We start from the raw sequence: 72,089 nt of genomic DNA on the forward strand, positions 1-72,089 counted from the left end.
GCTGAATTCAGGAAGTTGATGGAAACTAAATTTGAGATGAGCTCAATGGGTCCAATTAACTTTTTCCTTGGCTTAAATATTAAACAGGGACCCGAAGGCATTTTTATCAATCAGGAGGCATATACAAAGACATTGCTTGCCAAGTTTGTCATGATGGGAGACTCCAAAGTGAAAGTTCCTATGGCTTTTGGGACTAATCTTACACCATCTTTGGAAAAGCCAACTACTGACATGACGCTTTATCGTCAGATGATTGGGTCACTGATGTATCTCACTGTCAGCAGGCCTGACATCATGTTCTCAGTCTGCTATTGTGCCCGATTCCAAGCTAACCCACACGAACCTCACATGCTAGCCATGAAAAACATCTTTCGCTATCTGAAGCAAACTTCCTCTCTCGGTCTATGCAACCAACTCAGGTTTCTTTGTCCAAGCATTCTCAAATGCTGACTTAGGTGGTTGTGGATTGGATCGTAAAAGCACTACTGGAGGATGCCAATTTCTTGATGGTAAATTGGTTAGCTGGCAATCAAAGAAACAAACCTATGTTTCTCTCCCCACGGCTGAAGCTGAATACATAGCCACCGCCTCATGCACATCTCAGGTTGTTTGGATACAGAGTCAGCTTAGGGACTATGGGCTGAACATGAAGAACATCCCACTATATTGCGACTCTGAAGGTGCAATTAGGATTTGTCATAACCCAGTGCAACACTTGAAGACAAAGCACATAGCACTGCGGTATCACTTCATCAAAGATCATGTGGAAGATGGTAATGTAGAAATTCATTTGGTTAGAACCACTGATCAACTAGCAGATACATTCACTAAGCTTTACCTGAAGCAAGTTTCAACAATATCTTACAAGGTCTAGGAATGATGGAAGCAGAATCAGTACCAAAATCGCCTTCGCTTCACTAAAGGTAAGAAGCGAAATAGAGCGAACGCTCGGTCTATTTCGGGTTCGGTCCTTCTGAAATTGTTCGCTTCTTTTTTATTAAAAGGGATTTTGATTGTATTCTTTTGTATACTCTTTTCCATACTCATTTTTATATTTTTTTATAAAATCCAAAAAGATTTTTCTTTTTTGTTTTATTAATTTTTTTTTCCAAAAAATATAAAAATATCTTTCCTTTTACTTCGTTTTTTCTCATGCTTTTTTTTTTGTGTAAATGCTACTCTTGATTGTGAAGCTCAAGCAGGTATAAATTCTTTTCTATGAATTAGTTAAGTGTCCCTAGAAGCATGTTGCTGCATGTTGACCAAAGCCTCTACAGATTTTGAGTGAAGCCTTAATAATATGATATATACAAATCATGTTTTCCCAAACTAGGCTGTTACATTCACTCTAATCGTGAGCTACCTTACTCTTCTCATATTGAGTTTAGAGTTTTCTACTTGGTCCTTCTTTTATAGCAGAGGTACATTCGTTTCTTAAACCACCTCCATCATATTTCTCCATTACACTTCATCTCACTAATGTAACCCTTGAGACTCTCAGCACTTACCACTGAGGTTTATGGTTACACAAAATATGTGTTTATGATCTTAGATATCTACACCACGTGCTGAGTGAGACCCTACATCCAACACCAATACTGAATTGACGGTGAATTTTACTATTTAAGCTTTAATTTGTTACCTCTAGAAATCTCTTTTTTTTTCTTGCGTGATCTTTATGAAATTGTCTAACACCAAGACATTTCTTCCCAAAAGATCCAATTTAGTTTTTGTTTTTGCGATTTCTATTCTACATTCTGTTACTTCCAAACTATCAAACCTACTTGTTCAACAGACCACATTGGTTTCACAAGTACTTCATGCTCTTTTGGTCTTATATTAAGTACCGAAACTTGAATTGAAGCGAATGCCTCCCTTACAAGCCTTAAATCTAAAAGATGCCCTTCATTGCATCTTAACAGGCACTTGATTGTATTCTAACGGGAAACCACCCAAACACTTTGAAGTCTTTCTTGACTTGAAAGGAAGAGATTCGTGCCCGGGATCCACTGTTTCATGTCTTATTCGGCATCACAATATCCCACAACCTTTGATTTATTTCTTTATCATTCACACTCTATGCACGAAAATATTTGATTTTCCAAAAGTTTGGTTCTATTTAATATGAGCTTATTTTTATATCTTGGGTTCGAAAAGTATTATGGTGATTGATAAGATAAAGGTGACGACGGTTCATGTAAATTATGTGGGTGACGTTTCGGATAAAGCACTTGGATGAGTCAGCAATTATCCAATCGTTGTGTCGATTTGAACAAGGTACTTTTTATGGAAAGGTGCGTAAAAAGTGAAACGTTTGTTCTTTCTCCTGCGTCATCATCGAGGTTACCAACTGTCCCCTCCCCATCACATCAGGAACCGTTTCACAAAAGGACGAGATTTTCGGCGGATCTTTCTCTCTCCTACTATCATGTATAAAAGGGGTTCTCATGATCAAATTTAATCTTTTACCACTTACAAATCTTCTAAAAGAAAAAGGCGATCTCTCTAACTGTTCATCATCTTCTTCTCAAGCTCTATCAATGGTGGAATCATCCTCTGTTCAAGATACCTCTGTTCACTCAAACCTTCTGACCATTAAGCCCCAACAAAACCCCATCATTGACCTTACACCGTTTGTTTATGAATCCTATATGCTGTATGTGGTAGAATGCCTCAAATATTCTCCACTTGTCGCTGCTCTTACAAAGGTGGAAATGGTTCCTATGTCTTACCTCTCTATTATTTACTCAACCCAAGGTTCTAAATGGCGTGAGGCGTGGCGTAGCGACATGGTCAAGCCTCAAGCTTAACGAGCCATGGCGAGCCATGACATTTTTCAAGGCGTGATGTAAGGCGGCGATTTTGTATTAATTTAAAATTATATTACCACATAAATATAAATTTATATTAAATATAACTACTTTTTATAAGTGTTAGATCAATAACTAGTAACAAAAATTTAATGAAAACCACAATACCTGTATCTCCGATTAGAAAAGACATAACAAAGAGAAAAAAAACATGTCTCAAACGAAAAAACACGCGCCATAACACGCCATAACGTGCCATAGCACGCCATATCACGCCTTGCCACGCGCCATGCCTAACAGCAACGTTATGAGGCTTTTCGTAACGGCGGAGCCACGCCTCACGCCGTGGCGCGCCTTTTAGAACACTGACTCAACCGCTTACGATGATAAGGTTGCTGAGAGGATTCACTTTGACATTCACAACAACAAGACCTCGATTTCTAAGAATCATTTATATGCCCTACTTGGTCTTGCTTATGAACCAACCCTGGTAAACCTTGACTCCATCACTACTGGTCAACTATTCTCGATGTTCTACCAAATGGGGTACACTGAAACCCTAACTACTGTTACGAAGTTCAAGAAGTCCTACCTTCCCCTACAATGGAACGACCTCTTTACTCTCTTGTTCAAATGTCTTTCTGAGCAAAGCGCTGGATCTGACGGTGCAAGCAAGTCTTTTATGACTATGCTTTATGGGTTGTATAATGGTGTAAATCTGGATTTTGGAGCGGTCATATGGAAACAACTTGTTCAGAGTTTATCTTCTTCTTCTCGCCATTCTGAGATTTCATGTGGCAGGTACTGGTCTATTATCACAAGGTGGGCAATGGATCGTCTTCACATTCCAATCATGGCAGACTCTCTTCTCTCATCCATCGCAACATTTCACACACCGAAGATCATCAGTACTGATCTGTCCAAGTTTCTCTTCATTGGATCGATTCCATAACCCATGTATACCTGTGTGTCTGAGGCAAGTAACGTTATTCAAGAATACAAGAAGCTTCCCTCTTCTGGTCCAAGGGAACTCACTACCGACATGGCGAAATCAATTGAAGACGCAGACAAACCTACCAAAAGAGGCAAAAAGCCTGAAGGGAAAAAGGGGGATAAGGGTGGTCACGTCTCCAAAGTTCAAACCCCTAGGAAGCAAAAGTCTGAGAAGGCAGCCCCAACTCAACCTAAGCCGAAGAGAGTCAAGAAACCTGCTCGCCGACTAATTCTTCAATCCTCAAGTGATTCTAACTTAGAATATGTGCTGCCTAATCAACCCACAATTCTTCCTAGTAGATCTGATAGCGAAAGCTCAGACGATGAGGGTTCGGTGCGTGGTGCTACACCGCCTCGCTCGCCTACACCAGAGGTACCTGTTCGGTCCCAAACACCTTCTCCTCCACCTGTTTCTGTACCTGTCTCCATCCCTCCTATTTTTCCTATCATTACATCTCAACCATCCTCTACCATTCCCATTTCTGCACCCATCTTCACTGAGGCTACTACTACCACCACTACTGGAGTTTGAACCAACGTATCTGATACGGGGGCCTATTCTTCAGCACCCGAACCTCCCGTCACTACCGAACCCCCTGTTACTACCGAACCTCCAGTAACTACCGAACCACCATCACCTACCCTATCTACCGATACCAACACTGTTCTTGGAGGGGAGGACTTGGAGTTTGATTCCACTTACTTCAGTCCCTACCGTGTTCAAAGTGATGATGATGATGATGATGATCTTGTTACTAAGCGCCATCTAAAGACGGTTACTGACAAACTCGGTCAACTACTTTCTTCTACGTCAACTGGTGCTTACTTCGAAACTGATCTAAAGATATTATTTTCTTCTGTTGTTAAAGAGCATGATGCATCTCTCTCCGCCACAACAAAGGCTATTGATGCCTCCACATCCCAATGTCAGAAGGCCTCGCTTGCTGTTGAGGCCTCAACGAAAGAATGCGCAGAAGCAACCGCAAAAGTCGAAAAACTAATTTTTGAGGCTCAGTTATTCCTCAATTCATTGCAAGCTGCTGCTTAAAAGAACTCTCAGACAATGAATGCTTCGGTTGATAATCTCCAGCGTTCTCTTGAAACCGAAAGGACTAATCTTGAAGTCGCTTGAAAGGCCATTGAAGCTGCCAATGGAAATCTTCATGCTAATGTCAATTACTGTCTGACTTAGCTGGAAGCCGAACTGGCTGTTGAAAATCGAATTATGGATGAGCTTGACAAACGTACTTCTCAGCTCAAACTTCTAAATCTTAAGTTTCGTTCTGCTACAACTGAGCTTAATGATTTAAAGTCTGAAAGAGAAGTAATTAGAAGCTCCGTGGGTGACGTTCATTCCATTCTGTTACATCTTCTTGACGCCCATGACTCTATTCTGACTATATCCATTAGACGCCATTTAGCTGAAAAACTCAGACCTGCGTTGGATATCCTTAGTCGGATAGAGGGTGTTTCAGTGACTTCTCTCCAGCCGAAACAAGGGGAGAAAAGGAAAAGAAAAAGGTTAATACTCAACCGCCTCCCGAACCCAAATCAACAGCTGCACCGAAGGTTAATGTAGCTTCGGTCAGCAAAAGGGATAAGAAGAAGAAGAAAATTGGTGAAGATGATGTAGATGATGATGATGATTTTGAAGATACCTTGGGTGAAAATCCCTCTAAGACTTTTCAAAAAACAAAACCCTCTGAAAAGGAGCTTGTAGAAAAGATTGAAAAGGAAACGGTTGAGTTGGAGAATAAGCTAAAAGAAAATGAGCTCTTAGATAAAAAGAAGTCCATTTTTTCAGAATGGACCATTGATTCGCTCCAGAAAGAAGCTATAGATGAACCGAGTACTCTTTGGCTCGAACCTGTTATCAACAGACGCTCAATTTGATATGCCAATCACACGAAAGGCATTTATATTTCATTGCTTCAACTCAACTGTTGTCATTCCCTCTCCGGACCCGAAGGTAGATCGGGATCTTTTGGAATTTTATCTGGAATTCGCTCAACCACAGTACTTGACGTGGAGCTCACAGAAGATTACTACTGTCAAGGTACTGAAGCCTTATTCGGCCGGGAAATTTATCAACGTCAAATTTAAAGTGACCCGAGGCTCTGAAGGCTCGGTTAATAATTTTTCAATGGCTGATCTACTGAACCTTAACCCTCACAACTGGATACTCCTCAACAACATTCTGCTATGCAATCCACATGAGTATCAGCCGATCATTGATCATATCAAGAGAATGCTTGTTTGCTACATTCATGAAGTAGTGAAAATGGGTCAAGAAATCGCATTTGCTATTCACAAGCGAACCATGATCAAACCAATGGGAAGAGCTGACGATATAAACGCAATGATCAAGGGCAAGATTGACACAAAGTATCACACTGTGATGTTCATTAGGGGCGAAGGTCAAAAAATGCCTATTCACTCTTATTGACAAACACCTGTTCTCAACTGCTTGCTTGTAACATATTTTGGAGATCATTCAAAGGTGTAATCAAAATTCTGCAGCTGACAAGAAGTTGTCTACTAACATGCTGCGATGGTATATTCAATTTCGGCAGACTCTTCTTGCTGTCATTCCTCGGCTGTTCAAAGTTGTGAATACTGTGAAGGCTACTCAATAGAAATAATCTCTCGCCTCATTTGACGCAAAGGGGGTGATTTTTGGGTTATATAGTGTTGCGTCATGGGCTCTGTCCTTAGCCCAGTTTTGTAGCCAGTTTGGGCCTGTCCAACCGTGCATTATTTTATTCTAGGGTTTTAGTATTTAAGGTGCATGCATGCATCCTTAGTAAGTAACGCTTTAATTATTTTCTTATCAAAGTAGAGTAAAACCTAGCTTGCCTCTACAGTGGAAGTTCTTTATCGAGCTCTGCTGAGGCGTGACTATATTTGAATCATAAGCTTCATATTGATTCCATATTGTGTTCTTAATCGTATTGTGATTGAATTGTTTGTTCTTTATCAATATACCTGTGAAAGATCTAAACGATCTAGAGATTTATTCTCATCAATTATCCCAATCACCAAGGCCCAACTCAAGTCCAAGTGAAACTAGGGTTTCACATAAAATGACAATTAAGGTTAAGTGTTTCTCACTTAACTCATTAAGGACTTAATCCATTAAGTCCTTTACTCTACTAGATACATGATATGGAATAATTTGGGCTTAATACACAATCCAATCCCAATGGCCCAAAGGTGGGTCCCAATAAATCCAAGGCCCAAATACTAACAATTAGGGTTTTCTAAACCCTAATTAGGGTTTCCACCTAAACATGGCCCAATAGGCCCAAAGTTAATCTTTAAGCCCATTAGGGTTTTACTAGGTCCATTAGGGTTTTGCTTATGGGGCACCACCCACTACCACCCGAGTAGTGGTGGTCAACGGCGGCTCATGGCGGTGGCCACCACCTTGTGGTGGTGGTATGGTTCTTTTCATTACTCTTTTGCTAATTACAATTACAAGCTTTCAATCCACAAATAAACACACACACACACACACTAACTACTCTAACACACACATACAACCACCCTAGTGGTGGCCGGTGGTGGCTTTTTCCGGCCCAATAAACACCCAAAAATATATCATTGAATAACACACACACAATTACTCCATTCCCAGAATAGTAACACAGCCACCCACCTGGCGGCGTTTGGCAGTGCCAGGACCCCGAAGAGGCGACAGTGGTGTGGTTTCATGATGATAGTCGACAGTTTCTCTTGATTCCCAATCAAGCAAACCTATGTGTAGACTCGAATACATGGTCTAAAGGCGGAGACATCTCCAACCCAGCCACTACAGGTGACAGGTGACGAATGGAACCCTAGAGATGGCGACCAACAGTGGCGACGACCCAAACAGTGACCATAGGCCTGCTGGCGGTAGCACTTGACGTACACAACACCAAATCATAGAAAGAATGAAGAAGAAAGGAAAGATAGGTGGTTTGTGGTGAACTAACCGAGAGTTTCAGGTCGTTCATGCTCAACAGCAGCGTTCACCGCCTCCTTCGTGGGTCTCGGTGGCTCCTCCGGCTTCCTTACGTCTTCGATGGCAACAATATGATGGTACTCGTCGGTGAGGCAGCAGGCGACGCTCTTGACTGGTCGGAAGAACAAGAAGAAGGTGGCGGCTGAAAGTGTAACACATGGTGGTGGTGGCTGGAGTAAAAATGGCGATACGAGTTCACCCGTACCCTTCAAACTTCTTTTATATTTTACAAGTTCTGTTCCTCCTTCATTAAATCTTTACAAACTAAATCCAAAACTTACCTTTCAAACCCTGATCCCATAAATTCCTTTCATACTCGATCCCTAAATTACCAAATGCACCCTGACTTCCGAAATCCTTTTCACTTTAATCCCGAACTTACATTTTTAACCCCCCAACTTCTAAATTATGCCAAGTAACTCCTCGAAACCACCACCTTACTATATAACTATTGATTTTAGGGATACTATCCATTCATCAATTTGATCTATTTATTTATTTAATAAACGAGGTGTTACACAATTAAACTTACAACACAATCAACTAGCATTTGTAATCACATTTTTGTAAATCTAAGTTCTAAGGCAGGTGATTTCATCACCTCCCCATGTTTTATGCCGGAGATCCAAAAGTGTTATGGGTATTCCTTGTATATTGTTGTGTTATTGCACTTATGTTTATTTCTTATTCATGGTTTGATCCATATCTACACTTATAAACTTTTTTACAACCGTTTATTCAATTGTAACTTCATTTATTTAGTTACAACCCCAATATACCATGAGATATCTTGGTCTTTTTTTAATATATTAAGACTTATTCTGTGAATTTGCCAATTTCATAACTTTAACACTATTTTTGTCCATATCATTTTAAATACACTTAATGATATTTCGAAAAAGGTCAACATTAATTATCAAGTCATTTTCTAAATATTATTGTTTTCTTCCTTGGGATCTTGGCATTACCAAGATCTTTGGCCTATGTTAAAGATCTTAAACATTTCACAGTTTAATATTTTATTTTAAACATCACACCACACTTACTAATTTGATTACATAATTAATTTATCAATATTTGACCAAACACATTTACTTTTAACAAAAATGAGATATCACTCATTAACTAAATTGTTACCCACTCGAAGCTATGTGGGTTTGTTGGCATAACGTGGGCGTGGGCGATTTTAGTGTATATATATTGCATTTTTAAATAGTTGGTTCTTGATAGTTTAATTTGGTGTATAAATACTTAAAACTACCAACTATATAAAAATATATAAACTAACAACTATATAAAAATATATATGCTAACATGCACGTGTTTTCTGTTTGGGTGCTGGCGTCGATGCTGGCATGGGTGTGTACGTGTAGAGATTGATGTGATCCTTCGAGATCGTAGAAATACATTGAATCTGTATGTACATTAACTACAAGGATTCTAATAAACAACAAAATAATATATAATACTATGTTTATCTAAGAATATGCAACGTATTTTAATTTGAGTTGTCACAAAAGATGCAATATTTTTCTCCATTTGGAAAAATTTCTCTATAAATTTGTCTATTGATAAGGACAACACACACATGACAAAACAAAAATAATTAATAGCAAATGGGGCATTTGATCAAGACATTCCCATTTCATTTTCATACACTTGTCCCCAAGGGGGATTCTAATGACACCATGGTGAAAACCAAAGTTGTCAAGATCGGGATCCTACATAGGATCGTTTTTGGGTTTGCAAGATCGGGATCAGGATCTTAAGATCCAACAAAATAAAACATAATTATAATTTATTATTTTTAAACATGAAAATATTTCAAACATTTAATTTTCATTCAAAAGTTATAAAAACTCCAAAATATTAGTCATAAGTCACAATATAAAATGATAAACAGTAATTGGTAAAGGGTAAAAGACATAAAGTGATAAAAATAATTTTTATTTGCAAAAAACAAAAATATCAAGGGAAAGTAGGATCGGATCGGATCTCGATCCTATGATTCTACCTACGATCTTACGATCCTACCTGCGATCCTACCCCAAATACTACCCATTTACGATCTGAATTGTTTTTCATACCTATGATTGTAGGATCATACGATCAGGATCACAATTTTGACAACCATAATGAAAACCATTTAAGTAAGTCAAAACCACCATAGTCATTATGACACCGTGTCATTTAGTGTTTGCATATGATTCATATATAAACAACTATTAAAAATTAATTTTATATCTTCACAATCCATCCCATAGTATGGGCTACTAACATAATTTCAATTCTTCTTTTACTTTTTTTTCATTTTAACTCCTTTAACTTATATATAAATTTTAAAACACACCATTATATTAATGTTTATAATTATATAATTCTATTTTTAACCATTATTATATATATATATATATATATATATATATATATATATATATATATATATATATATTACATTTTAGGTATTTATATTGTAATATAAATTAATTTTTTACAATAAAAAATAGATTTGTTATAAACTATAATAATTATTGTATTTTTATTTATTTTAGATTATTTTTATATTAATATTTGAGTAAATTACAGAAATGGTCTATATGTTTTGGTCAGATTCGTAGTTTTGGTCTTTAAGTTTAAGAATTGATAAGTTATATCCTTATAGTTTATAAGTATTGCAGTTTTGATCATTGCTTCATATAAAAAGAGTAACGTATCATTGCTTTTACATTTTCATTTTCTTTTAACAAATTATTATTATTATTATTATTATTATTATTATTATTATTATTATTATTATTATTATTATATAACAATTTTATTTGTTCATTATTTTATTAGAATATGTATAGATTTCTTATAAAGTTATTTTTAATTTTTTAAATTAATATTCTAAATTATATATAATAATAATAATAATAATAATAATAATAATAATATTATTATTATTATTATTATTATTATTATTATTATTATTATTATTATTATTATTATAGTAAACTGCACAAATGGTCCTTGTGGTTTGCTCAAAATTGTCATTTTGGTCCAAAAAAGTTTGGACTAGCACCAGAGGTCTAAAGTTTTCATTTTGTTGCTTGTTTGGTCCAATTTGTTTTGATTTTTTTTTTTTCAAAATGACGAATTTGCCCAAGTTAATATGATTTTTTTCTTATTTTTATCTGATTTTTAGATTTTAAAAAATAAAAATAAAAATAAAATAAATCTCTCTCTCTCTCTCTCTCTCTCTCTATATATATATATATATATATATATATATATATATATATATATATATATATATATATATATATATATATATATATATATATTATTTATTTTTCTGATTTTCATATTTAAAAAGATAAAAAAATAAAAATACAAATAAATCTTTCTCTTTACACATCCCAAGAACACATACCACCATCATCTTCAATCTCAGATCTTCAGGTCACACCCTTTCTTGCCCACATCTTCATATTCTCTCTACAAACTTAATGAAACTAATTTCTCTCAGGATCTTCTCCTTTTCTCTCTGTTTCTAGTTGGGTAAAAAACCAAAGTGGGTTCATCCAGAAACGTAAGGAGAAAAGTACATATCTTCGATTTCCATGAAAAAGAGCTGGAAATAGACGAGCAAACCTATTTGCTAAATCTGTTCACCTGATGCTCTGATGTGTGCCTCCATTCTCAAAGAGAAGTGATTTGAAGACGACGAAATCAACCCCGATTTGAAGAGCCATAGAAGTGATTCCCAGAAGATTCCCACAGAAATACATACAGAGAAAAAGATTGTACTATTTGTTTTTACCTGATTAGGTTTGTTTTGATGTTGTATCGCATCTTCAATTTGGGGATTCCTGAGGAGCCAATGCTCTTCAGTTGTTTATTGGTGTTTGGGTACCAATAACAGGAGAGTGGAGGAGGGAATGGAGGCGGTAGAGATGTGAATAAGTTGGGGGAAGGAAAAGAACGAAACAACAAAGGCTCTTGTTGACTGCTGCAGTTAAGGGGTTGCTCCAGCGGCCTTTTGACTGTTCCTATTCTGATCTGGAAGAAAACACGAAGGGAAAGGGTAAGGCATATCGGAGATAAAACAACAATAAGTGGGGGCATTTGGGTTGCTATGAAGTCGATGAAAAGCACAAGGAAAATGGGAGGGGGTTGTTGCCCTATTGACAGCCGAAAAACCCCACCTCCGGTGGACGGTGGGGTTTTTCTCATTTAAAACTGAAGAAGAAGAAGAAGAAGGTATCACAACACAAATACAATTTAGCATGGGCGTAGCCGATATAGGGCAAGAGTAGGCCTTGGCCCATTCACACAAAATTAAAGTTACATATATATGGTATGTAATATATATATATATATATATATATATATATATATATATATATATATATATATATATATATATATATATATATATATATATATATATATATATATGCTAAATAAAATGAATTATGGTTGTGATATGACATATTTCATTCAAAACTTGAAATTAGTAGAAGAGAATACATTGTTGTCTATGTCGATTAGACTCAATTTTAGATTATTTTAATGATGTAAGACAACATCATGTGCAACTTAAATAAACAAGTTAGTTAATAACGCATATATATTTACATTTTGTTATCATTTGAAGAATTTCGTCACTCGTTCATATTTTGTATATTATTTGGCCTACCTAAATAAAATCATAACTACGCCACTGCAATTTAGAGAATTCAATGAATTCAAAATAAATTAAAATTAAGATCTTTGAATTTTTATGTGTATACTATTTATGATAAATATTTATTAATAATCAATCAAGCTTCCTAGGTATTCAAAACTTACACATTAAGAAAACCTGAAAAATTGCATTGTGATGCTAATTAGAACCAAATGGTAATTGTTTAAGGAGTACTCCAAATCTAAAAAATGATCAAGAACATCACTTTTGTTTTATAGTCACTTTTTCTACTATCAGTCTACGAATTTATATAAACCTAAAACATGTCTTAACATATTGTGATCATGTCATAATTAATTTACTTATGTACATTTTCTTTTGGGTTGCAGGTTTCATAAAATTGGGAATATGTTATGATGATGGTATAATTAGTTTGTCGTTTAATTTTTTGCAATAAGAACAAACACCAACACTTGACTTATTCTTGTGCTCAGTGGTTTAGGTCGTAAAGCAACTGAACATGTAACATTTTCTTTTTGTTTTTCACTTTTTAGTCTTTCATGTTGTTGCTACTTCTTTGTCTGACTTTTGAAAATCAATCAAACTCCAGAATGCATGTTCACTTTGGGATGACAAGAGAAGCCATTAGGTTTCTGGTATTGCATTATATGTTTTATATTTAAATATCTAATATACAATTACATTGTATCTACAGAAGCCCTTGCAGCCCGTAAAATAGCAGAAGCAAATTTTTTGTCTGTAAAAAATGATGATCTCCTTAAAATATATATATATATATATATATATATATATATATATATATATATATATATATATATATATATATATATATATATATATATATATATATATATATATATATATATATATATATATATTTTTTTTTTTTTTTTCTATAAATCTTATATGGCAATCATCCTGTAGGTGGAATCTGAATTTTGTTCAACAAATATGTGATGGATTTGACATATAAAGACTAAAGGAAGCCGTTGTTATGTTCAGAAAAAGCTATGTACTTTTGCTGTCAAGAAATGGTGCATAAAACTAACTAAAATGATAATAATACATGGGCAAAATGGTCCATAAAGTTGGGGTAGTTTTGTATTCCGTAACAACAACACTTAAGTAATTATGAATGCACTAATTCCATAGACATTTAAGGCTTTGACCTAATTTCATCACTGGTGGTTGAGAAGTGAGTTGACGGTGGAGTACGTCTGTGGTTACGGATCTCTCTGGTAGTTAAGGAGTTGATCACTTAACTACATTCTGTAGCGATTAAATCATTATGTTTTTTCTTAAATTTTTTACAATATTTTTTTGTGGTTACATGGTAAAACAAAAACCCCCACAAAACGGGGATTCTTCCCTAGTTTAAATAAAAAGAAATCCAATAGTTTATACAAGATGTGTTTCAAAGATTATATACAGAAAAGATGTTTTACACATGATTATCGTCATGTCCACAAGAACACTTAAAGGCGGTTGCAAGAACATATGGATATAAACTTAAATCAGGACTAGTAACTTGTTGCAACATGATAAATAAGTTGCATTTCCACAAAATATTAAACGCAACATTAACATATTCTTACAAAACAAATATTTAAAAAAAAAACATATGTTATTAATCAAGATTCTAAACAATCATGATGTATGGTCGCGAAGTCAACCTCAAGTTTTAGAAGAGTTAAATGCTTGCTAATGCAACGATCATTCATCTTTATTGCGGTTTATGCAATCATTAATTTTTCAACAAAATATGCACGAAATAGCAAACCAGAAACATCTAACCAGGTTTCATGTGATGAATACATCACATGGCGTGCAATATGTACATGGAAATTGTTACATAAATTGGTATGCACATTGCATACCATCTGTAATGTGTTGTTTGCCATAATTAAAAACGAAACTGGAAATTGATGCACAAGTTGCACATAACACTGCTTTGATCCAACCTAGTTGAGCTAGGTAAAAATGTAAATGCAAACACTTAATGATATCTAAACTATATTGTTATTTTCGAAATTTGGCATAAAGTTTTGAGAAGCTCAATAGTTTGAAGAAATACCGACTAAAGCAAAGCCATTCTAATGGAATATCTGGAATACCAAACTAGGAATTGAAAGATATTAAATCACTAGATAAACAAATAACTTAATTTAAAGCATATCACCTTACAACTTTCATCAATCATCACCCATGAACTATGCACTTTCATTTCAAGTAATAGATCATTTGTTTCCCATGCAATATGTCATACCATTACATTGCAAACCTTTTTTAGTTAGTTCATTGTAAAGACTCCTCGCAATATCAAGCTTCCCATTTGTTCTTGCACCATTAATGAGTATATTGTATAGACCAATATTCAAACTAAACTTCTCATCACCCATCGAATGAAACAAAGAGACTGCTTCCTCTACTTGATTGTTGTTGCATAGACCCTCCAACACTATCTTGAAAGTATATTCATTTGGTGTCTGCACCTCATTAAAGAGTTCCTGTTCTTCTGTACAACATCCAACTCGAAACAATCCCATATTGTCATAAGTAATCCCACCGAGTTTCATCATCTCATGAAACAAATCCATGGCATCTTCTGTCTCAGAATCCTTAAAATACCCATCTAACAAACTATTGTAAATATCAACATTAGGAATCACACCTCTACGCCTCATCAAAACAAAAATTCCCCATGCTTCGCTCATTTTACCTAGAAAACAATACCCATCAATAAGCCATCTGTATGTCACTACATTAGGACCCATCCTTCTCTGGATCATCAACTTCACAAGACTTTCAGCATCTTCCATGCGACCTTCCTTGCAATATGCATCCACAAATATATTAAACGTCCGAAGATCTACATACACCCCTTTGTCCTCCATATCCTTGAGCAATTTTGAGATATCATTCTCATGTGATAAGATACGAAGGCAATGAAGTAAAGAGCTGTAAGTGACAGAATTAGGTAGAATGCCTATGTGGAACGCCATTTCTCTAAACAGGTCTAGAGCATCATCTTCGCTTCCCATTTTGAAAAGACTATCAATTACTGTGGTATATGAGACCATATCAGGTGTAAGATCCAATCCAACCATTTCTCTAAGCAAATCAACGGCAGTTATGATTAGGCCAGATTTGCAAAGGTATTTAACCTGAGTACTGGGGTCCACGACTGGATTAGATTCGGGATCTTACTCTTTGCAAGCTTGTTGACTAATAGCTCTGCCTCTTCGACCCTACCTTGAAGGATGTATTCATCTATGAGCGTATGGAAGGTTGACAAGTGTACATCCGGGAACACATCCTGTAAAAAAGCGGATTTGATCCCATAACCTACGACTGCGGATCCTTTCCTGATGTCGTGTATTTGGCATACACAGTCTAATAAAGAGCTAGTAGTATGTGCATCAACAGGAACACCGAGGCCATTCATTCGTTTAAGAAGCTCAAGCGAACAAGAATAGTCTTCCGTTTTGATAACAGCTTGCAACAGCATTAGGAATTTAACAACCGATGGCTGCGGTTGCTTGTGTGTGATTTCATCGAATAGTTTGTGGGCAGGATGATTATAAAATGTCTGAGGATTGGAACATGATGTTGAATGAAACGGAGCCAAAATCGTTTTCTGGGGACGGATTTTGGTGACTATTGTCAAAAAAGATGAAGGGTTTATGAAAGAAAGAAGGGACGAATAAGTCGTGAAAGTATGGGTACTTTTTAATAGTTTAAGGGGATTTAAGGCCATAAAAGAAACAACTTTTTTGGAATTTTCCATCACCACCATGATCATATGCAACTCAGAAATCGAGCTTATTTTCTTGGATTCATGACTGTATTAGGTTTTAGTTTAATTGACCACCTTTTTTTTTTAACTTAGCACTTTGTAGGTTAAAGAGTTCAATGTCAAATAGATGATGACGAAGGAAGCCCAAAGCCCATCGAAACTATATAATAAAAATCAAGGACATTAAGTACAAAATATTGTAAAAAAGAACTGGAAAAACAAGGACTAAAAATGGAAACACAATAACACCAATTTTTAGAAGATGTGTTGAGCAAACTCCAATTTCTAATAGCAACAGTCTTTACGCGATCTCTCCAGCAGGAACAAAACAGCTCCAAAGCAATGTACTTTTTAAATATATCCTTCATCCATCAACCAGGTGTCTTCATTGTAAGACTAAATCTTGAATAAAAAAACAAAATGTAGCTTCTGTTGGGAGAATACTATGTGTGCAGAATTCAGTTGCATAAGCCCAATAATTAATAATTAATAAGGGAGTGTTGAATAAATTAATAGCAATGAACTTTAGAGTCCATCTCAGAATAGCATTGAACCATCACAATCCTTTCCATAAGCACTGCAAAAACTCTAATAGTCAGTCGATTTGGGTATGATGGATTGTGTAATAATTTGTTTTATAAAAGTTGCCATGCATTGTAACATCCCAAAAATATAATAAAATTTTTCATTTTAAAATCAATAGTTTCAATCATCAAATTGTTCCAAAACATTCACGATGTACATTATCAAAATCTCCCTATCTAATAAACAAAACCTAAAGTCCACGTGTCCATGGAAAAGAGCTGATTTTTTCAAAAGCTAAATACCTATTATACCCCTTATTTGTTTCAGCTACATATCAAAACATATACAACGCCCTGTTTTCTTTCCATTTACTCGGTCATAACAGTTGTACATATTAACTTGAAAATTCACTACATTCCCATTTCATAGCATATTATTATGGTATCCAATCTCATATATAAGGTATGCTATCAATTGCATTCAATTTGATCGTATTCCGGTCAATATATATTTCAAACATATTATATCAATCGTTTCTTTACAACATCGTGTTTCCAACGTTTTCAATCATCGCGGTCAGAACTCATCCACTCAATCACAGACATCAATCCTTTCGGTAACTTTATTAAAAGCCTACTTTCAGATTGTTTGTTTATCTTTTGTTTCTTCTTGTGTGTTTTTTTTATTTTTTTATTTTTTTTTTATTTTTTTTTTATTTTTAATGTCTGTGTTGTTTTTTACACATCAGTTTCTGCTTCTCAATATGTATGTGTGTGTTAATCATAATCAAAAATTGTTTTTGCTTCTTAATATATGTGTGTGTTTTTTTAAGTATGTCATTAAGAATTGTGATTTAAACAACTTCAAGTATGAGATTAAGTTTATTCCATTTGACATCCATGATCATTGATCTATCGTATAAACAGAAAAAAAAAAGTATCCTCAATGTTACCCCTGAAGAGAATAAAAAAAGAGTTTAGGAATGAAAATTTGTTGTTGTGATGAGAATAATGAGAGCATAATATCTGATAGAATTTTAATTTCTCTAATCTGGTATTTGTGGAGGAAATCACAAGTTCCCCATATTTGTTGATTCGATTCTTTTCCTGATCAAACAACATAAAAGGAAAAAAAATTTATTTATTTTATTTTACTTTTTTTAATATTTTAGGCATGCCATTTGTAGAATTTTATCTCTTACCCTATAACTTAACCAATGTGCTGCCTTATAGTTAAACCTCATAATAACTTTGGTATTTACTGTAAACAAAGTAATTGAAGTGGTGGAGGGTAATCTTGGTATAACAAGAAGAATAATAAGAAGAAGAAGAATAAAAAATTTTAATATGTGAGAGAAATATAAGAAATGAAACCTTTGTTGACATTTTGACCTCCAGGTAATATGTGAGAGAAATATAAGAAGTGAAACCTTTGTTGACATTTTGACCTCCAGGTCCACCACTTCTAGCAAGGCTCATGGTAACATGAAAAGAATATTAATAATAATGTTAACAAATAGAGTCAAATTAGCCATTTAGCATTTAAAATTAAAAATATACGTTCCAAAAGATGTTATTTTTTTTAAATAAATTAATTTTCCATATACAAAGCAATGGTATAAGTTTTAATGAACTTAAAAATTATCATTTTTGAAGAATCTGACCAAACACATCAAAATTATGGTTTTTAAATAGTACAATGCTATAAATGAACTTGAAAAATGAAAAGTACAATGCCTTAATTGTTAATTTTTTCGAATTTTATTGCATATATATATATATATATATATATTTCTAATCAAACTATAAGGATGGCAAGGGCATTTTCGTCCTTTATCAACTGATGGGGTGACTTTTGTTTTGATGTTTGGTGGAGGGCATTTTCGTCATTTATTTTCTCTTTGTAGTGTATACATGTACGCTATGTATTTATTTATGTGCCAGGTGTGTTTATTTTCGGTTTAAAGTAAGATATTTAACTATCGCCATCAGTATGGTTTAAACACAAAAAAGTGCAAATCCAAACCGAAAACAAAAACACAAAAAAACAAAAAAAATGTCCCAACAGAAAAAAAAAACCCCAAAAAAGGAACCAACCAGTATCAAACAAAAGGAAAATTGTACTTTTCAATTTGGCGTTGGTTTTATTTAGAAACCAAGAAAATGCAAAAGATCCAAAGTTTTATGGCTACCTGAACACCTTTTATAGCAGGTAAACTAAAACACTAAAGTCTGCTTTATAATTTTTTTAAAAGTGTGAGTGTATAATTGAAAATTAATTTTTCTAAATCTGAATAAAAGGATTGAAAAAGGGCGAAATTGACATTTTACATAGTTTCCTCGTGTTACACATTCAATACATAGACCAAATTTATTTATTTATTTATTTTTTTTTGTTTTGAAATTGATAAAAATGACCAAAATTCCCATTGTTGACCAAACGAAAAAACCAAACTTAAATGGTCAAAATGACCAAGGTTCAAATGTGTTCTTTTGTATCCGTAATGACAAGTTAAAAATTGACTCGAATACTAACTTTTTATACCCGATTGAAATGAATAAAATTAGCATTGTACCGAAATGATAAAAATAGATTTATGGTCAAAATAACCAAAATGGTCCTATTGTGTTTTTTTGTTATTCTATATTTGTAAAATACCGTATTTACCCTTGGGCATATCTGTTTCTGTGTCTGTATGTCACTCCATCTCTATGTTTGTTTTACATTTTTTAACTATGAAATAAACTCCAATTTCAATTTTCTACATTTTTTAACTATGAAATATACTCCAATTTCGATTTTCTGCATTCTTTAACTATGAAGTAGATCAAATTGGACTAATATACCCCGACCCCTGCCTGATTTTTATTAATTTAATGTTTATTTTGTGTTAACCCCTGTCATGTTGTACAATCATACTATACGGTTTTTTAATTCTAAATGCCAAATATGTTTTGTGGTTCTATAAGGTCTGTTAATTTTAAAGGCCAAATATGTTTTTATATGTTTACTACTCTAGGGACATAATTGTAATTATGTTTTTGTTTACATTTTCTATGTGTAATTTTTGTTGAAACATAAAAGTGACCCTCTTGAACTAAGATACCGCAATCATCTATCTACCGTAACTGCTCACCATCAGCGTTCATCTCAGCACCTGGAGTCAACTCGTCTTCAGCATCTGCAGTCCTTTGTTATTTCTTTTCTTATCATTATGTAATGTACTCTATTATCCAACATGCCTTGCACGGCTGCTTATAGAGTAGTTGTTTATTTCTGAGACTCTATAAATAGAGACTCTTTCTGATGTATTCTATATAACTTATAACTTCTTAATACACAAGTTATCTTCTTCATTCATCTATCTTACTACTCTTCATACTCTAAATTGCTACTGAAACGTAACCTCTCTTCGGAGCAAGTCTTCTAGACTTAATCACTAAACTTGATCTTCCTTATTAACTCGGAGTGAATGCATTCCTTGTTATGAATCAGTTTAAGTGTATTCTTGATATAACAATTGCAGTCATTTATATTTCCTTACTTTCCGCAACTAATTATCTAACTATCTAACTATATTATTGTTGAGCTTTTAGATCCTTTTAGATTAACTATTCCGCAATATACTTGTTCTAACGTTTGTTCAAGTGTGTCTCCATGTTTTTCTCTCAACAATTGGTATCAGAGCCAAAGTGGTTGCTTTTTGAATATCGGAACTCTGATTTTCTCATTAAGCCTTCTATACCACTAAAGCTCGTTTCTCAAAAAAATGGCACAATCGTTATCTCTGAATGTCTCCAATAGTGTTGGTGGTTCTAACCGAGCTCCAATACTAGTAGCAAATGAATATCATCACTGGTCACAAAGAATAGAGAGGTACTTAAGAAGACTGGGTAGAGATGTATGGCGATCCGTGGAAGAAGGACCACACGTTCCAGTCCTTACACCAGTCCAAACTGACGGCGCGGAAACCAGGCTATGAGGAGGTCAACCAACCATGAGTCGTCCCACCAAGGATGATCTCGATAAAATGGAAAATGATGCTGGTGCTTTTTATGAAATTTCTTGTGGTGTTGCTCCTGAAAACTTTGATATTATCATAAACTACAAGTCAACAAAAGAGATCTGGGATGTACTCAAGAACCTGTACAAAGGCTCAGAACAAGCACAAGATAAGAAGCTCACTACCGCACTCAACGACTTCAACAACTTCAAAGCTCATACGGGTGAAAGTTTAGAAGACTCCTTCAAGAGATTCAACCTGATAGTCACAAAGTTATCAAATGCTGGTACCATCCGCAACAACCAGGAAACCAATCTCCAGTTCCTTAATGGATTAGGACGACATTGGACTACGGTTAAGATGATAGTCCAAGGTGACAGGAAGATTCACTCTTTATCACTCTACAAACTCTATGGAGAACTCCAAGCACAAGAATCTACTGTACTCAAAGACTGTGCTGACTTCGGAGGACCACTTGCTCTCTTAGCACAAGCTCCACCACAGTCACCCTTCTCTTCATCGTATGATACCCCACCACAGTTATACGAAGCGGATTCTGAGTATGATGATGAAGAAGAATTTCAGAAGGCTATTGCTCTGGTTAGTCAATAGTTCAACCGCATACCACCTTCTTCTTTCTGCAAAAATCAACAATTCAACAAACCTCCATTCAACCGTAACTTCGGTCCTCAGAACAACCACTCTCGATATCCAAAAGGCTCTCAGAACAATCAACCAAAGGAGGTACCGCAATCTCCTCAGAACAATGACTCCGGTACTCAATCAGAAGATAAGGCTGAAATTGTGATTTGTCACAAATGCAATAAAGAAAATCACTTCGTAAAAGACTGTAAGGCCAATGTAGTCAAGGACAGAGCATTCTATCTTAGAATGGCTTAAGAGTTGGAAGAAAAAGAAAAGGCAAGGGCATATGTGGCTCAAGTTAAAAGAGACCATCAAGTTTGGTCATCAGGAGATGAAAAAGAGACCATCAGCAGTGTTAAAGGAAAAAGGAAAATCTGCATGCTGGCCACTACGGATGATGATGGGTAGCAATGTTGATGGCAAATGATGGGACTCTAAGCATCGTTGAACAGGTAAAACTCATGATCCAAACTTAAAATTATAGTATGCATGACTATCAACCCTACATAGATGATCTTAATGACACTTGTGCTGCCGTCCTTACAGACTATAACAAAGCCCGAGATGAGAAGAACATTGCGTCCCAAGAGATGTTCCATGTGAGAGGAAGACTGGATAACAAGAGACTTAAGATGGCAATGTTAGAGAAGGATCTAGAGTTAGAGAAAGATGCTAGAATGTTAAGTGAAACCCAATTAGAGATAGCTTTGAACCAGAGAGATTTAGCTCAGAGAGAAATTATACGCTTAAATCTCTTAATTGAAAAATTATTTAATGAAAGTGAGGCTATTGAAAATTTGGTAAACAATGGAACCGTGGACAACACATATAATTGGGGTTGGTCAAATGGGTATCCTACCGCAATGGATTCCTCACCCCGGTTCAATAAAGACAGAGTGTATGTCCCTCCTGATAGAGAATTTCATTTCCCTGTCAATGACAAGACTTTTCCCGAAGATATCAAAACTCACTTCGGTAGATTTCACAATTTGAGCAATAATTGTGTCATTGAGGAAATTGTGCCCGAGGATTCTGGTCACACATGTGATCAAACTCCCATCAGTTGCACCACCCATTCAAATTCTCAAACTTCATCCGTAGTTGATGAAGAAATTGTTGTTGAAGGCCCCGAAGTGTCAAAGGACTTTCCATCTTTGTCCTCAGACCATAGTGTTCCACACTGGAGTCAAATGTCCCAGAAGTGTCCCACCGCAGTTTCATCTAAAACCTACTCAGTGGTAGTCAAATCATCTTTACCAAAACCATCAGTTCAAGGAACCAAAACTCTTCAGCCAATTTTTCATGAGTTACCTATAGAAAATTTTGAAGTAGGCCAATGCTCTCAAATTCCAGAACCCTCAAGTTCTGATGATTCTAGCCTACGTTTTCAAAATCGTTCAAAAGGTTCCAGGAAACCGCAGTTGAATAACAATGACTGCGGTTCACCAAAATCCTTGGCAAAAAGAGCTTTCAAAGAAGAAATTAGATCTCGAGGTACAAGCAGACAAAGTTTTTCAAAAAATAAGAAACATGTGAGAATTCCAAAATCTAAGAGTCTAGAAAATTTTGTTTTTACAAACAACATTTCAAAAAACTCTTCTTTCATGAAAACAAGCAAAAAGGGAAGTTCAGTTTCAAAAGTCACTCCTGCTACTTCTGACACAACCCAAAAAGGTGTCAAACTTGTGAGAAACTACATTTTTCAAGTCTATTCCTCAAAAGACCCTAATTGGAAAGGAATTTAACCACTCTAACACTTTTAAAACCACATCAAAACAAGTGGAAGAGAATCTTACCAAATCCACCTAAAGAGACTCAAAGATTTACACGTGCTAAACCTCATTCAAAACAAACTTCTCAGAAACCAAAAAACATGCATGTCAAATCTCACAGTCCAAAACTTCGTTCAAAACAAATTTTTCAGAAACCAAATGCCAAATCTTTCAGAAGTTACCCACCTTGGACCAATACCAAGTCCAATTCACTCTGTAAACCGCTGACCAAGCACAATGTCAGATTCAATGACAAACTTTCTTTTTGTAAATGTCAGTGCAACTGTCAAAAGGTTTTATCTCATGTCAAATCAAATCAAAGTCAGAAACCTCGCAAAAATCCAATCTGAACAAACACCCAGGACTAGGTCTAAAAATTGACAAAAGACCTGTCTATGCAACCTTGGACTATGCATCATTTAAGAATACATCAATTATCCCTGGGTCCAAACTTTTTTGGATGTCTAAACTAACCGTGTAATTCTCAGGCTTTGTGCAAGGAGGAACAAAAAGAAGAATGGTTAATTAACAGTGCCTGCTCCTTGCACATGACCGGAAGGTTAGAGTACCTTCGGGATTTCAGGCCTATATGCAATGGTGAAAATGTCACTTTTGGCAACAATGCCAACGGTGTCATCCGAGGTTACGGTGTTCTCACTACGGGGAACATTTCCATTCATAAGGTTGCTTATGTAGAAAGCCTTAAATACAATCTTATCAGTGTTGGCCAACTATGTAAAGCAGGATATTGTGTTGAATTTGACGATCAATTCTGTTGCATAATGACGAGTGATCGAAGTACTTGCTTAATCAAATCTCGCTCCGAAGGCACGATGTATCCTCTGGATGTTTCTCTCATCATTGGTAAACCGCAGCTGTGCTTTCTGTCCAAAGCTGTATCTGAAGTCAGCTGGCTATGGCATCGCAAGCTAGCTCATCTCAACTTTCGGTACATCAACAACCTAGTTACTGGAGAACTAGTCCGCGGTCTCCTAATTCTCAAATTCAACAACGATACTCTTTGTCCAGCTTGTGAATGTGGTAAACAATCAAAAGCAATCCATCGTCTGATAATGGATTCTTCCATCTCTGAACCACTGGAGCTATTACACATTGATCTCTACGGTCCCTCAACCGTAGCCAGTCTTCACCACAAAAAGTATATACTGGTTATTGTTGATGACTATACACGCTTCACATGGGTCTTCTTTCTCAGAATCAAGTCAGAAACACCACAATACTTCATTAACTTCATCAAAGAAATCAAACTTCAAATCAAGCTTCCAGTCAGACGCATCCATAGTGATAATGGAACTGAGTTCACTAATCATCTTCTCAACAGTTTCCTGGTTTCCAAAGGCATCTCTCACAACTTTTCAGCACCATATACACCTGAACAAAATGGTGTAGTAGAAAGAAGGAACCACACACTCGTTGAAGCAGCTCAACAACAACATGCCGACGTATCTGGACTATCTCTATCTGAACTAGTATCGCTCAATACTTCCACCGCTCTGGTTGAGGGGGAAATCTCTACTCCGGATCTAGACACAACCGTTGAAGTTCCAATACTTAATGCTGCTTACATTCCTGCCCGAAAGCGAAGCTTCACCATCAAACGAACCTTTGGACTCAGATAACAAATTCATAGAGAATATTGACACTAGAACCGATCCTAGAATTGTCACTCTCCCATCTGCATTCCAGGGGGAACCTTCTCAGGTTCCAGAGGAACTCCCATCCGCAATCCAGGGGGAACCTCAACCTCTGCCGATTTCTCAAGAAAATTATGCTCCAATAGATTAAGATGATTCAGCAGGATGTTCTCAAATCCAGGGGGAACTGCCATCTCCAACCACAGATTCCTCTGACATCCTAGATATCCCTTCTACCGTAGCTGCTAATCATCTAATGCCACATCTTCATGTATGGACGAAAGACCACCCACCAGGTCAAATTATTGGCAACCCATCCGCAGGTATCCAGAATCGGTCTTCCAAGGACTTATCTGATCACTGCCACTATGCATCATTTATGTCCTCGGTAGAACCTAGAACGATCAAAGAAGCATTGCTTGAACTGGACTAGATAGCCGCAATGCAAGAAGAATTTGAAGAATTTGAAAGAAACAAAGTATGGCAACTTGTTCCTCTTCCACAAGGTCATACCATTGTTGGTACAAGATGGGTTTTCAAGAATAAGCTAGATGAATCTGACTTAGTCATCAAAAACAAGGCAAGGCTTGTTGCCAAGGGCTATAGTCAACTAGAAGGCATTGACTACGATGAAACGTATGCTCCGGTAGCACGCATGGAAGCCATTCGGATCTTTCTAGCATACACAGCCCACAAAAATGTCAGGGTACACCAGATGGACGTTAAGAGTGCTTTTCTCAATGGGGAACTAAAAGAAGAGGTTTATCTTCAGCAACCTCCAAGATTTGAAAGTGTTGAATTTCCAGACCACTGCTACAAGCTTGAAAAAGCAGTCTATGGTCTGAAACAAGCCCCAAGAGCTTGGTATGAGACACTCTCTGAATTCCTTGTCTCATCCGGGTACAAAAGAGGAGTGATTGATCCCACATTGTTCAGAAAAGCAAATGGTGACCACCTTATGATGGTACAAATATATGTGGATGATATCATTTTTGGGTCGATTGATCAAGGCATGGTAGATGAATTTGCCAAGCTCATGACCAACAAGTTCAAAATGAGCATGAATAGAGAGATTAATTTCTTTCTAGGTCTTCAAGTCAAACAAATTTAGCAAGGCATTTTCATTCATCAAGAAAAATACACCACTGAACTTCTGAAGAAATATTCAATGGACAACTGCTCTTTTGCTAAGGTCCCTATGGCCTTCGGTTATAAGATTTCTACTGATCCCTCCGGTGAATCAGTGGATCACAAGACTTATAGAGGTATCATTGGTTCACTAATGTACCTCACCGCAAGCAAACCTGACATTGTCTTTGCAACTGGTGTATGTGCAAGATACCAGGCTGATCCAAAAGTGTCTCACATGACCGCAGCCAAACAAATTCTTCGGTATCTTAAAGGAAGCAAATCAATGGGTTTATGGTATCCCGTAGGCAACGACTTCAGTCTTCAAGCCTGCACCGATGCGGATCATGCAGGTTGCAAGCTCGATAGAAAAAGTACATCAGGTGGATGCCAATTCCTAGGAGGGAGGCTTGTAAGCTGGTCCTCAAGGAAACAAACGTGTGTATCTCTATCTACTGCAGAAGCCGAGTATGTGGCCGTAGCCAGCTTGCGGCTCCCAAGTTCTTTGGATGAAGACACAATTGCTAGACTACGGGTACAGAATGTTGCGGATACCAATTTACTGTGACTCTGAAAGTGCTATAGCGATCTCTCATAATCCTATTAAGCACTCCAAGACAAAACATATTGAGTTACGGTATCATTTCATTAAAGATCATATTTTGAAAGGTAATATTGAACTCATCTTTGTTCCTACTCATGAAGAGATTGCTGATGTTTTTACAAAAGCACTTGACTCTACAAAACTCAATGCATTCTTACATATGTTGGGAATGATGAATCCGGACCCGCAATTCTTTCTGAAGAGTTAGCTACCGCAAACCATCATTGGTCTCCATTGCGGTTCTAACTGAGAATTACATATGATAGATGGTTTTGGTACCGCAGTCTAGGTACCGCAACCATATGTCATACGTACCTCTCATGGGTTCTATTGATCTTTTATTTCTAACTTTTATACAAGTGTTTTTCTCACAGATTCTCTCTGAAATCTTTCTTTGTTCATCCGCGATGAAGTTTCTCAACCGCAATGATGATTCCATCCTCAATCTTCTTAAATAAATTTCAACAGTTTCATTAACTCTCGAATCCTTTTGTGCTATTTAATGATCCTCGATTAAATAAAATACAAACATTCCCTTTAACAACTGTCACATTCCCTTTCTGAATAAACCCCGTATCAAACCTACTTTAGGGATGATGACAAAAAGAACGATTCCCAAATAAATCCATCCTCAACTTGTCCTTTCCTCTCTCAACCACGTCCAATCAGTTGCAACTTTCTCTCTCATCACCCCATGTTTACCTAACGTATTTCCATGCGTCTAATCCTCCAGTAAATGCAAACCCCTTTTTGAAATCTCTCAAAATCTTTCCAAAACCCGTTTTATCTTCGTGTGGCCGAGATTTAATCCCAGAATCATTGATTCCCCCCAAAAACCCCATTCGACTTCTTACCCTCTTCTATCTTTTACCTAGGGTTAAAAACCTTTTACCTCCTTTATAAACCCATCTTCTTCCCTGAAATCGTTTATGCCCTCTGTTTAATCGATTGTTCTCTCTCAACTCTCCAAAATTTCCATAACTCTCAAGAACACCATTCTCTTTCTCAATGGCGAAATTAGGTACATCAAAGAAACAATCCAAGGCTTCAGGCTCCATGAATCCAACTGGTTCCACATCTCCAACGATAGCCTCAAGCAACTTCAGAGCAGTTTTTGAAGATCATCTGTCGTATAATGCCCCAACAAAGCTTATGATCAAGTTTCTCAAGAACCATATTCTATTTGGTCCATTTGATTCATTCACTGATGTTTTTCCTGTTTCTACGCTCTTCAAGTGTGCCTTTTCTGCACACAGACCATTGGAAAACCCACAAGAAGTGCATCTCAACCTTATCGATGATTCTTTGGTCACCTTGACCAAAGAAAAGTTATTGTCTGCCATAAATCTTCTGATTCTTCCGTCCATCAAGATCTTCACACCATCCTTATCTGACATTACCACCGCACTCTACCAAATGGGTTATCATAAACCGATCCGAGGGATTGGTGAGTTTAAGAAGAACCAACTACCTGCGGTTTGGCAGTTCGTATGCCATTTCATCATCCGCTGTTTATCTGGCAGAACCGGAGGCATCGACAACATGGGTCTGAAGCTCCTTGAACTAGTGTGGAGCATTTACACGGGCCACGATGACAATTATGGCCAGATCCTTTGGGATGATTTCCTCGAATATATCCCCAAAGAGCACCCAAGGGAGAACCCAACCGAGCTCACATTTGCTCGATTCTGGTCCTTATGCATATCTGATCTACATGCGGATGCTGGTCTCAACATGGGCAGTGACATCAACTTCTTTGTCACTAAGGATCTCAAAAGGTACAATCCCTCTTCTGATCAAACTTTATTTGGACCTATCCGCAGGCTTCCCATTCACATTCTTACCTTGCTTGGTCTTGAGACTGCTGATGTCTCAGATCATATAGAGGCCACGGAGGGTATTGTCCCATACCCTTCTACCCCACCTCTTCCTTCTACAACCATTCTTCCTAAGGGTACTGCAGCCCCCTCTGCCACTACACTATCTAACCCTTCTCAACAGAGAAAAACGGTGGCATCTAAAAAGAAATCTAGTACACCTAAGAAGACTGCCCCAAAACAAATCGCACCCTCTAGGAAACGCAAAACCAAACCCACCACTATATCGAGCAGTGAATCTGAGGAAGATAGACAACCAATATCTATCCTCAAGAAAAGAAAAACAACCGAAACCACTGGCCAAATGCGTGACCAGACTGATACTATAGCCTCTCAACAGGCTCCGGTAGTCCTTGGGATGGTCGCACATCCATTCGATACCACACTCGAATACCACTCAACCTCATCATGTGAGATTGTTTCATCCTCTTCCTCATCTGAACGTGGAGACAGCCCCCCAGTTATATCTCAAGTAGATAAATCTTGACATCGCCCTAAGATCTCCAGGGCTTCCCAACTGCACATTTTTTCCTCTGAGGAGTTAGACTCCATTCTTTTGCATGTATCCCAAACACTTCAAACACCACTCCATCCGCAAGGCATCTCTTTCGCCCATGCCAGAACTGGGCCGAGGCCAGACTTGACCATGGGTCAAGGAGACCAAGGAAGCCCAGGAAATCCTACTCTGCTTCCATTCTTTTCAGGTGGTTTAGGAACGGTGAGCACTCATGTGCAAGGATCCGTGAACCCAAGGGACACCTTGGTGCGAACACAACGAATTGACGACGATGATTTAAGTGACTCTTGGAGTCGGTATCAACCAACTACTGATGCTGAAATCAAGAAATATGCTGCTTTTAAAAGAGCATTCCAAGCCCGCAAGGAGCAACAGGTCAAACAACAACAACAGAAAGAACAAGAACTACTGTCCATGGCCAAGTATTGGGCAAATGCCATCAGCAATGCCCATACTGCTGCCACAATCCAAAAGGTTCAAACCTGGATGGATAAAATGGCAGATACTATGTTGAAAGCTCAATCTTCAGCCGCAGCCACCTCGGAAGTTCCTCCTACTCCAACTCATGTTCCATCTCCCACAGTCAACCCATCTCAAGATGAAGAACCGGTAATTGAACTCGGCTCAGCCCCAACCTTCGGTTTTGATGATGAAGACATCCAGGAGGTCAACAAACCAAATCCTTCTGACGACGAGCTTATGATGTTTGAAGAAGAAGAAGATTCCAGTGGTTCTCAACATTCCACTTCTAAGCCCAAGGAAAAGAAAAAGAAGAAGAAGAAGAAGGATGCTGTCACCAGGAAGGAATTCCTCAATCTCCAAGCCAAAGTTGATCAAATTTTGGCTGCCGTTAAACCTACCCAACCTCCATCTGAAGTTATTCCAGGGCCGCGGTCCTTAATTGAACGAGTTGAAAGACTTGAGACTAGAGAGCGTATGGCTGCGGAGCGCATCTCTCTCAAGGTCGAAATGGGGATCCGATCTCTTGAAAACAACCGCATGGCCGATCATCAAGAATTTATGGCTGCAGCGGAACGCCTCATCACTGAGGTGACCGCAATCAAACAAGATCTTCAAGCAGCCATTGCGGATCAAGCTTCATTGTCCCAGAAAGTGATAGATGAGACTCATACTGCCTATGAGTCCACTATCTCTGTTCTTCATGCCACAATCAACCAATTGCAGAAATCCCTCACTTCTAACTTCCATGGCCCTAAGATGCTCCAGCTTACCAAAGATATACACAAGTTTCTCTTCAACTCCTCCACCCCAAACAACTCACAGTTGGCCGAGACCATGAAAACTCACTTTGTAGAAGTCTGTGCCAAGGTGGATGACCTTAAATAATGGCTTGAGGAAGCACCTCCGTTGCATCCCTCAAGAGGGGGAAGTAATGAAGAAGTCCACCACTCGGATATCTCCATCCATCAGAGTCCTCCCATCACCACAAAGAAAATTCCCACTCCGCAACCCTCACCTCCACCATCCCAAAATATTCCATCTCCTCACTCTTCACCTATAACCAACATTCTCCAAAGGCCTGAGACTCCTCCTCACCTCAAAAATCTTGAGGAAAATATGACATCAGCAAGTTCCACAGACTCTGCCGCCACAGCCCAAAGGAAACACGATTGGAAAGCGGCCAAGCTTGCTGAACTCATATGGAAAGAATCCGGATTTGATACAATGATAGATGAGTCGTTGATTAAATCATGGGTCAATCCGCTCCGCAGGCTACTAGATGAAGACTACACTCCACATCTCACGTATGCTTAACCTCCCTCTGATGGTTATTGGGATATTCCAGTCTCTCCCAATGCCAAGTATTTTGCAGTTTTTGAGTCCTTTGACTGTAGCCTCCCTGATCACAAACGACTGCCTATGGAATTTGAAAGACTCAATCGCTTTTATGCGAAGAATGGCTCCTCTGTGGAAAACATATGGTCTAACGATAGACCATCCGCCGTTAAAAATTACAAGATGCGGAAGTTCATGAAGGTTGACTTCGTTCAGTACACTCTTACCAGAAGAGAGCATGACTACATACGCACTCAGGCAGATTTTCCAAGCATGAATCCGGAAGAAATATTCCTCATTGCCAGAGTATTCCAAAACAAGGCAGAAAAGCATCCGAAGATGCAAATGGCACTCGACAAAAGCCAAATCCTTTCTAAGGGACACAGTTTGTGACTTCGCCAAGATCGATGCGAATATCCACCCCACCATCATCAGAAAGTTTGATCTCCCCCCACTTGAACCAGTGTCGATGCCTACCGAAGGCTTTGAAGAAAGATCATTAGGCACAACAAACTTTCCTGAACTTGGGATCATTTTCAAACGGAAGGCTGACAACGTCAAATACTTCATTCCGATGAATGCTATGCACCGCCTACCCAAGAAACAACTTGACATCTGCAAGACCGCAGTAGAAAAGATCGAAGCACACTACTGCTGAAGTCAAGTTTGAAATTTCTAGAAGAATCACTTGGCTTGAAAATGTCAGAAAATTCTGGTGGATTTTGATCAAGTTCCTCAAACTTGATACCTGAACCGAAGCTAAAGAGGTCACTTAGGGGGAAATTGTTGAAACATTAAAGTGACCCTCTTGAACTAAGATACTGCAGTCATCTATCTACCGCAAATGCTCACCATCAGCGTTCATCTCAGCACCCGGAGTCAACTCGTCTTCAGCATCCGCAGTCCTTTGTTATTTCTTTTCTTATCATTATGTAATGTACTCTATTATCCAACATGCCTTGCACGGCTACTTATAGAGTAGTTGTTTATTTCTGAGACTCTATAAATAGAGACTCTTTCTGATGTATTCTATATAACTTATAACTTCTTAATACACAAGTTATCTTCTTCATTCATCTATCTTACTACTCTTCATACTCTAAATTGCTACTGAAACGTAACCTCTCTTCGGAGCAAGTCTTCTAGACTTAATCACTAAACTTGATCTTCCTTATTAACTCGGAGTGAATGCATTCCTTGTTATGAATCATTTAAGTGTATTCTTGATATAACAATTGCTGTCATTTATATTCCCTTACTTTCCGCAACTAACTATCTAACTATCTAACTATATTATTGTTGAGCTTTTAGATCCTTTGAGATTAACTATTCCGCAATATACTTGTTCTAACGTTTGTTCAAGTGTGTCTACAAGTTTTTCTTTCAACAATTTTCTTCCATTATTTCTCCTTAATATTGTATGTCTTTCTGTTGTAGTGACAATGACAGATAGAAATGTCACCTTCATCAGCGACTTAGACAATATGAGGGATGATTACACACTAAAAGTGTGTATCATGCGGCTGTGGAGATCAGTTTCCAAAGTTAACCCCACTGTTGTCAAATCAATTGAAATGATATTAATGGATGAAATGGTAAAATATCCTAGGGAAAATGATTTACAAGCCCAACGAAGTTTCCAAACTGTTCAAAAAACTCCAATCATGTTTTTTCAGTTTAAAAAAACCCAACGAACTTAACATTTTGTCTAAAAAGCCCAACTAAGTTATACTTTCCTGAAAGTCAAATAAGAGAAATAGATGACGTGGCTTATTACCGTATCGGGAAAATGACTTGTTAGACCAACAAAGTTTCCAAAATGTTTAAAAAACTCCAATCATGTTTTGACTGTTCAAAAAAACCCCAATGAACTTAAACAAAACAAAATTGAGATTTTTTGAACGGTTTGGAACTTTGTTGGACTTTTTAGACAAAAAGTTAAGTTCGTTGAGTTTTTTTTGAATAAACAAAACATTATTGGGATTTTCTGAATGTTTTTAGAAACTTTGTTGGGATTTTAAGTCATTTTCCCAATATCCTATTACAATAACATTATTCAAAATCCTTTTTTTGTGTATTTGCTCATTCCAATAATATTATTCAAGATCATTGTTGGTCGAATAACTGATTCAAATTTGACCAAATTATATAAATTAATATACAATTGGTCAACAATATATATAATATTCTTACGATATGTGAATAGGGTACAAAAATCCAAGCAAGTGTCTACCCAAAAGATTTCCAAAAGTTTGACTCCAAGCTGAAAGAAGATGAAGCTATTTAGATCGATCCCCCATTATAGCTCCAAACAAATACACTTTTAAAATAAGTGATGTAACCTCCAAGTTAAACTTGCATGGACAAACAACTCCTCATGAGTGTCTAGGTTTTCAATCCAAAACAAAATATGAGTTTTGTTGTGTATCGTTTGAAATCATTATCTCTGCGACAGCTACATCTAATATCTCAATTGGTACGTTTCCCCCTATTTTATTGCATTATATATTTAATTTTTTATTTTACATAAATTTGACATAATGTATTATCATTTTGTAGATGTTATAGGTGAAGTTGTTTCGTTAGGAAAATATAGCAAATATAGCATTGTACTTTTCTTTTTCGTGTTGAGTATATTAGCTCTATGAAAAAACATGTATCAAGTATGAATAAATTAAAAAAAATGGTATATTATATGCACGTGAAATCGGTACATGCATTCTTGGGAATATGTTTTTCAATAATTTTATGTAATGTATGAAATGAACATTATAATGAAGTTGTGACATGAGATATGTCTGTGTATTGAATGTGTAATAGTAGGAAACAATGCATCGAATGTCAAATTTGGCATTTGTCAATCCTTTTGTTCAGCTCTACAATTTCCAGTCTTTACATTCCAATAAAATTGTTTATTGATTGTATGCTCTAGTAGAACTGAATAACATGTCAATTTTTATTTTTGATTTACAAATTTTGCATCCGGAATGTTGATATGGATCCGGATCATTCACAACTTAAACATATCTTCCCGTTTCTTAAGCACTACAAAGTACAAAACACTTTTTGGCCATATATATATATATATATATATATATATATATATATATATATATATATATATATATATATATATATATATATATATGCAAAAGACGAAAATGCCCTCGCCGGCTCATTCCATGTGATGTCTTAGGCTTTTTGATACAGGTGTATTTGTTTCAAAACACATAGCACTATGACAGGTATTATGATTCAAAATTTCTTAAAATAAATCACATTTAAGCAAATTCTGCAAATAATCCGTATTTTAGAAATATAAAATACCTTTTTTTACCATTTATTTGTTTCACTTAGAAATCGATATGGAATATGGAAATTTTAAATTTAATATTGAATCCAATATGGAATCCATATAACGTCCTTTTTTTGTTTCACTCAATTAATCTGCTACCAGCAGTACACATTAACCAAAATTATTTAAATACCCGATTAAGAACATCTTATTATGGTATCCTTATCAATCATATATATTACATTTAATTTCGATTATTATGTCGATTTGATCATATTATTGTCAATATATATTTGAAACATATGATAATCAATCTTTCTTTACAGCATCGTGTGGTTATTATGGTTCTGAATAATCTCACTTAAGTTGAATTTCGAATATTAAATTACATACTTCAATCCACAGGACAGCCTCTGCATCTCAATTCTGCTTCTTAATTTCGGATATTCAATCACCAACTTCAATCCTTTGGTAAGTTTCTCATGATTATATATGATTGCTTCTCAATGTTTGTGTTAATCATATAATTGAAATTTCTTTTCTTCTTCTAAATTCTGCGACTTTAATTCTGCTTCTCATTGTTTTTGTTAATCAAGTTTTCTATTTATCTTTGATTCAGAAGTTGTTTATTAATTGTTTTCTATCTTAAATTCTTTATTCGATCCACTAAATTGATCATCAATGTGTTTGTGTATTTGTATACGTAAGCTTGTGCTTACGTATGTCTGTGTTAATCATCATAGACATTGATCACCTCTACTGTTTTGACTGGAATGCTATTATCTTTATATTGGTAAAATACCATATCTACCCTTCGGCATATCTGTTTGTGTGTCTGTATGTCACTCTATCTCTATGTGCCTCTATTTGTATGTGAATCAATCTTTGTAAAATCTGTTTTTTTGGTTCCAACTTCGATTTTCTGCATTCTTTAACTATGAAGTAGATCAAATTGGACTAATATACCCTTACCCCTGCCTGTATTTTTATTAATTTAATGTTTATTTTGTGTAAGCCCTGTCTCTCATTCTACTTTGCTGTTGTTGCTACTTATTTTTATATTGGTAAAATACCCTTTTTACCATTTATTTATATTTGATCACATTATACGGTTTTTTAAGTGTAAAGGCCAAATTTGTCTTTGTGGTTCTATCTCTATTAGCCTCTATTTGTATGTGAATAAATCTTTGTACTTCCATCAATAACTCGATTTGTTTTAATCATTTTGTTTTTTTTATATTCTTTCTAATGAATAGGTTCTCATATCGTTTTGTAACTAGATTTGCATCAAAACAATTTACTTTTATAACTTGTCTGTGCATTGCTAAAATATGTTTGTACTTTGCTAAAATCTCTTTAGAAAAGGCCAAATTTGATTTTGTGGTTCTATAATAGCATTTCTGTACAATCAATACCAGCAATTCATTTTGAATTTGGATTTTCTGCATTTTTTAACTATTAAATATACTCTAATTGTTTTGAATTTCGATTTATGTACAATCATCACAGACATTGATCACCTCTACTGTTTTGACTGGAATGCTATTATCTTTATATTGGTAAAATACCATATTTACCCTTCGGCATATCTGTTTGTGTGTCTGTATATCACTCTATCTCTATGTGCCTCTATTTGTATGTGAATCAATCTTTGTACAATCTGTCTTTTTGGTTCCAATTTCGATTTTCTGCATTCTTTAACTATGAAGTATATCAAATTGGACTAATATACCCCTACCACTACCTGGATTTTTATTAATTTAAGGTTTTTTTTTTTGTGTAAGTCCTATTTCTCAATGTCCTTTGCTATTGTTGCTACTTATTTTTATATTGGAAAAATACCCTTTTTACCCTTTATTTATATTTGATCATATTATACGATTTTTTAATTGTAAAGGCCAAATTTGTCTTTGTGGTTCTATCTCTATGTGCCTCTATTTGTATGTGAATCAATCTTTGTATTTCCATCAATAACTCAATTTTTTTTTATTTTCTGCATTTTTTAACTATGCTTGTATACTCTAATTGTGGTTCTATATTGGTAAAATACCATATTTACCCTTGGGCATATCTGTTTATGTGTCTGTATTTCACTGTATCACTATGTTTGTTTTACATTTTTAAACTATGAAATATACTCCAATTTCGATTGTTTGCATTCTTTAACTATGAAGTAGATCAAATTGGACTAATACCCCTACCCCTGCCTGGATTTTTTTTTTAATTTAAGGTTTATTTTGCATAAGCGCCTGCTTCTCAATGTCATTTGCTGCTGTTGCTTCTCAATGTCCTTTGACTGATTCTTTGTATCTGGGAATCCACATTTTTAACAATTACCTAAACAGCAAACATAGAACAAAAATGTGAACAGGAGAAAACAATTGCAGAAAAAATCATAAGAAATTAGAACTAAAAGTTGCACTAAAAGAACAAGTTTAAAAGTTTGAATAAGAGAATGATTAAATTACCAGTGAACCGGAGGTAATCAGTAGCCTTTTGTACTTTGCTAAAATTCTTTTAGAAAAGCCCAAATCTATCTTTGTGGTTCTATAATAGCATTTCTGTACAATCAATAGAAGCATTTCATTTTGAATTTCGATTTTCTGTATTTTTAACTATTAAATATACTCCAGTTGTTTTGAATTTCGATTTTCTGCATTTTTTTAACTATGTTTGTATACTACAATTGTGCTTCTATATTGGTAAAATATCGTATTTACCCTTGGGCAAATCTGTTTACGTGTCTGTATGTCACTCTATCTCTATATTTGTGTTACATTTTTAAACTATGAAATATACTCCAATTTCGATTTTTTGCATTCTTTAACTATGAAGTAAATCAAATTGGACTAATATACCTCTACCCCTGCCTGTATTTTTATTAATTTAAGGTTTATTTTGTGTAAGCCCCTGCTTCTCAATGTCCTTTTCTGCTGTTGCTATTTATCTTTATATTAGTAAAATACCATTCTTACCCCTTATGTCTATTTGATCATATTATACGGTTTTTTAATTGTAAAGGCCAAATTTGCCTTTGTGGTTCTATAATAGCATTTTTTTTAACTATTAAATATACTCCAATTGTTTTGATTTTCGATTTTCTGCATTTTTTTTTAACTATGTTTGTATATTCAAATTGTGGTTCTATATTGGTAATATATCAAATTGGAACAAAATGCACTTGCAACATGTAAAATATTTTTAAAATATTATTATTAACAAAATCAAATTTATATTTTGATATTTTGTTATAATTATTGCATATTTTTTGTATGCAATATAACATTCCATTGAAAACGTAAATCCCTCACTCTCAACAAACCTTCTTATTGATATCAAATTTGTAGTTTTTTTTATTTATATAGTACAATCTTAATGTTTGTGTTGCATTGATTCAGTTTGTGATTGAAGTGTTATAATTATTAATAATCCAGGGACATATTGGTAATTTTCACTCAACAAAATTACCATTAATATATTTTCTCTTATTTTTCTTATATTTCAGATACTAACAATTAACATGGATGTTTATAAGACTAATAAGAAGATAAAATTAAATAATTTCTATCTTGATAATACAAAACATATACGGATGTACACTACATCAGTCGATCGAGTTCTATATTTTACAAATGTTAGTAACCCAGGTGCTAACGGTACGTTCAATAAATATGTTATGACTTTCTTTATAAATTTTATTAATCTCAAATATAACTATTTTATAAATCTCTCTCTCTCTCTCTCTCTCTCTCTCTCGCTCTCTCTCTCTCTCTCTCTATATATATATATATATATATATATATATATATATATATATATATATATATATATATATATATATATATATATATATATATATGCTTATGCAGATTTAGATAGAAACATCTATCATGTTCAAACTAGAGAAAAAAAAGAATAAGAAAGTTATACTTGGACAATAAAAAAAAAGGTATGACCAAATGAATCCATTCAATTTCATCGATGTCACATCTTTTGAAAATGAAATGAAACGATAACCTACTTAATTGTTCTTACACTTTTTTTGTATCAATTAAATATAAAAGTAATTAATTTGAAATGCTTTTTTAAAGTAATATGTATTTATCAATATTAATATTCATATATTATTTATCGATTTGTAATATTATTTAAAATTTATCCTTTTTTTATAATTATTATTTTTTTTCAATACAAATTTAAAGAAGTTGTCCATCGAAGTAAAAACGTATCCGCATCTACATCAAGTGCCAATGTTTCAAAAAATCAATGTTACAAAATCATCCTTCACATTTAAATGTTAGAACTCCTTTATCTAACATTTCCAATGGTAAGTCATTTATTTGTTTAATTTAATTTTATAACTTACATTCTTATTGTATCATATTTAATATTGTTTACCTTTAATTTTCTTATCCCAGCCATGGATATTTCCAATAACAGTTTTGAATCACTGTCAACAAACATCAACTTGGATTCAAACGGTAACATACATCATTGTTTTTACACTTTCTTTCTATCCTTGAAACAATTACACTATTATTTATAATTTATCCATTTCTTATAACAATTTTTTTACAGAAAAATTCAAAGGAGTGGTCAATCGAAAGAAAAACGTATGCACATCTATGTCAAATGTGAATAAATCAAAACAACCAATGTTACAAACTCCTTCATATTTAAATTTTAGAACTTCGTTATCTAACATTTCGAAGGGTATCTCATGTATCTTTTTATTTTATAATACATATATTGTCATTGTATCATAGTTATTATTGTATACCTTCAAACTTGTTTTCCCAGTCATGGATATTTCCAATAACAATTTTCAAACACCGTTACCAAACATCGGATTGGATTCAAACGGTAACATACTTGATTGCTCTTAAATTTTTTATGTTTTTTTAAATATATAAAATAAAACTGATTATTTCATATTAAATATTGACTCATTTCTCATTAACATTTTTTTACAGACAAAATCAACCGATTTGTTCATCGAAATAAAAACATAACCTCATCTAAATCAACTGCAAACATGTCAAAACAATCAATGTTACAAAATCCTCCTACACATTTAAATGTTAGAACTCCGTTATCTAATATTTCCAATGATAAGTCATTTATTTTACCATTTCATTTAATAATATATGTTTTTATTCTATCATATTTAACAATGCATATTTTTAATCTTTTTTCCCTAGCGATGGATACTTCAAATAACAGTTTTCAATCACCGTTACCAAATATTCGACAATACTCTGTATTTTCAAATGGTGACACATCAAACAAATCATCTACAATAACAAAGAGATCATCTTCAGTCATGTCAACCAATCCTAATCGTAATAATAACAAAAAAGGGAAAATTTATCTCCTATTCCAATAATTGGTTTGATATCCGATCAAGACAACAACGATGGTCAAAGTAATCAAAACATATACAACGGTATATCAAAAGTTAAATTTTTAAAAAGTATAAAATTTACAATTGTTTATCCAATCATTTTCAATTATCTAAACTTACATTATTAACTTTTTTATGTCAACCTTAATTGACAGATTATTTGGACCATGGTGATCAGATTGATGTATGCCAAACATGTTTTGCAAAATTATGGAAAGATGAATCTATCAGATGTAGAAAAAAAGATAATGAAAATTATTCTCTATGTTGTGGTTATGGCAAAGTTGAACTTCCAGAGTTAAAGAATGCACCTCCAAGTTATGAAATTCTTTTTAGATCTGGAGATTCTAAAAGCAAACATTTCATGAAGAACATTCATTCTTACAATTCTATGTTTTCTTTTATGTTGATGGGTGGCAAAATTGATTCCTCAATCAATAGAGGCAACGCTCCATACATTTTTAGACTTAGTGGTCAAAATTATCATAGTATTGGAAGCGTTTTACCAGATCAGGGATTTAAACCAAAATTCTCTCAGTTGTACATATACGATACTGATAATGAAATCGCAAATAGATGAACATGTTTGGGGTACACTTTTCAATATTATCACATTAATATATATCTTATTGATCAGTATAACTTTCTTTATTTATCTTATGTTTATCTGTTAATGTTACTTGCAGTGGAGAAAATCAACGATCTACATCAAATTGTTCTGTCCTTGATGATGATATTATACAAGATTTGAAATTGATGTTAGATTCAAATAATGTCTTGGTTCAATCTTATAGGATGATTAGAGATTGTTTTAATGAAAATCCTCGTGCTGATATCAAGTTGAGAATTATTGGAAGAAGGGACCAAGACGGAAGGACATACAACCTACCATCTGCTTCTGAGGTAGCAGCTTTGATCGTTGGAGATATTGGTGATTCAATTGATAATAGAGATATTGTTTTTCAAACTTCATATGGTTCTCTACGGTGTATTAGTGAATTACATCCATCATACCTTCCTCTTCAGTATCCACTACTGTTTCCATATGGTGATGATGGTTACAGAGTTGACATACCACATCGAGGTATTACATCTTCAAGCAACAGTAAGCGGCCCAACTGTACAATGAGATCATTTTTTTTCTTATAGAATACAGGATAGGGATCAATATTTTTCACTAATTCTTAATTCAAAAAGGTTGTTCCAACAGTTTTTGGTAGATGCTTACTCTATGATTGAAAGCGAGAGATTACATTTCATAAGGAGCAAACAACAAATTCTTAGATGTGAGTCTTATGCGATTTTACGTAATCAACAAGACCTTGGGAATAGAGATATATCCAACATCGAACAACGTGTTATCTTACCTACTTCATTCACTGGCGGTGCGCATTATATGATGCAAAACTACCTTGACGCCATGTCCTTATGTAAATGGTTTGGATATCCTGATTTCTTCATAAGCTTTACATGTAATCCAAAATGGCCTGAAGTTAAAAGGTTTCTTCGTAACACTTCATTGCATCCAGAAGATAGACCTAATATCTTATGTAGGTTATTCAAAATAAAGCTTGATGCTTTTATTAAAGACATACAAGAAAATAAAATTTTCGGCATCGTTCAAGCAGGTATTGAAAGTTGTTGTTTAATACAAATTTTTTTATAATTCTTTTTTCGTTTCTTAACATTATTTATTATTTGCAAATATAATTCATTTAGTACTAATCATATATTTTTTGTAAATTTAATTTGCAGTTGTCTATACAATTGAATTTCAAAAAAGAGGTTTGCCACATAGTCATATTTGTCTATTTATGCATGTTGACTCTAAGTGGCCTACTGTTGAATATATTGATCCGATAATTTCCGCGGAGATTCGAAATATCAATGAAGAGCCAGATTTGTATTCACTTGTAAGTGAATTCACTATACATGGTCCTTATGGAGCTGAAAATATGAATTGCCCATGCATGGTTGACAGGCAATGTTCGAAAAATTTTCCAAAGCAATTCTGTAATCATTCTTTAGTTGATGTCAACGGTTATCCCTTATATATGAGAAGAAACAATGGACATTTTGTCGAAAAATCAGGTGTCAAGTTAGACAACAGAAATGTTGTTCCATATAACAAATATCTATTGAAAATACATCAGGCACATATTAATGTTGAATGGTGCACTCAGGGATCTTCCATACAGTATCTGTTTAAATATATAAACAAAGGTCCAGATAGAGCTACAGTTGTTGTTGACATCAACACTGATTCTCATCAAGAAAAGGTTGTGGATGAAATAAAAGATTATTATGATTGTAGATATTTATCTGCATGTGAAGCATCATGAAGAATATTTAAATATGATGTTCATTACTGATATCCTTCTGTGATGCGACTACCTTTTCATCTTCTTGATCAACAACAAGTCATATATGCTGCAGACGATGATATTGACGATGTTCTTGAACAACCTTCAGTTGCTGCTTCTATGTTCACATCTTGGATGGAATGTAATAAAATTAATAAAGATGCACGAAAACTTACATATGTTGAATTTCCGACAAAGTTTGTTTGGAAACCTAATGATAGGTTGTGGAAGCCAAGGAATTTTGGACGCTCAATAGGAAGGATTCACTCTGTTTCACCTAAACTTGGTGAAATATACTTCCTAAGAATTCTTTTAAATAAAGTGAAAGGTCCAAAATCATTTGAAGAAATTCGTACGGTAAATGGTGAAGAATTTCCTACTTTTCGAGATGCATGTTATGCTTTGGGCCTCTTAGATGACGACAAAGAATATGTCGAAGCAATTAAGGAAGCAAGTCATTCAGGAACTAGTTTTTATATGCGTTTCTTATTTGCTACGATGTTAATGTCTAACAGTTTGGGTAGACCAGAGTTTGTTTAGGAAAATACATGGAAACACTTGTCGGATGGTATTCTTTACAACCAGCAACGTAGATTAAAGTCTCCAGGTATTATATTTTTTTACCATTATTTGTAAAAACGAATATTTTATATTTTCAATATGCAGGGTGCAATTTTGTTTATAAAAACTAATGTTTTTAATATTATATTGTTTTTTTACATATTCATAATTTTTACAAGTTTAACACTCAATGAGGATCAACTTAAAAACCTGACTTTGTTTGAGATCGAACAGATTTTACTTCGTAACAACACCAGTCTTAAAAATTATAACAAAATGCCTTACCCTGATTCTGATATAGTTTCTTCTTCAACAAATCGCCTTATCATGGAGGAGCTAGACTATGACATACCCATTTTAAAGAAAGAGTTTGCTCGAATGTTTCATGCATTAACAAATGAGTAGCGAAATATTTTTATTGATATCATGACTACAGTCAATGATAAGAATGGAGGTGTTTTTTTGTGTATGGATATGGTGGAACAGGCAAAACCTTTCTTTGGAAGACGATATCTGCAGCAATTAGATGTAAAGGTGATATAGTTTTAAATGTTGCTTCAAGTGGTATTGCATCGTTATTATTGCCTGGAGGTAGGACAGTATACTCTCGGTTTATAATTCCATTGAATCTTACAGAGGATTTTGTTTGTAAGATACCGCCTGATAGTGAACTCGGCAGATTAGTAAGAAAAAGCTCATTAATTATCTGGGATGAAGCACTTATGGTCCACAAACATGCATTTGAAGCTTTAGATCGAGCTCTGAAAGATGTATGTAAGTTTGATAAGTCTAGCAACTCAAAAATTCCCTTTGGAGGGAAAGTGATTGTTTTTGGAAGAGACTTCAGACAGATTCTACCTATTGTTCAAGGAGGCAGTAGACAAAATATTGTTAATGCTTCTTTAAGTTCTTCATATATGTGGCAACAATGCAAAGTCCATAAATTAACAATAAACATGAGAATAACCGTTGGAAGGGAACCATCTGATATTCGAAAAATACAAAGCTTTGCAAACTGACTTTTGGATATAGGAAAAGGAAAAGTTGGTGGTTCGAACGATGGTGAAGCGATTATTGATGTTCAGGATGATATTCTCATTAATGATCCACATGATCCTATAGGTTCATTAATTGAGTTTGTATATCCTTCAATCTTGGAAAAATTCAACGTTATGAGTTATTTTCAAGAAAGAGCTATACTAGCTCCGAAAAATGAAGTTGTCCAACAAATCAATGATTGTTTATTAGCATTGTCTCCCGAAGACGAAGTAGAATATTTAAGTTCAGATTGTCTTTGCCAATCAGAGTTTGTTCATGATCATTTTGATCCCAATTTATACTCCCCATATATTTTAAACGGTCTTAAAATATCAGGTTTGCCAAATCATAGGTTAATTTTAAAAGTCAGTGTTCCAGTTATGTTACTAAGAAACTTTGATAAAAAAATGGATTATGTAACGGCACCAGACTATAAGTGAAATCTCTGGGCAAACGTGTTATTGAGGCAATTATCATATCTGGAACTAATATTGGAAAACAAACCTTTATTCCAAGAATGTCTTTAAGTCCATTTGAAAAAAAATTCCCTTCAAATTTCAAAGAAGAATGTCTTTATGTTTTGCAATGACAATTAATAAAAGTCAGGGGCAGTCGCTATCAAAGGTTGGTCTGTATCTCAAAGATCTTGTTTTTTTCACATGGACAGTTGTATGTTGCCTTATCTAGAGTTCAAAGTAGAGAAGGATTGAAATTGTTAATTTTAGATAAGGATAGTAGACTTAGAAACAAAACTTCCAATGTTGTGTATAAGGAAGTTTTTAGAAATTTATAAATGCTTCGTAGTGTTTAAATTAAAACAATTGTGTGTTTTTTATTACATTTTTCAAATATTTTATTTTTTATATACCATTGCAATCCATAATATTGATTTTGTTTTGATATTTTATTTTCACACTTTTATCAATGTCACATGGTGTTTCTTGTTTGCTCCCTCAAATCAAAAAATACTGATTTGCCCTCGCATTTCATAAAACATTCAAATATTCAAAGTTTCATTTTAGTTATCTTTATATTTACCTTTTTTAATGTTTGCTTGTGTTTCTCTTTAACATCTATTCAAATTTGTACATTTTTTTTACAAATATATATATATATATATATATATATATATATATATATATATATATATATATATATATATATATATATATATTAATTTTAAATAATAAATATAAAAATGTGAAACAAAAATATTTCTTATGAATAATATAATTTTTTTACAAATTTTTTACCCGTGGATTCCAGGGGTTGTAACCTAGTTATTAAAGTAATAATATCCAAAAAGCACGGAAATCATTAGGGCGGATGCTGTGCCATCACGTCGGACTTTTGCACTTTGTACCGGAAGTACATGAAACAATAAACATAAAATGTAATGTAACGTCCCATTTTCACAAAACTTTCATTTTATTTAAGTAAAGCTTCCCGTTTATAAATCCGTTTTAAAGCGCGAAATCTTTATTGTTGCTGATGAATGTGTACAGTCACGCCTTCGCCTTCCTATGAAGATCGATGATACCTGAAATAATAAACAACTGAGTAAGCACAAAGCTTAGGGGTCGTTTGTTTATGCTTCTAATTAGGTCCAACATATAACCCGGTCCAAAAAAGATAGATTGGGATGTTTGATTTCGCTTTTGCAATTAAGGACTCGGTCTAAGTCTTAGACTCGGTCCAAGTAAAAAACTTGATTCGGTCCTTCCCTCTCAATCGTTGGCCTGGGACTACATCATATATGTATATTTGTTTTTACCCTACGTACGTTGATAACCTCCACAGAGAAGGCAACGATACTTGAACCAACAGTAGGACCGATCAACAGGTTCTTCCTTCGTTATCGTTTATTCTTCGTTTTTTCGTTCTCGTTGATAACCTGTATAGCAGCAACATTCTTCATTCTGAATTATTTTTTTATTGTTTGCTGATTTCTTCCCCCACTCGTTCCTTATGTTTTTTTGCTGCAAAATATATGATTTTGTATTGGGATTTCGTTTTAATTTGTGTATATGTGTATGTATATCTCTCATTTCAGGGCAAAAAAACATATTAAATGACTAGTGAATGTACATCTGTCAGTAAAAGAGCATCAGGTGGCTATAGAGCACAAAATCATGTTGAACAATATGAGATAAGAAAGAGAAAGGTGACTCCAGAATTCTACATGAAGAAAATCGAAATGTCCACTGGAACATTAATGAAACAAAAGAGCATCAAGATAAGAACATAATTCCAATTCAAACAAAAAACAGAACCAAAAAATCATGAAGTTTATGATTGCAAAACTCGTTATAAAGAAAAGATGTATGTTTCACAAAACTGCGGGTGATCAACGCATAATGGTTCAATCGTAAGATGCAGAGAAAAGTACTCTCATCAAATGAAAGAAAGAAATATTTGTTAGTTCACAAAGAATTGGTATATACGAACAAAAAAAGTGGCAACATCTACAATGATTAAAAATTTAGTAAAAGCCCTTCAGAACATAGGCTAAAAAAGAGTAGATTTGATGTTAGGGAGTAGAAATATTGACCAATTTCCGAACTTCTGCTGATGGATCATTTGCAAGAACAAACAAAGCTTAGAGGTAATTGTCCATAGACATGTACAAAACCTGCAAAAAAGTTGAAGGGACTACTGCTTAGTAGTTTCTACAGTGGCAAGTTAAGTAATTTAGTCAAAAGTAAATGACCAAATAACTTTTACCTATGGCATGAACATAATGTACTGATTTACAGAACCGAAGGCAAGCTTTCTAAGCAAGGCATGTGGAGATTGAAATAACTGTACAAAAAATGCACCACTTAAGATCATGAGACAGTGAAAGAGAACAAATGTTCAAAAAAAAATCAAAAACTAAGTAATTATAATAACAAGGACAAGGTGTTACCTGGAGTAATCTTGGGAGGAATACATCAATAGGTCTTTCAGATGATCCAGGATTTTCTGCATCCAGCACTTGAGGAATATCTTCACAAGTCTGTATTTTATAGTAATTTCAATGTGGAAGTCAACTATGTTCAAAAAACATTTATGAAAACAAAAGATCACATGAACATGAGCGTTAAATTGTTTTATCTAGCACAGTATAAGGGTAAGACGGTCATTTTTCATCATTCACCATAGTCAGTCAGATAAATAATCAAACAACATAAACTCAATCTGATTTGGAACACAGTCAAAACTTTTAACCCAGTCAGCTTCTAACCAAGTCAGCTCTAACCCAGTTAGCAACTATCAAATGGACCCTTAGTGAGTTTCCCCCAAAATACTCCATATGATAAACATACAAGCTAGCATCGGGCTCACTCAGCCATCGGGATGGAATACCCAGGGTTTGTTGGCCTACCGCCTCAACCAAATCGCTCCTCCCGAGCTTCTATGCCTTCGACTTACAGCTGGTCCGCACCGGGTGTCTTGGTCTACAGCACTAAGCAGGATTGCCTCAACCCACTACCACCATATGTCGACATATAAACAATCAAGGATCAAGTAGGCACATAATACAAGCAAACATCAATCATACAACTCACTACCACCTACTAGTCCTCTCACAACATACTATCCCACAACCAACTAACCTCTAATTCCTAACCATAAGTAACCAAAAGTGACATAGCCACCTGAAAAAATGATCCTACTCACTACTAGAAAAACAGCCTTTTACGACGCGCAAAACACGACGCTCTTTGATTTATGTTACGCATTAGAGAGTGACATTAAAAAAGTATCATCTCTTCAAAAAATTTAAGGATAGTGGACACGCATTTGTGCGTGCCCTGAAATAAGTGTTAGAAAAGAAAAAAAATACAAACACGGAGGGCGCTTATCTTAAACGTGTGACCTCTTCAAATGTCGCTTTATATTTTTTCTTAAACGCGCGTTTTTAAAGGGGGAAAACGAAATCGTGAAATTCTAAAATTTTGAAGAATCCCGCTTCTACCCTCTCTCATCAATATAACCTTTCATTCACTCCTTCCTTCTCTCTGTAAACCCTAATCGCCACCGCCACCTCCACCACCATTGAACCTTAAAATCTGAATCCATACTTCACTTTAATTCACTCAATCCGGCCCTTAAATTTTAGCAAACCCACCAGAACCCTAAGTCATGCCTTTTATGCTTTCACATCCTTCCTTCCATAGTCCCGCCTCTATCGCATCGCTCTGCTCACCGTCGTCGTCTTAGGCTCTTACGCCTCCATCGTGGTCTCTGTGCTCATCGTATCATCATACATGCCATTTATTCTCGTCGTTCTTCTCCTTAACCCTACGCAGGTAAATATCATCAGTACTCCCTCTTATCGTCGTTCTGCTCCTTGACCCTACGCAGAGCGTGGCTATTACCTTCTTGTCGAATGACCCATCAACCCAAATCCTGACATGGCTATCCTATGGCGATTCACCGCCCAATGCCGACGACTATGGCAACGATTGGAATTCAAGCTTTTGACCTAATACACTTCATCTGAGAACGACAAGGAAGATTTGATGAATTCAATCAGACGGTCAATTGTTCACTTCTCGAGGTGTGTTACAATCTCTATCTTTTATTAGTTTTGTTTGTAGATTTTGGTATGATGCTCGTTTCTTCAATCCCTTAGAGACATGGCTTTTAACATGTCATCATCATAAGTGGATCTGGATCAGTAAACAATAGAGTACATGAAATTGAAATTGAAATTGGTATTATCAAGCTGAATGGATATCGATTTAGACATACTAGGTTCTATGGTTCCGGTTCTTAAATCAGAATATCCCAACAACTCGTAAATTATATAGACAAAAGAAATATCACCTTTAAAGGATTCCCGAAAAGCCTGTCAAATGAAACCAACAATTACTTTTTTAATCTCAACACTTGTGAAACACCATGTAACAAACAGATGCAATCCACATTAATTCTTTGGACGAGATACAAAAAAAAGTAAGAAGCATAGGGTAAGGTAACCATCAATCCCTGATTCTGAAATCTTTATGTTGTTGAGATGTATTATGGATATAGTTTGAGAAGCATCACAAAATTTTCTCGTTTTTAGCAGATGCCCCTGTTTCATATGTGGGGGGAAAATTGCTATGGTTCTAAGAAAAGGCATGATATTTACACAGAATGACTAAAAACTGTGATATTGTATGGGCCTTAAAAAGTGACAATAAAAGGTGTTACCTTCCCCAAAATCAAGGGTATCAAAAGTGTGATTATAAGTCTTCTGAACAATTGCTCAGTTGGAACAGATGCCCCAAGTCCAGAAGCTATTAGTTTTGATATAGAAAAAGGCACCTGCAAAGATGCAACCACTAATCACATGAAAACTCAGATTGATTATTTTCTCTAATATGCAAGATTAGAGACAAGAATCACTTCTAAATGTAGTGAACTTTTGTTTTTAAATGTTTTTAGAGAAGCAGGTAACATCAAGTGTAGATAGTCAAGTATTTTGTCAATTACTAGAAATGCATTAGGAAAAGAGCATATGTAGGTGAAAATGATGGTCACAGGTGATAGGATTCTGTTGGAGATTGTGGTTCAAGGGGATCTCTAGCACTGTGAGATGAGGAATGAGTTTATTTGGTGTAATGGTTTATCAAAAATAAAGCGTATGCATCCTTTGAATAAATTAATTGCATTCTAAAGATAGATGATGAAGGGCATAACTGTCAATTTACTTTAAAAATCCATGGATGTATAAAAAGATGTGGAATTATCAGCTCCCCTTATATATATATATATATATATATATATATATATATATATATATATATATATATATATATATATATATATATATATTAGAATTTCTTTTTATCATAGCATTGTAAATAATAAATATACAATCTTTTTATGTACAGACATTCCAGGTCTTGTCTGAGTACCTCCAACTTCTGGATAGCTTACCAGTGCTATCAGCTATACAAGAGATGAGTCGTGGTGTGGAGGTAAGATTACTAAGATACCCTTCATATACATTCATCATTATCCTATATTACTTTGCCAGCTGGACATATACGTGTACATCATCTGTACTGATACAGTCATCACAAACGTACGTTACAGATATGGCTGGGAAGAACTCTACAGAAGTTGGACTCACTTTTATTGGGTAGGATGTTGAACACAATAGGGGAGGATGTTGAAGACAACCCTATGGCTGTTGAAGTTGATAAATCTGATATTTTTGGTCTTACATGGATGAAAGTTCCATGGACTAATCAGCTTGCTGTTAGAATAAAAGATGGTTTGAAGTACAAGTTCATTGGTTTTCGTGATCAGGTAGCTTTTCATGGTGATTCATGCATGTATCTTTATTACATATCAAACATCTTTTTCCTTATCATAGTTTTCTATTTTATTATATTACAGGATGTTATTAGCCTGACCAACTTTATCCAGAACTCCTGTGGGTTAACAACAGAAAAGAAACAGCTTTCTATTAGTGGGAAAAACTGGGGAGAAGTTGATTTAAATGGTTGAGACCTTTATCCTTATCTTGTTTTGTAAAATCTCCAAATTAGTATATTGTGGAGCAACACACATTTAGTAATATTGAGATGTAAATGAAACTAGTTAACATGTTATTCATACTAGTATCTTCCTTTCTGAAACTTTTCAGGCAATATGCTGTCTTTTCTTGTTGGTTCAAAGCAAGCATTTGAAGTCTCCATAGCTGATGTCTCCCAAACACAGCTACAAGGAAAGAATGATGTCATATTGGAATTCCATGTGGATGACACAACTGGTGCAAATGAGGTTCCTCTTTGTTAATTACTTTCAAATTTCTTCCTCATGGTATATGACAATTTTGATTTTTAACTATCTTTTTTTTTCTTTTTAATTTGATGCAGAAAGATTCTTTGATGGAGATAAGTTTTCAATTGAAGCCTTCTTATGTTTTTTCCTCTCATCTATCTTTTAATGTTGTTCAGATTGTAACTAATCTTTGCAAATTGATACATACCATGTTATGAAAACTGAAATGTTTATAACCAATTCATATTGAAACTGGTAATTTATTTTCCAATCTAATCTTCTCATTCCTTTAGTCCATCTCCCTACAACTTTCTAACATGCTTTCTGAACAATCCAGAATCCAGGTCAACTTAAAGTTCATCCAGGTGGTATATTATGGAAGAAACAAGGAGGTGGTAAGGCTGTTGAAGTTGATAAATCTGATATTTCTGGTCTTACATGGATGAAAGTTCCACGGACTAATCAGCTTGCTGTTAGAATCAGAGATGGTTTAAAGTACAAGTTCACTGGTTTTCGTGATCAGGTAGCTTTTCATGTTGATTCATGCATGTATCTTTATTACATATCAGACATCTTTGTCCTTATCAAGTTATCATAGTGTTCTATTTTATTATGTTGCAGGATGTTATTAGCCTGACCAACTTTTTCCAGAACTCCTGTGGGTTAACAACAGAAGAGAAACAACCCATGACTTTTTCTGATGATATCACAACAATCCTGAGCAGTATCAATCTTAATGGATCCATACAACCCATGACTTTTTCTGATGATATCACAACAATCTAAGAACACTTGATATTTTACAGGGTATTGTTCTTGATTCTTATACTCAATAAAAAAAGAATTTCATATGATAAAAGATTACATTGATCTGTCAATGAATCAACTTATTGGAAATACTCCCTTCTCATATGAGTTTTCTTGCCCTAGGCTATTATGAAGAAACTAGTGGAACTTAGTGGACAGGGAATGACAAGATGAGCCACATCTGGATAGGTGTCGGTGCCAGCTTGGAGCATCTAGAAGGAAAAACACTTCTAGGTATGCTGACCTTGAATGACGCTTGAGCCCCTATCTTTAATCTTGTTTTGTCTTTTGAACCAGGGTTAGAAAGTTATAATAGAAACTAACTTGCCGTTTTTGATGGTTTTGAAGTTTAGACTAGAAGTTAATAAAGGTCATGTGAATAACCTTCAAACAAAACAAATGAAATTTCTTCTGTTTATTTTTTAGTTAATTTGGTAGCTTACTAATTGAGGAAATACTCAAATAACATGATGCCAACGTATGATATATATTTTTATAGGAAAATGAACCATTTATGCTATTATTGAGGGTCATATTTTGTCATTTGTAGATAAAATGTCATTATTTATTTAAATATTATGTTTCTACATGTTTATAGGTAATTCAAAGAAAATTAGTAACTGTGCTTACACTATCCACCTTGATTAATGGCAACATTGGGCCTTGATCAATGTCTTACACATGGACTATCCAAATCCAATGCTTCCTGTTGCATCTTCAACAATAGATGTTACTGGTATGGTAAAGTCATTATTCTTTATAACAACTTGAAGGATTGTTTTGTAAAATTACTCAACTTTTTGTTGTATTATATATTTATACTTTTATTATGCTTACTAGTTTGGCAACATTGTTGATCCTAGACAGCACTTATTTTGTAGTTATGTTTTTTTGCAGGCAATATAGATACTGTGACTAACTTTATAGATTTAGAGTCCTTGAGTGGTGTTATTAAGGAAGAGTGGAGACAAGTCAGACACACATTTAAAAAAATCAGCACATATCTTGTTTACAGTGAGGCACACATTAGGTTATTAGAACTATTAGTTTGTAAATTTTTTTTACGTCTATTGATTTATTTTATCTTTCCATGCAACAACTATTTGTATGACATTAACTTCTGTGCAATGTATGGTATTTTTTATATATGGTATTTTATTTTCTATTATGAGACATGAAATGCAAATTTAATTTGAAAATCAGTAAATATATAAATAATTTTTTTTAAAAAAAAAAATTTAAAATTACGATACGCAAAAATGTGTGTCGTCTTCATTTATGACGTGGCCTTTCTTGACAGGGGCTTCCTTGATACGCATTGCGTGTCATAAACACGCGCGTCGTAAGGTTACGACACGCAAATGCGTGTCATTTTCTTTATGACAGGGCCTTCCTTGATACGCATTGCGTGTCATAACCGCGCGTCGTAAATGCGCGTCGTCTCTCTTTATGACAGGGCCTTCCTTGACGCGCATTTGCGCGTCGTCTGAGCGTTTTACGACGCGCAATGAGCGTCGTAAAAGGCTGTTTTTCTAGTAGTGACTCTATAGCCACAACCAAACGAGGAACAAACAAGAAAGGCTAGATCAAGAGTTCTCAGGCTATCCTAGATAACCACATACAGTCCCTAAGACACTCCACAAGATGATAACTAACAAGTACATACATATAGACCTACAGATCACTACCGCATAACAATATCCTAAATACCAGGATACAAATCTAACAGATCACTACAACATAGCGACATCCTAAATACTGGGTTATAGATCTAACAGATCACTACAACATAGCTACATACTAAATACTAGGATACAAATTTAACAGGTCACTACAACATAGCAACATACTGAATACTAACAATCCAAGGGATGCATAACCGTATATACTCAGAGGTGAGATAGACACCCAGACAGGTGAGATAGACACCTGGAGAGGTGATCCTACTCTAGTGCCACAACCAAATGAGAATCAAGAAAGAAAGCCTAGATCAAGAGTCCTCAGTCTATCCTACATGATTATATACAGTTCCTAAGGCATCACTCTACTAACAGATAACCAAAAGTAGTGGACCTACAGTAACTACCCAAAAACCAGGGGTAAAATTTTCATATTTATTATAGCTAAAACATTGATACCATTTATTTCAAATATGTCAAATCCTCATTAAGTAAAACATTTATCAGAGTTTATCCCAAAATCATTCATTGCAAAAATCATAGGTGTGTGCAATGCGATCAATCTGAGCCCTTTTCCAATTCGATGATACCTAAAACAATAAAAAAAAAACTGGAAGCACGAAGCTTAGTGAGTTCCCCAGAGCATACCCCACACAATCCACATAATCACATAATCCACATCAGCTATAACAGCTACATAAACCATAACAATCGTATAAGCATGCATATACACATATAAAGATGCCATGGAAACCCTCCAAGGTCTTATTCACATACTCACGTAAATCATATCAACTACATAAGTCATGCATTTAAACATATAAGGAAGCCCTGGAAACCCTCCAATGTCTTACACCGGGTGCCCTGGAAACCCTCGAGGGTCTTAGCCCACTGCCATGGGAACCCCCACATGGTATTCACTAACTACCAATCAAACCATACATACCAACATATAAGCTAAACATGCAAACACATAAGGATACCCTGGAAACCCTCTAGGGTCTTACACCGGGTGCCATGGGAACCCCCACATGGTCTTAACTAAGGATGACATGGAAACCCTCCAAGGTCTTACACCGTAATGCCTCGGGAACACCCCCAGAGGTCTTTACCTAGGATGTCGTGGAAACCCTCCAATGTCTTACACCAAAGTGCCTCGAGAACCCCCAAGGTCATCCATGCAAGTATAACAAAGACCACTAGCATATCACGTACCACATAATCAATTAGCATACCACATAATCACTAGAATACTCCTTGTCACATAACCAACTAACATGCCATATATTACAACTTAAGCTAGTGTATCACATATCATAAAATGGGCCAACATTGGTGACTTAGACCAATTGGTATGGTGAGGAGACTCACCTGACACTGTTGAAATCCCACAGATAAAACTCTAGCTACTGGTTGATAGATTCCCGAACTGTCAACATCAAAACAACACCCAATTAACATTTAGGTTCCAAGCCTAAGGTCCAACTCACACTCCAAAGGCCCAATAGACAAGTAAAGGGCCAAAGCAGGCCCAATTTTAAAAATTGGGCCCAAACCACTACATGGACTTACTTTAAGGCCCAACCAATTATTCTAGACCAACCAATTGGCATTTTGATGGCCCAATAGCTAATAATCCTCAAGGCCCAATTATGGCCCACTTATGGTCCAATTTTCCATATTGGGCCGAAGCCTTTCCAATGGGCTTTATCCTAACGCCCAATAATTTCCTTAGTCCATAAATATGTTCCTAATTAGCCCACAAAGGCCCACAACAGCTTAGTCCAACAAATGGCCCAATAAGAACCCAAAACCCAATTAGGGTTTTTCACATGAAATACTGATTAGGGTTAAGTGTTCCTTCTTAGCCCAATAACGACTTAATCCATTAAGTCCAAACATACAATGAAATCGGGATTGAGTCATATCTTCACTCCAATGGTCCAAAATGCGGGTCCCGATAAGTTAAAATCAATAATACCAAAATTAGGGTTTTCTAAACCCTAATTAGGGTTTCTAACCCATTACCATCCAATTAGGCCCAAAAGCTAAGTCCTTAGGCCTATTAGGGTTTTGCTAGTTGGGCACCACCCACTACCACCTCGGGTAGTGGTGGTCAACGACGACACACAGCGGTGGCCATCACCTCACGGTGGTGGTTATATGTTTTCTTTTCATTACGTCACATCAGTTACAATATTACAAGGCAAAACCCAAATAACACACACCCACACTAATACAAACATACACACATACACATCGACCCTAGAGGTGGCTGGCGGTGGCACATGGTGGCAGCTACCACCTCACGGTGGTGATGGTGGAATTTATGGCCAAATAACCCCACACATAACACATACTCCTAACAGAAATACACCCACGAAGATTATCTCCATACATCAGTTTACACACTCGCTTGCGAACTACGAGCTCAGCCACATCGGTGGCAGGCAACGGTTTGCAATGGCAGCCACTACCTTACGGTGGTGGTGGTGGTTTTTCTTTTGTTCCGAGTCAAGTAGCCACACCAACAAAGGAATGACTACACCTGCCATATCTACACGTCCTTGATTGGGGATAAATACAACCACCTACCATAAAGTGGTGCACGAAGTAGACAGCGACATCGGAAAGCGGCCACAACAGCATCTAACGGCGACAATGAGTGCTAAAAGGCAGTGACGGACATGGCTATGGTGCAACACCGAATTGATAAAGAAAAGAGGATGAAGCGGACGATAGTAGCGGAAGCGACAGAAGGCAGAGGAAAACTATGACAACGGAGGGGTGGCAGTGGTTGTTTGAAGATTTTTCGGCAGTCTTTCCCAATGTCCCTTGTTGTCGCCGCCAGTAGGAACTCAGTGGTGGTTGTGACTTCTACAGTAGGGGTAGTAGTGCCGGCCGGAGAATGGGTTTGTAAGGATGACGGTTGGAAGATGGGAGGTATAAGGGTGGTGCAGCTGTATATCTTTTAGGGTTAGGATTTCTTAGAACTTATATACCCGACCCACCATGGAACATCTTGCCTTAATGGCAGAACTGGTCCTTGCCCATAAACATTTTTGCAACCAAGGCCCAAAATTTACTCTTTATACCCCTACGCCCCCAATTCTTTTCATTTTAAGTCTAAAATTTAACTTTTTAACCCAGCCTCCAGAAATCCTTTACAAATTAAATCTAATACTTACCAAATAGCCCCTTAGCCTCCAAAATCTTTTCAAAATAAATCCCCAAATTACTTTTTAAACCCCGATTAATCTGATTTATAACATTTAGCTTCCCAAAACCAACAACCCGCTAAATAATATGGATTTAGGGCGACTATTCGTTCATCAATTTTATTTATTTATTTATTTAATGAATAGGATGTTATAACTCTCCCCCACTTAAATTAGATTTCTTTCTTAAAATCATCCCTTACCATCCCTTACACGCCTGAAAACTTGGACGACATGGTCACAACCACAAGCATACCATAGCCTCTCCAAGGCAACCCAAACCGACCCTGCAGGGTTCTAAAACCCGAAGATGAACGAATTCCTTGCGGCATGATCGTTTCTACTCCGTTTGAGATATGTATTCTTGAGATGGTCTGTCTCCCTGACAGACTGCTCACATCGAATCATCATCGAACTGATTCCACAAGAACTAGCCTAGCTAGAATACTTCCCACCTGTAATACCATGAAGCTTCCTAAAGAGCAAAATCACCGGTCAACTGTGACTTCTGAATAATAAGAAATTCCATATACGGACCCCAAATCACTAAAGTCACTCCAACTGCTCTTGCTGCCACATAGCTGCTTTCCTGAAGAACAACCGGGACCTCCTTGGTCCCAACTTGTCCGCCAACTGTCCGAACCACCGGACACCTACCCGATCACTGAGCCAGAATCACACATACAGCAGTCCCACATGGTACCCAAGGTTACGTCATCTGACAATAACTGCCCAACCTATACAACCACTCATGGCTCCTTCCATCCGATCATGATAGGCTAACAACCTGTCGCCACTGAATCCAATGCAAAAGGTGGATGCTACCAGTATAACTATAGTCTTACATCATACTCGGTCTCCTTCAACCTACCGATTCCTGATTCCAATTTTGTTGCGACCTACTCATAACCTTACGAACTGGCCCGCCCTGGCCTAAGTCATCTGAACGAATCTGTGAGGCTACGGCTATACCCGCAGACTTACAACACTTTCCACAGTATCTCACCGCTTGTGAATGCTACAGAACCCCGGTAGTCTTACAACACTTCACGCACCATCTAGATGCTAATGAGTGCTACAAAACCCTCATAGTCTTACAACACTTTCGCCCTAACACCAACACACCCAAACTGAAATCAATCCATGACCGAACTTGATTCCCCAAATTTTTCTATCAAGCATGAATGAGGCATGATTCATATGTTGGGGAGTTTTCCGAACTCCAAACTTACACAAGCCTCAAACCAAATAGCCACTTGGGCCGCCATTTTTCCTCGATGAGGACGAGAAGCCCATCCCAGTCTCATACATGTCTCTGTCTTGAATACCTGTGCGATTCTCCCCCACTCAGATTCAACTAAGTCTTCGCAATACATGAGATTTGAAGGATTCTCGTTCCTTCTTACTCTTTAATAACCAACTACTGACAGCCTGTTTCTTGTCCACGCGAGTGCTCTATTACGACCCAAGTCCCCAAGAATCACGCAACTCCTAAAGATCATACAAACACTTCCGCATCCCAGTGAGACTAATAATATCAGACGCCTTGAAATGATGCCCCACCTATATCTTGAAGTTCAAATAGCTGATGTCCAGGACAAGCCTCAACTGTAACCCACTTCCCCTAGCACTTCCAAGAGTCGACTCGAGCATAACGGTTGAGTCACCAATCCTGTCCATAGGCCTTCCGCATCATATCCCTGAACCGATCTTGACCCCAGACCCAAATAACATTGAACGCTCCAAACCCGCAAAGAGGGAAACAATTTTTTTCGCTAACCACCCTATAATTCACGGTATGCAAATGGCATATGACAATGTTTGAAGGCATAATCCAAACACAATCAAGGAAACAAACCCAAAGATACACTTACTAAAACCCTTGAAATGAAAATCTCCCTCGTGCAGTTTCCCGCAAGAACTGTATTGAATCCGGCCCTGGTGGCCTCTCAAAAGCTGACTCGAAGTCTTGGGTCCTTTCTCGGGACCCTCCAATGTATGTACCTGATCTAATCCCCTCTTCCAATGTGCCACAGATCAATCCCTGCTCTCAAGATCTAGAAATCAAATCACCCAGGGTCTTGCACGCTGACACACTCATCAGCTCAATTGTCCACGGCTGAACTGTAGTGGCTAAAGCAACCTATGCCCTAAATCGGGCTACAAACTACCCTACACATAGTCTCTAATCTTGAAAGTGCAATAGATCGCACAATCAATCCTTGCCGCCTGATACAAGAGATCCAAGGCGAATTCTAAATTCTGAAAGTCCTTCTGCTAACTGGCTCTCCACCAGAGCCAGGACCAAACCCTGGTCCTTCCCCTTATGTGCTCATCCGCATTCTGCATAACAGCTATCCCCACGATTCAATCATAACCAAGAATTCTCCTTCCCAATCTTCTTAGATTCTCCAAGACTTTCCCTGATTCGAGTATGGATCCTGTGCTTTTAGTAGTATGGGCCCAATACTACCTTCCACACCTATCCATACTTTCCTCTGGAATCATCCTGAATCCTCTAAGTCACCTACTCCCACGATGTACTAAATGTCTTCTAAACAGCAACACAATATCCCTAGAAGTACCTCCTAGGCTCTCCTAGGTTCCTATCCCACCAAATCTCCCCACTAACTCACTGGAGCATATCCTAGGCTTTCCTTGGTTCCCAACCTCGCCCTGCCATCAGCTGCTAAAGAACTCCCCATGATGCCAACCATCTTCCTTCTGGATATCGTCATATCCACTTAGTAGCTGACTCTCATCACTCAAGCGCTCCACAAAGCACAAAGCAAGTAGCACTCGTGCATTAGCACCCCGATCCAAAGAACTATCATTGAACACTCATCCCACATATCGCGACTCGCGCTGTCCACATCCATCCAACCTTACTGTAGGCTGCCTTATTCATGCAAACTATACATATAACAAGATCTAATAGACCGTCGAATAATAGACTCTGATACCAACTTGTAACGACCCAAAACTCAGGGGTAAAAATTTCATTTTGATTATAGCTAAAGCATTGATACCATCTATTTAGAATATGTCAAATCCTCATTAAGTAAAACAATTATCAGAGTTTATCCCAAAATCATTCATTACGGAAATCATAGGTGTGTGCACTACGAACAACCCGAGCCCTTTTCCAATTCAATGATACCTGAAACCATAAACAAAACTGTAAGCACGAAGCTTAGTGAGTTCCCTAGAGCATACCCCACACAATCCACATAATCACATAATCCACATTAGCTATAACAACTACATAAACCACAACAATCGCATAAGCATGCATATACACATATAAAGATGCCATGGAAACCCTCTAAGGTCTTATTCACATACTCACGTAAATCATATCAACTATATAATTCATGCATATAAACATATAGGTAACCCTGGAAACCCTCCAAGGTCTTACACCGGGTGCCCTGGAAACCCTCTAGAGTCTTAGCCCACTGCTATGGGAAACCCCACATAGTCTTCACTAACTACCATTCAAACCATACATACCAACATATAAGATAAACACGCAAACACATAAGGATGCCATGGAAACCCTCTAAGGTCTTACACTGGGTGCCATGGGAACCCCCACATTGTCTTAGCCCAATGTCATGGAACTCCCACATGGTCTTAACTAAGGATGCCATGGAAACCCTCTAAGGTCTTACACCCTAATGCCTCGGGAACCCCCCCCCCCCCCCCCCCCCGAGGTCTTTACCTAGAATATCATGGAAACCCTCCAAGGACTTACACCTAAGTGCCCCGAGAACCCCCCGAGGTCATCTATCCATGTATCACACAGACCACTAGCATATCACATGCCATATAATCAATTAGCATAATACATAATCACTAGAATACTCCTTGTCACATAACCAGCTAACATGCCACATAATACAACTTCAGCTAGTGTATCACATATCATAAAATGGGCCGACATTGGTACCTTAGACCCATTGGTATGGTGAGGAGACTCACCTGACACTGCTGAAGTCCCACGGATAAAACTCTAGCTATTGGTTGACAGATTCCCGAACTGTCAACATCAAAACAACACCCAAATAATAATTGGGTTCCAAGCCGAAGGTCCAAGTCACACTCCAAAGGCCCAATAGACAAGTAATGTGTCAAAGCCCAACATATGGCTCAATTTTCCAAATTGGGCCAAAACTCTACATGGACTTACTTTAAGGCTCAATAAATTATTCTAGATCAAATAATTGGCATTCTGATGGCCCAATAGCTAATAATACTCAAGGCTGAATTATGGCCCACTTATGGCCTAATTTTCCAGATTGGGCCCAAGCCTTGCCAATGGTCCTTATCCTAAAGCCCAATAATTTCCTTAGTCCATAAATATGTTCCCAATTAGCCCACAAAGGCCCACAACAGCTTAGTCCAACAAATGGCCCAATAAGAACCCAAAACCCAATTAGGGTTTTTCACATGACATAACGATTAGGTTTAAGCGTTCCTTCTTAACCCATTAATGACTTAATCCATTAAGTCCAAACATACAATGAAATCGGGCTTGAGTCATATCTTCACTCCAATGGTTCAAAATGCGGGTCCCGATAAGTCCAAATCAATAATACCAAAATTAGGGTTTTCTAAACCCGAATTAGGGTTTCTAACCCATCACAATCTAATTAGGCCCAAAAGCTAAGTCCTTAGGCCAGTTGGGGTTTCGCTAGTTGGGCACCACCCACTACCACCTCGGGTAGTGGTGGTCAACGACGGCACACGTCGGCTCACGGTGGTGGTTATGGGTTTTCTTTTCATTATTTCGCATCGGCTACAATATTACAAGGAAAAGCCCAAATAACACACACACACATAGCCAACCTAGTGGTGGCTGGCAGTGGCACGTGGTTGGAGCCACCACCTTACGGTGGTTGTGGTTGCTTTTCCGGCCAAATAACCCCACACACAACACATACTCGTAACAGAAATACACCCACGAAGATTAGAACCATACATCAGTTCACACACCTGCTTGCGAACTACGAACTCAACCACATTGGTGGCAGGCGACGGTTTGCGATGGCAGCCACCACCTTACAGTGGTGGTGGTGGTTTTTCTTTGGGTCCCGGTCAAGCAACCACACCAACGAAGGAATGACTACACCTCCCACATCTACACATCCTTGCTCGGGGATAAATACAACCACCCACCACACGGTGGTGCACGGAGAAGACAACGACACCTGAAAGTGGCCACAACAGCATCTAACAGCAGCAATGAGCGTTGAAAGGCAACGGCGGATATGGATATGGTGCAACACCGAATTGATAAAGAAAAGAGGATGAAGCGGAAGATAGCAACGGAAGCCACAAAAGGTAGAGGAAAACGATGACAATGGAGGGGTGGTAGTGGTTGTTCGAAGATTTATCGGCAGTCTTTCCCGATAGCCCTCGTTGTCACCAGCAGTAGGAACTCAGTGGTGGTTGTGACTTCGACAGCAGGGGTAGCAGTGCTGGCCGGAGATTGGGTTTGTAAGGATGATGGTTGGAAGATGGTAGGAATAAGGTTGTTGCGGCTATATATCTTTTAGGGTTAGGATTTCTTAGAGCTTATATACCCGACCTACCATGGAACATCTTGCCTTAATGGCAGAACTTGTCCCTCCCGATAAACATTTTTGCAAACAAGGCCCAAAATCTACTCTTTATACTCCTGCTCCCCCAATTCTTTTCATTTTAAGTTTGAAATTTACCTTTTTAACCCAACCTCCTGAAATCCTTTACAAATTAAGTGTAATACTTACCAAATAGCCGCTTAGCCTCCAAAATCTTTTCAAAATAAATCCCAAAATTACTTTTTAACCCCCGAATAATCTGATTTATAACATTTAGCTTCCCAAAACCAACACCCCACTAAATAATATGGATTTAGGGCAACTATTTGTTCATTAATTTTATCTATTTATTTATTTAATAAACATGATGTTACACCTACATTGGTGCCTTCGACCAATAGGTACAATAAGGCAAAACTCACCTAAATCGAAGAGCATTGAAAGACTGTAATAAGCTCCCTTCTGCAATGCTTTCTCCCGAAAATCCACTAACACTAGAACCAGATAAAATATTAATCAATGGACCAAAATCCTCAATTTTGGCCAACGTTGGTCAAAAAGTCAACGATTAACGAAAGTCAACAAAAGTCAAATTCCAAGGCAGTTGACTACGCTCAGCGTACTTGTAACATCTTGTTTCCTGACATTTCTGAGCCATGGACCAGAATTCGATCGTGTGAGGTTTTTGGTCTTAATGAGGCATTTTTTAGTCCTAGTGGAAGGAGAAAATAATAGTTAATAGATTTTACCATTGAGTTGTGTTTTGGGCCGAAGGGTAGAAAGGGAAAAGTCTTAGGCCAGGTTCTTGTGTGAAATATCTATTTTTCTTCGAGAAATTTTTAGTCCAAGATATTTAGATAATATTGTAGAGATCTTTAACACCTTTCTATGGATATAAAGAACATCAAAAACGGAGTTGGAATGAAGAAGTTATGTTCGTTTAAAGTCAGGATGGTTTTAGGTTGCGATGCGTACGTTGGGCATACTCAACATGTACATTATGCGTACTAGGGCATCTCTAGTATGATGAGTGTAAATTGACTATGTTGGTCGTACGCAATTAGTTTCCAAACCCTATTTCCGTGTATTGAGCCCTATTTAAGCTCCTTAACTTCCCCAAACCCATTCCATTCTCAGGCTCCACCTCTCTAACACCCTCTCCTGAAACCCTAACCTTAGATTGAGACTTGTGAGAAAAAAATAATGTGTTTTTAAGTGCTTTAGAGTGTTCTTGCTTCACTTTGGAGATGAAGCAACTGCTTAAAGGAGCATTGGTTGCTTTGGAGCTTATAGATCCGGACCTTGTCCACCTTGATCTTTCTTCTAGAGGAATAAAGTTTGAATCTTGATGATGAAATTGTTAGGTCTAGCTAGTTTTGGGTGTTATGAGTTTTTGGTCACTTTAAGTGCATAAAGTTTAGATTTTGAAGTTTATGACCTTATTATGGATAAATTCGGAAACTTTATCCTTATAAACATCATTTTCATTAAGATCTAAAGGTTAAAGACTTGGACTTAATGGATTAAGTTGAAAAGGATGCACTTTTGGGTACCTTTGAGACTTAAAGACTAGATCTTGTTTGGTCGGACCATTATAATGGATAAAGTTGGAAACTTTATCCATTATGGAGATATTATGAACCATAAAAACATGATCTTGATTGTTATATGTAACCCATACATGTGTTAGATACTCTTATTGGGTTAAGAACATAGGGTTTTGGACATTTAGCACTTAATATCCATGAAAAGTCATAAAGGTGGAAACTTTATGACTTAGGATGTCATTTTGGGCCTTGACATGAGTTTTTGACGGAAGGGCTTAATCAAATAAGCTCTTAATGGTGTTTTGGGATTGGGCAGCGTACCTGGAGGTACAATGCATGTACGCGGTCAGCGTCCCACTTTTTGGTCAACATCAAAGTACGATGATTGTACTCTCTTAGTGCGTAGGGTGTACTCCGCTAGGAAGGGATATTGACTTTTGGGACCTTAATCATTGACTTTGACTTTGACCAGGGTTGACTAAGTTTGACTTAAGGGTATTTTGAGCAATAGTTAATCTTTGGTCTCTATGTGTTAAATATATGACCTGTAGAGCAGGCTATGGGAGCCGATATTCATTCAGATTGTTTTCATACTGAGAGGAGAGTTTTCCTCACTTTACTTTCGGGTCGAAAGCACAAAGGTCAGCCTATTGGATTGATTTGCTATGTTGTAGTGATCTATTAGATATGTATCCTAGTTTATAGGATGTTATTATGCAGTAATGATTTGTAGATCTGAATTTTTGTCTGTCGACTGATTATATGTTTATCTGTTATGTATACGCCGACATGCTATAGTTTTGGTTTAGGCTTTACTACTTTGTGTGTGAGTCAATAGACTGGGGGTATTCTAGTCTGATGACGAAGTGGGTCTGAGGGTATTCCAGTTCGATGACTAAGTAGACCCATTGTATATTGGCATTCCAGTCCAATGATCAATTGGGCCGAGGCTATTCCAGTCCGATGACTGAATGGGCCCTAGTGTATTTCATTCCGATGACCGAGTGGAATCATTTTATATTGGCATTCCAGTCCGATAACTGATTGGGCCGAGGGTATTCAGTCCGATGACTGAGTGGATGTGTTGTATATTGGCATTCCAGTCCAATGACTTATTGGGTCGAGGGTATTCTTTTCTGATGACTGAGTTGACCTTTTGTATATTGGCATTCCATCCCGATGACTAAATGGACCCATCATGCTTGTTTGTATGTGTTATGTTGAGTGGTGGTACTTTAAGGGAACTTACTAAGCTTTGGCTTACAGTTTTAGTGTATGGGTTTAGGTACTTTGGAGGATCGTCGGAAAGCAAAGGCATGATCATACATAACTTCTTGTTTTTATGACTTTGGGTCTTGAGAAAACTCTAATTCTGAAGCTATGTTTTTGGAAACAATGACTCTTTTGTAAACAATTAATGATGTTAAATGATTGATTTTGAAAATTTGAAATTTCTTTGAATTTTTTGAGTGTTACAGTACTCAACGTACGCCCAGAATATGCATCCTGATCCTACTCCTTCATTAAGAACTTAATCGCCTAAGGACTTTTCATCCAAACTCAGATCTAGCCTCAAAACATTGTCTTCAGTCATAAAGTTTCCACCTTTATGACATTCCATGTCTAGGGAAGGTCCAAAAGTTGAAACCCTAATTTATTAATCCATAAGAAATCACAACTCTTACATAGAAGGGATAAAAGGACCAAGATCACATTTTTATGGTTACTAATAGCTCCATAATGGATAAAGTTCCAACTTTATCCATTAGAATGGTCCCAACAAACAAGATCTAGTCTTTAAGTCTCAAAGGGACCAAAAGTGCATCTTTTTCAACTTAATCCATTAAGTTCAAGTCTCCAACCTTCATATCTAAATCAATATGATGTTTAGATGGATAAACTTTCCAACTTTATCCATAACAAGGTCACAAAATTTCAAGATCTCAAATTTATGCACTTAAAGTGACCAAAAGCTCATAACACCCAAAACTATCTAAATCTAACAATTTCATCATCAAGATTCAAGCTTTATACCTCTAGAAGAAAGATCAAGGTGAACAAGGTCTAGATCTACAAGCTCCAATGCAACCAACATTTCTCTAATGAGCTCCTTCTTCTTCAAGATGCACAAAGAACACTCTAAAGCACTTCAAAACACCTTCTTTTTGCTCACATGGCTCAAACTAGGGTTATGGTTTCAAGGGGGCGGGGGGTGTTGGAGAGGTGGAGGCTAAGAATGGAATGTGTTTGGGGAAGTTAAGTAGCTTAAATAGGTCTCAAACCATGAAAAATAAGGTTTGGGCACTGATCATGTACGCCCAACGTACTCCTGGTATGCCCAGCATACTAGGGATGCCCTAGTACGCCCAACATATGCGGCTAACCCAAAAATCGCCTAATTTCAAACGATCGTAACTTCTTCATTCCAACTATGTTTTTGATGTTCTTTGTATCCATTGAAATGTGTTGAAGAGATATTCAATATTATCTAAATATCTTGGACTAAACACATCTCAAACAAAAATCAATATTTCATGAAAGAACCTGGCCTAAGACATTTCCCTTTCTACCCTTCGGCCCAAAACACAATTCAAGGGTTAAATCTCTTAACCAACATTACCTACTTCCACAAGGACTAAACTTTGCCTCCTTAAGGACCAAATCCTTACATAATCGACTTCTAGCCCGTGGCCCAGATATGGCAGGAAACACGATTGTAACATCTAATAAATACGGTCCAAAAATTTCGTTGTGAAATCATTAATAAAACCATAAATCATACATCATCATAAAGAAAATCAAGAACCATGTATCTCAAAATATCATGTAAAATATTGTATCAAAATCAAACAAGAAAACATCAAAGTCTAAGATATTCGCAGGCTGGAACTGCGGTGTGTGCCATACGATCATGCCGAGCCCTTCCCCTTGCTAGTGGAAGTACCTAAAACCAAAACTGAAAACTATAAGCACAAAGCTTAGTGAGCTCCACCAAATTACCACATACCATACAATAACACATACTAGGCCTCGCCCACTACATCGGGCTCGGCCGACATCAGACCAAAGCGCGGCATCGGGCCATACCCGACATCAGACCAAAATCCGGCATCGGGCCCAGCCCGACATCGGAATGAAGTCCGGAATACAGATCATAGCAACAAGCACATAACACACAACATATAACATATAAACATAATAGACTTCCTTGGGCTTGCCCCGGCATCAGACTAAAGTCTGGTATACCTCACATGTAAGCTAATTCAACATCGTGCTTGCCCTGGAATACATCAAACATAACATGCATGAATCACAAAGACATTAGGCATACATATACTCTTCTCGGGACCGGCTCGATATCGGACCGAAGTCCGGAACATATAAGCTGCATCGGGCTAACCCCGACATCAGGCCTAAGCCCGATATATACTAACATACATAAACAAGCTGACATTGGTGCCTTCGACCCATTCCTACTGAAAGGAAACTCACCTCGTATGGTCGACTGCTGAAACTCAAGTGAAGAATCTCTGACTACTGCTCCAGTGACTCCCTGGCTCTCAACCACATAATACATTTAATCAAAATATGATAATCCCTGACTATTTCACCCTTGGTCAAAGTCAACATCCTGGTCAAAGTTAAAGTTAAGTTCAATGTTAAAGTCAACTCTCAGTCAACACCAACTCATCGAGTTATCTCTCAACTCAGCGATTTCATGCACTACTGAGCCTCATAGTCAACTCGTCGAATCCCTTCACAGACTCTTCGAGTTCTTCCTGCCATAACATCGGGACATCTCGACCCTAACTCGTCGAGTCCCTCCTTGGACTCGTCGAGTTCATCAGTTTTTGAGTCTAAATCTTGTCCAACTCACAGAGTCATCTCCTAGACTCAATGGTTTCATTCACAACCAGAAAAGGGGTTAGAGTTCACGACCCGAATCGTCGAGTCCAAGAACAACTCATCGAGTCCTCAATGCAACATATCCATTCAGTCGATTCTAATCCATTCCAATGCTTCTAATTCATAGATCTAGACTCCTTAGACTAGCATAACACGTAAAGTTGCCAACTTTATGTGCATGCATGATGATATAAGACCAAAACACTCGTTACAAGCTAGAAAGGAAGTCTAAGTCATGGCATGGGGCTATGGCTGAATAAAGGTGACGACTTTGAGCTTCTAAAGCTTAGTAATGCCCATATCTGAAGTCCTTTCATCCCCCAAGGTCCAAATCTCGTAATGGCCTTGCAAATGACCCAAAAAGTGACGATAAACAAGCATACATGAAGATCGAAGTTGATAGAAGCCAAGGTATAATCTTTATACCTTTAATAAGTCTGAGATGCTACAAAAACTTTAGATATTCTTCTCTCTTTTTGTGTCTTTTCTCTTTTCCTTCTTTCTCCTATCTTCAAACCACACAAAATGCAAAGAAATGGATCAAGAATGCACAAGATCGATTAGGGTTTCAAGAGTGGGGTTGGGAGGTGATAAAGACTAGAGTGGAGGCTGAATATGATGCTTAAATAGGGTGTAATCCCTAAAGATAAGGGTTTCCTCCTGACGGACCTACTCGTCGAGTCCAGGCTTGGACTTGTCGAGTAAATTACTTAAACCCCGCGTCCATGCTAGCCTCTACTCGACGAGTTAGGGCTACTACTCGTCAAGTAGCTTTACCAAATGAAAACTTAACAACTCGATACATACCGAGAACGGGGCGATACAATTCTCCCCTACTTGTCTTAGACTTTGTCCTCGAAGTCTGATGTGTTTGAAAATAACTCGGGGCAGTGCTACCTCATCTCCTCCTCGGCTCCTAAGTTCACTCCGAGCCCTTGCGGTGTTGCCACTGCATATTCACTAACTCGGCCCTCTTGCTCCTCAGCTCCTTCATCTTGCGATCCAGAACGCGACGGGTCTCTCAATATAATTCGGGCTCTCGTCAACCTGAATATCTTCTAACGGTACCCCTGCTGAATCATCCACCAAGCACTTCCATAGTTGGGAAACTTGGAAAGTGTTGTGGATCTGGCTGGGCTCTGCTAAAGATCTAACTGGTAAGCCACCCGACCTACCCGGGCAGAAACCCTAAACGGACCAATGAATCTGGGGCCTAGCTTGTGCCTCTTCTGAAATCTGATAACACTCTTCCAGGGTGACACTTTCAGAAGGACCATGTTGCCCACCTGAAACTCCAAATCCGAATTGCGCTTATCGGCGTAACTCTTCCGCCGACTCTGAGCAATCTGGAGCCTGATCCGAACCTGCTGGATTTGCTCTATGGTCTTGAGTACTACCTCTGTACTCCCCATGACCCTTTGACCGACCTCACTCCAAAATATTGTGGTCCTACATTTCCTCCCGTAGAGCATCTCGAAGGGAGGCCGGTCTATACTGGCGTGGTAGCTATTGTTAAACGAAAATTCCACTAACGGAAGATATGTATCCCAACTGCCACCGAAATCCAAAACGCATGCTCGAAGCATGTCCTCAAGAGTCTAAATCATCCTTTCAATCTGATTGTCCGTATGGGGGTGGAAAGTGGTGCTGACTTGGAGACGAGTACCCAACTCGTGGTGAAACCGCTTCCAAAATCTGGAAGTAACATGGACATCTCGGTCTGACACCACCTAGACAGACACTCCATGACGTGTCACTATCTCTCACACATAAATCTCGGACAACTTCTAGGCCGAGATGCTCTCTTGGATCGGTATGAAGTGAGTGCTTTTGGTTAACCGATCTATTATGACCCATATCGAATCGACTCCACATACGATCCTGGGAAGCTTAGTGATAAAATCCATAGTAATGTACTCCCATTTCCACATGGGGATGTCCAATGGCTATGTCTTGCCGTGAGGCCTCTGGTGCTCTGTCTTGAACTTCCTACAGGTCAAGCATCTCTCCACGTACCAAGCTACATCCCATTTCATGCAGGGCCACCAGTAATCGAGTCGAAGATCTTTGTACATTTTCGTTGCCCTTGGATAGATGGAGAACCTACACTTGTGAGCCTCATCCATCAATATATGTCGTACCTCTCCCCAGTATGGTACCCAGACTTTCGCATGCAGGGTCAACTACCCACATATGTCATAGTCAAAAGAGGCCTCCTGGCCTATGATCCGCTCGCACTTCCGGCGCTCCTCCTTCAGGACCTCAACCCACGCCTCTCGAATTTTCTCCAGCATTGGAGTAACCATTGTCATCCTCAGACAGATGTCTCGGATCGGGGCCGCTACCGCCTTGAGGCTCAGGGCGTCGGCCACTATGTTGGCCTTGCCTGGATGGTAAAGGATCTCACAATTATAATCCTTAACCACATCTAACCACCGACGTTGCCTCATATTCAAATTCGGTTGATCCATGAGGTACCTAAAACTCTCATGGTCGGTGAAAATGGTACAACGGACCCCATAGAGGTAATGCTGGAAAAACTTGATGGAAAAAACCATAGCCCCCAGCTCTAAATCGTGCGTCGGATAGTTAGCCTCATGAAGCATCATTTGCCTTGACGCATAAGCTATCACATGACCCCTCTAGATCTGAACTACACCCATACCAGTGATCGATGCATAACAGTAAACTACGAAGTCATCAACTCCCTCTGGCAAGGTCAGAATCAGTACCTCACACAATCGCTGCCTAAGCATTTCAAAGGTTGCCTGCTGCTCAAGTCCCCAGCGAAAAACTACCGACTTCTTGGTCAGTCGGGTCAACAGAACTGCAATCTTGGAGAATTCCTGGATAAATCTCCTATAATATCCTACTACACCCAAGAAACTTCGAATCTTAGTTAGAGACCTCAGAGTCCCCCACTGCATCACGACCTCTATCTTGGCCGGATCTACCAAAATACCCTTCTGGTTGAGAAGGTGCCCAAGAAATTGCACCTCACACAACCAGAAGTCACACTTGGAGAACTTCGCAAAAAGTTTTTCCCTCCTCAATGCCTCCAACACCTCCCTCAGGAGCTCCTCATGCTGCTTCTGAGTCTAGGAGTAAACCAAGATGTCATCATTGAAAATTATTACATACCGATCCAGCATGGGTCTACACACTCGGTTCATGAACTCAATGAATGTGGCTAGAGCGTTGGTGAGCCCAAACGGCATCACCACAAACTCATAATGACCATAGCGGGTCCTAAAAGCGGTATTCTGCACATCATCATCTCTGACCCGCATCTGGTGATACCCTGACTGTAACGCCTGTGTTTTTGGGCTTGTCATTAATAGCAATGTAATAGTCTATGTTAACCTTTGTAACCCATTTTGAAATAATAAGAAAGTATTATGTGTTTTATGCTTAATTGCTTAATTGTGTGGCTTAAATGAATTAAGGATAAAAATATGAGTTAAAATGAAATATTAGATAATCCTGATATCGATACATGAAGACTTAGTGGTCGTGATGAGCTTTCCGAATATATAAAAAATGTCGAAATCTGAGTTATAACGAAGAAGTTATGACCTGTCGAAGTTTCACGACAGAACAGACGTGCCACTGCATGACGTAAATCGTGAATTTACGATAGAGCGATATTTAGCCTTATTAATCTAAATGAAAGTCATAGAATACGTTAAACCAAGAGCGTGCATAAAAAGAACGCCCAAATCTGACTTCGTATGAGGAAATTATGATTTTCCGAAGTTTTGACTTACCATTAGACAGCCCGAAGTTCGAATTTGAGATCGAGCGAGTTTTCGCCTAAACAATCTAAATGAGAATTGAAGATCTCATCGATAGTAGTCCAACGGAAGAAAGACAAACGAAAACAGACGTCGAATGAAGAAGTTATGAATTTATAACAGAGTTTTCCTGTCCCGGCCTACTAAAAAATACATAATAAAAATAAAGTCGAAATTAGCTTACAGAGTCTAAACAAAATTTGTAGAGCATAGTCTCACCTACGCGTGGATATAAATAACATCAAAAACGGAGTTCGTATGAGGAAGATATGAATTTTTGAAGTTTATTAAATAATGAAAATATTAAATTTAAATATAAATGTCTGATATTATCCAAAGGGGGGGGGGGGGGGGGGGGGAGTCACCGGACTTATCTGGGTTACGCCCAGCGTAGCTGAGCATTACGCCCAGCGTAATGCGAGGGTTCAGGCCCTATATAAAGGGGTGCGAGGCTGCCTTATTTCTTTGCTCATTTTCTCTTCTCTCTCTCTCCCGCTTTGCATTGTTTTTCATGCAAGAAATATCCTGAAGCCCCGGTATCATCGCCGAGACCCGAAGCAAGTCCCGAAGCCCCGAAGAAACCAAGAAGTGAAATTTCCGAGCCGAAGCTCTGCCCGCGAGAAGCCAATTTTTGTGAAGATCTTCCAGATCTATCGAAGAATACTACTTCTACAAGCCGTAGTGCTGTCCGATCATCTTCTGATCAAGTGAGTGTGTAGTTACTTTTTTCTACTGCATAATTATGAAGTATTTTATATAAAATACGTGTTATGTGTATATTTTGTTATTATATGTGTGAATGTATATTCACTTTCTTCTATCTCATAGATATGATTTGTTGTCTATGAAATACATGTTATGTGTATGTGTCTCATCTGTTGTTTGGAATATGTATTGAATGAGAATGCTATACAGGTTTTAAACTATGTATAAAAAAGTAAATTTTGTATCTACTAATATGTTGCGTAAAACATGGGTAGATAGTTGATGTGTGATAAACAGATGAGAGGCCTCGATGTTGTTGTTGTTAATCTAGTCATCTAGCGGAGTATGGATGACGACCACAGACTCTTTCTAGACAGTCATGTGGAACGCTAGCAGGTTCATAACCTATAGGTGTTCTGAATGATGTTTCACCGGTGTACTCTATCCTCCTCATGGTTGCCTTTAGGACATCTATTTTGAGGAAACCCCTTTGCAGTAATGTCTGTCCCGATGAAAATCCTAGATTAGGTCCCTGGTAATAGATGTTGTTTTAGGGACATAATGTGAGGATAACAGGAATGGATAATCGGGTTATTGTTGG

The 72,089-nt window shown here is 36.9% G+C and overlaps 4 protein-coding genes across 4 annotated transcripts; 3 read left to right on the forward strand and 1 right to left on the reverse strand.

Annotated features, from left to right (window-relative positions):
* Positions 1-7,775: 7,775 nt before the first annotated feature.
* LOC111907793 (pentatricopeptide repeat-containing protein At1g63400) lies at positions 7,776-15,609 on the reverse strand. Its single transcript, XM_042900729.1, has 2 exons — positions 14,784-15,609; positions 7,776-8,053 (listed from the first exon to the last, which is right to left on the reverse strand). Exons 1-2 carry the CDS (start codon positions 15,607-15,609, stop codon positions 7,776-7,778), a joined length of 1,104 nt encoding a protein of 367 aa, XP_042756663.1.
* Positions 15,610-38,382: 22,773 nt separating this feature from the next.
* Positions 38,383-41,862, forward strand: LOC128132927 (uncharacterized). The gene is made up of 11 exons (XM_052769934.1): positions 38,383-38,443; positions 38,535-38,597; positions 38,695-38,750; positions 38,883-38,979; positions 39,090-39,196; positions 39,318-39,376; positions 39,477-39,562; positions 39,676-40,060; positions 40,207-40,625; positions 40,741-41,148; positions 41,276-41,862. Exons 1-11 carry the CDS (start codon positions 38,383-38,385, stop codon positions 41,860-41,862), a joined length of 2,328 nt encoding a protein of 775 aa, XP_052625894.1.
* Positions 41,863-41,904: 42 nt separating this feature from the next.
* Positions 41,905-49,971, forward strand: LOC111907790 (uncharacterized). Its single transcript, XM_052769935.1, has 9 exons — positions 41,905-42,413; positions 42,624-42,812; positions 42,899-43,350; positions 43,477-43,818; positions 48,901-48,908; positions 49,350-49,436; positions 49,496-49,580; positions 49,622-49,770; positions 49,861-49,971. The coding sequence occupies exons 1-9, from the start codon at positions 41,905-41,907 to the stop codon at positions 49,969-49,971; spliced, it is 1,932 nt and encodes a 643-aa protein (XP_052625895.1).
* A 112-nt stretch (positions 49,972-50,083) lies between these two features.
* LOC122197202 (FACT complex subunit SSRP1-like) lies at positions 50,084-50,723 on the forward strand. The gene is made up of 2 exons (XM_052770092.1): positions 50,084-50,247; positions 50,343-50,723. The coding sequence occupies exons 1-2, from the start codon at positions 50,116-50,118 to the stop codon at positions 50,463-50,465; spliced, it is 255 nt and encodes an 84-aa protein (XP_052626052.1). The 5' UTR covers positions 50,084-50,115; the 3' UTR covers positions 50,466-50,723.
* The last annotated feature ends 21,366 nt before the right edge of the window (positions 50,724-72,089 follow it).

This window comes from Lactuca sativa, chromosome 3 (assembly GCF_002870075.4).
Source record: "Lactuca sativa cultivar Salinas chromosome 3, Lsat_Salinas_v11, whole genome shotgun sequence".
Taxonomy (NCBI): Eukaryota; Viridiplantae; Streptophyta; class Magnoliopsida; order Asterales; family Asteraceae; genus Lactuca; species Lactuca sativa.

Coding starts and splice junctions, on each gene's coding strand:
- LOC111907793 (XM_042900729.1), bottom strand. CDS start 15,609: ATGGTTGGATTGGATCTTACACCTGATATGGTCTCATATACCACAGTA. Junction 8,054..14,783: donor CAATGAACTAACTAAAAAAG/GTTTGCAATGTA, acceptor GATTTAATGAAG/GAGGAACAGAACTTGTAAAA.
- LOC128132927 (XM_052769934.1), top strand. CDS start 38,383: ATGTTACAAAATCATCCTTCACATTTAAATGTTAGAACTCCTTTATCT. Junction 38,444..38,534: donor TTTATCTAACATTTCCAATG/GTAAGTCATTTA, acceptor TTCTTATCCCAG/CCATGGATATTTCCAATAAC. Junction 38,751..38,882: donor TATGCACATCTATGTCAAAT/GTGAATAAATCA, acceptor ATTGTATCATAG/TTATTATTGTATACCTTCAA.
- LOC122197202 (XM_052770092.1), top strand. CDS start 50,116: ATGCTGTCTTTTCTTGTTGGTTCAAAGCAAGCATTTGAAGTCTCCATA. Junction 50,248..50,342: donor ACACAACTGGTGCAAATGAG/GTTCCTCTTTGT, acceptor AATTTGATGCAG/AAAGATTCTTTGATGGAGAT.
- LOC111907790 (XM_052769935.1), top strand. CDS start 41,905: ATGCGACTACCTTTTCATCTTCTTGATCAACAACAAGTCATATATGCT. Junction 43,351..43,476: donor TATTGTTAATGCTTCTTTAA/GTTCTTCATATA, acceptor TTTTGGATATAG/GAAAAGGAAAAGTTGGTGGT. Junction 49,581..49,621: donor CTGGGAAGAACTCTACAGAA/GTTGGACTCACT, acceptor TGAACACAATAG/GGGAGGATGTTGAAGACAAC.